Here is a 71,597-nt window from a genome sequence, read left to right as displayed (position 1 = left end):
TCAAGAGTCCGAGTTGTAAATGGCACACTCGGGGTAAGCCTGAAAAAACAAAATCAGAGATGTCAAAGTGGGCACGGACCAAGTTCTAGCTCAAGGGAATGCAGATTCTGGTTAAATAAATAGTTGCTGCCTGAGTTCTCAAAAAAGGAACACGATCCCAACTCTTTACAAGGAAGTTCTGTCTCTTTCTTCCCAACATTTACACCTCTTGTTTATATTCTTTATCTTACTGTGTTGGTTAAACCCCCAAGTACAAGCCTGGTTAATAGTGTTTGTTCGGTTTCATTCCCCGTACACATTCAAATGTATACATTGACATGCTTCGCCCTCAAGCTTGTTGTTTGTTCTCGGTTTCTCCTAACTACCCTTCATGAAGTTAAAGATATTTCCTCTGGACCCTAAGACATTGTGAGCTTTGTTTTCCAGAAAAAGAATTTTCAAAGAACATTTTATACAGAGGCTCAAAAACAAAGGTGTCTCTATGTCTTATCATATAATAATATGGTTCCTTGCTGAGCTTTCATCTCACATCCTTCCATCGTGCCCCTAATCTTAATTATTGCTTATAGCGTCCAGTAGAGTACTATTACTACTGATTTAAAGGGCAAGACTCTGACTTTCCAAGATTTAATAGAATTTGCCCAAATGATTTAGGAAATGAGTAATAGGAAAGGAATATGGTCCAGAGGCTCTTTTTTTTTTTTTTTTTTGGTAGCTTGGTAAATGTTTATGAATCAACTGTGGGAGGGCACCCCTTATTATCTGTTGGAGAGAACAGCCTTCTGACATATTCATATTGGCATAGGCACGTGTTCTTACCGCATAGATTCTTTCAGACAGGCTTTTAAATATGGCATATTCCTCAAATCCTCTGCCCGTGGCATCTGATTCTCAGGCAGTACACTCTGAATTTCCTTAAGCAGCTTTTGTTGCACGTGGTGATTACGAGATAAATTGTAGAGAATCCACATCAAGCTGTTTGCTGTCTGAAAGCCAAATGGACATACACTTGAGTTTTCTGCAAATAAACTTCCTTAAAACCAATATGAGCTGAACCACAGTTGATGCCTACCACCTTGTCATGAAAACAGTGTGAGTGACGCTTTTTTACATGTCCTTCTTGGCTGTGCTTCAAACAAAAGCCCTGTATGAAAAGTCAGATTTAGTTTATAAAACACATCAATGAATAATAGCTTATTTGCTGAGGGAATCAAGGTAGAATTCTTTAAATAATCAGCTGCATTAGGACGCAAAATATAGTTTGGTACAAAAACTGAACACAAATGAGGGCATGTAGAACTGGCCCAATGAGAGTCGGATGGGCGAGTGCCAGATGGGCGAGTGCCACAGTATCAGTTTCCGGGTTGCGACAGTTTATCTTATGCATATGTTACCACTGAGAGAAACTTGAAGGATTAAGGAATCCTCTCTATTTTTTTTCTTCGAATTGCATGTGAATCTATAATTATCTCGAAATTTGTTAATTGCTTATTATAATTGTTTATATTATTTCTTTATTATATTATTTCTAGTTTATTATAATTATAATTGTTAATTGTTTAATATAGAAATATAAATAAAATATAATAAATATTAAAAATAATATGAAAATTGAGTGGGGAGAGAGGGATGGAGAGCCTAAGAGTGTTGCTAATAAGTCTTTTTAAAAAAATGTTTGCAATGCAAATGCACAAGAAGTTGCATTCCTGGAATTTAAAAGAAAGATTTTTTTTGCCACACCCTCAAAAGTTACCACAAAAATAAAAAGGCATTATCTGTACCCAGGGTTTCAGCCTCAAGGAAAGAGCCCTGGTAGGAGGTGGCCAACACCAAAAGAAGAAATTCTAGCGTCAAGTTGAGTATTTGAAAGAACCAGCTACAATTTCTGACAAAGACTCGTGGCCTTTTAAGTGGCATCCTTTATTTCCTTTCCAAAGGCCACGAGAAGAGAAAAGATATTGGCAGAAACAGCCAGTGCACCTTTTAGCTTCATAATACTCACCACTGGTAGTCTGATGTATTTGTCTTTAGGCCTATTTTTGTCTAATTTAAGCCAAATAGTCCCATAAAAATGGCCATTGTGTCCTCTCTGCAGACATGAAGACGCTTTTGCTAAGGGCTATGTGCCACTCGCATAAAAGGGCCAAGCGCAGGACAATTTGGAGCCAATGGTATTTATTATTTTTGGAAGAAGATGCCTCCAAGTAACCTTCTTCCCGTCAGAGGACTGTCAGCCTCAGCTGCAAATAAACTGTGGGTGTCATTATTACAAGAGTCCAATTTACAAAACAGGAAGAGGGCGTAGCCACCGAATTAGATACACTTTCAAATTTCTCTGATTTTCCAAATGTGACTTTCAGAATAGCCAGGACTAAAAAAAGAAACAGATTGAACCGTATAAGTGGGTCCCTTACCACAAGTACCAAAGAGTGTTTCCAAAAGGCAGATAACTGTAGCTTTCACCAAAGCCCTGTAAGACAGCCCTGGCCTTTTAGGATAACTGCAGGAGCTGAATGGAGGGGAAGTAGCCCGGGAAACCTCATGGGTGCAAAGTATCCCGGCTTGACCTCCACGGAGGAGACACATCTCATTGCTGGCCTTGCTGCTTCCACTCTCTTCTCTGCTAGGTCCATTCTCCACCCACCAGCCAGAGCCCACTTTACAAAACATCAATCTGATTAATTTCCTCCCTTGTTTAAAACACTCCAAGAGATTTCCATCGCAGGTGCAGTAAATCCAAATGCCTCACAAAGGCTCCTGGTTAACAGGGCCCATCGTCTTCTCCCCCGTCAACTCTGACCACATGTGCTGTTTCCTCTGCTTGCGGTGGTCTTCCACCAGCTCTTCCCTTGGCTGGCTCCTTCTCGTTATTCCAGTGTCAGCTCCAGGATGACATCTCAGACGACCTCCCCTACCTCTCTATGACTTCACCCTGATGGCTTCCTCCAGGTCCTGGATCACTATCTGAAGTGATCCTATTTCATTAGTTATTTACATGTCTATCATCTGTGCCCCAAGACCACTTAAGTTCCATGAGGGGAACTGGTTCATCGCGGTCTCTCAAGTACCCGAAACAGTGCCTGGCACACAGCAGACACTCCATAATTCCTGAATTCTTTCATTTATTGAACAAGTATTTGTTGAGCACCTACTATGTGCCAACTTCTATTTCACACCCTAGGAATAGCAGGGACAAAATCAAGTCATCACTGTCATGGAGCTCACATTCCAGCTGAAAAAAAAAAAAAAAAGAATAATGGGTTAAGCTTTATTTCCATCACTCTAAGGAACCTCTCGGGGTTAGGGATTTAACAGAAAAATGAGTTGACATAAGTCCCCGCTTTAAAAAAAAATTTATTTATTTATTTATTTTTATTTTTGGCTGTGTTGGGTCTTCGTTTCTGCGCGAGGGCTCTCTCTAGTTGCGGCGAGCGGGGGCCGCTCTTCATCGCGGTGGATGGGCCTCTCACTGTCGTGGCCTCTCTTGTTGCGGAGCACAGGCTCCAGACGCGCAGGCTCAGTAGTTGTGGCTCACGGGCCCAGTTGCTCCGCGGCATGTGGGATCCTCCCGGACCAGGGCACAAAACCACTGGCAGGCAGATTCTCAACCACTGCGCCACCAGGGAAGTCCAAGTCCCCACTTTTTTTTTTTTTTTTTTTTTTTTTTTCGGTACCCAGGCCTCTCACTGTTGCGGCCTCTCCCGTTGCGGAGCACAGGCTCCGGACGCGCAGGCGCAGCGGCCATGGCTCATGGGCCCAGCCGCTCCGCGGCTAGTGGGATCTTCCCGGACCGGGGCACGAACCCGCGTCCCCCGCATTGGAAGGCGGACTCTCAACCACTGCGCCACCAGGGAAGGGAAGCCCCCAAGTCTCCACTTTTGACAGCCTTCTGGAGCATGAGGAGAAATGAGAACCTTGCTATTCCCTGATGTAGAAAACCCTACTTTTTGTTCAGACCAGAAACACTACAGAAAGGGGGAAACATGGAACAGAAATGACCTGGTATACATTTTTCTTAGAGATGATACATGTATGAGGTGTTGGGACTGTGAGGAATATTAGTATCATCAGTGCAGTGATAGCTCAAAAAGTGAACCAAAGATGATGAAACCCACCTGAATACTTGTCAGTATTTATGTTTGGAGTTTGGCTGTATTGTGTACCCACTAGGAGTATCAACCATATTGGGGACAGAATTTTGGTATTTAAAATTAGCTGTTTCCTTTAAATTGAAATCAAGTGTTTCCCAAACTCCCCCTGTTGACAATTTTAAGCAGAAAAAAATATTATTGGAATTGCAGAGAGTATTCCAATGTTTTTAGACTAAATAACATCCACAGTTAGGCACTTTGAGGTAACATGCACAGCCTCAAATATATCCAGTTTTTAAAAACCTAGATTATCTACCTTGCTGTGGTGTAGGATTTTACTGCTTCTTAATTCCTGTCGCGTTTTGCATATTTGTCGTGGCACTTATACCCTGAACCAGATTTCTGTCTCTAAAGCACATGAATTTTTCTATCATACGTTTAAGCACAAAGGCTGTGCTCTGGGTCTCCTGCACACTTCTAGTATGAGAATTTTTATGTCTGCTAAGCTAATGCTCAGTTAATCCTTATGGAATAGGTGAGTTGAATGACTACGTAAAATTCATCATGGAAAAGACTTTACAGCCCGTTGATTTAGCAAACTAAAACCGGGCCCACCCTTACCGTTTCCACCGCAGCCAGCTGGAGCTCCGTCACAGCCGCATACAATTCCTTCTTTGAAAGCTGATTGTGGTGATAAATATCGCTAATGAAATCCATGCTGGGCTGCTCAGAATATTTCTCTAACCGGTTGTCGACACAAGATTTGACTGTTGGAGAAGAGAAAAAGGGAGAGGCAATCCACTGAAAATTAGGAGGAAAAGAGTGAAATGGAACCCAGGATCAAATTCTCCTTGCAACATCTAAAGGGTCTTTGCAGGCAATCTGACAATTTGTTAGATAAGCTAATACTGCCTTGTTGTTAAGTCAGCAAGCACTGACCAATGCCCACAGGAGCAGGGCTTTTCAAATATTAACGTGTACAAGAATCCCCCGGGGAATCTTCTTAAAATGCAGATTCTGATTCTACAGTCTGGGGTGGGCCTGGAAGTCTGATTTCTAACAAGCTACCAAGGGATGCTGTTGCTGGATCTGCAGTCACATTTTGAGTAGGAAGAGGTTAGAGCTTGGGAGAGAGAGGTCATCATGAGACAGAGGTGGCATTTGGGTCCGTTCTCAGAATCAGAACTTGGTCCCATATCCAAGCATCTAGCAGATATGGTCACTGATACAGGCACAGTGGGATTTGGCTCCCAAATCCTGGCCTCAGAGGAGAGGAGAACCCCTCCCCCATTGTTATCAAACATAAACACACACATACACACACACATGCAGTGCCCATGCATGCTGACAATAACGGTGATGTTTGTGAAGTACATTCTAGGCATGTACCTCCCTCACGTCAATCCATCATACAAGCCACCACCATAATAATAATCATGGTGATGATGGTAAAAAGGATGACAATAAATGGCACAGCGGTTAGAGTTGGATCTTCTGCCTGGTTTCAGCCCTGGTTTTGCCATTACCTAGCATGCGATCTTGATAAAGTTACTTCATTTTGTGTCTCAGTTCTATCACTCAGGCCTAACAGAAAACCCTACTTTACAGGGTTTCTGGGAGAATTAAATGAGTGTGTGTGTGTATACTCAGAACAATACTTAGCACCAAATATTCCCTTCATCCTGTAGCAGAAATAGCTCTGATCCATTGAGATATTGGACTATGCCAGGTTTTGGCTTTTTTTTAGGTTTTGCAGAAATTATATTACATATTTTCTTGGCAGGAAACAGTGACAGTTCCCACTAGATCATATGCCAGGTTTTAAGTTATCTATATTAGAACTGAAAACAGTTGTACTGAGGTACATACTACTACTACTACCACTATTAACCCATTTTAGAGGCGAGACAACTGAGGATGAAAAAGAGTGCATTTGGCCAAGCCACCACACCCAATGACAGAGCTGGGACTTGAACCCACGAATCTTTGACTCCAAAGCTCTTGCTTTTAACCACTCCTAGCTCCCAAAGAAGACTACAGAAAACTACCTCCTGCCTTTTCCTAGAATCCATCTGCACCAGGGCAATCCCCAAATTCAAGAGTTTGCAAAGCCCAGAAGAATCCGGAGGAGCAACTCCATCAAAGGATGGGGTGCTGAGGCCAAGATCATCCAGACCTTCCGGCAGCAGCTCCGGAGACAGGGTTGCTGGGCACACGTGGCCACGTTACCCGATTTGAAAATGGTGTCCCAGGCCAGAGTGTGCGCCTGCCAGACCTTGGTGTTGAGGCTCTTGTGCAGCTCGACTGGCGTAACCATCATCCTCCCAAACGTGCTCATCATCTGTGGGAAACACAAAGGGCCTTTTCACCCCCGTTTCTCTTTCTCTCAAAGCCAACTTGCTCTCCTTGAGAGAAGCGTTCTAAACAACTGCACCCTTTGCTCCCCTAAAGGCCGGAATTCCAAGGACGCCTCAGGGCTCTCAGCACCAGTCCCCAGCCCCACCCTCCAGGGACATATGAAAATCATCTTTGGGATGCTTTTCCACTGGATGTGTTTCATAAAAAAATTGATCTTATGACCTAAACATTAAAAAAGAAGAAAGGATACAAATCTCATATCCATTTCCATTTCCAATAATTTCCCAACTTCAGCCATTCCTAAAACCAGTTTCACAGGGTCTACTATCTCTACATACAACCTAAACAATGCCCCAAATTTTAATCTGAAAATTTTCAGACTCTTTGAAGTAGTACTTTAATCAACTGACCTTTAACGGAAATACCTACTTTCACCTTGCCTGACAACAACTGAATGTGCTTTTTTATTATATGTACATATATGCACATTCATTCATGAAAATATGCAACACATATTAAAATGAACACTTAACTACTTTAATAAAATATGTGTGGATGCCACTCTTGGGAAACACTGTGATGCATATTTGTTAGGTTCTGTAAACATTTTATACGGAAAGGTTCTCTACCCAGGAGATGCTTACTGTTTTGATGGCCATGATGAAGTTCAAAGCTTCATCACCTGCATTCTTCTGAAGGAGCCCAAATCTCTTCTCATATAGCACAAGGCAGATGCCTGTTATTTAAAATAATCAACACTGTTACCCATTCACAGCGACACTGGAGTCTATGATTAGCTGGCTACCAAAGGTTCAATTCTGTCTCCCATAAAAATGAGGTCTTTTCGAAGAACAGAGGAAAAGCACATTCTCTGAGAGAAAGGGGCCTGATTACTCTCCTCTCTTTCTAGAATTATTTCTAGGTCCAATGACTCATCCCCTGCAGAATCTCCTGATCAGAAAAGCCACTGTGAAGATGCAGCCATTTTTATACATGAGTGAATCTCTCCTGTAATGTCTTGATTTTCTCAGAGTTTACCCTTGACATCATGTGTAGCAGCCATTGTTAATGCCCTACTCCATACTCATTCTTCCCCATTTCTTCCCCAAGAGAACCCCGATTTTATTTAGGCTGTCAATGTATCAGTCCTCAGGCAATAAGTCAGGATTGACCTAAGACAATTCTGTTCCCTGATTTCCCAGGCTTCCTGTAGCAGCCAAAGCAGTCACATGACCCAGGTCTGGCCAATGAGATTCAAGGGAGACACTTGCTTTCTTGATAAAGGGGAAAGTACGGCTGGTTTAGCTCTTCCCTCTTCTTGTTTTTGCCTAGAATGCAGGGGTGAGGCCAGGAGGGGCAGGAGCCATTCTGCAAGAAGCCAACTAGCTCAGGATGGATGAGAAGGAAGACAGAACAGGCTTGGGTCCCAGGGACATCACTGAGTGCCAGCTGTGGACTGGCTTCCTCAAGACTTCTCATTACGCTGGACAATAGTTTGTCAACCACCATGGTCAGGTTTCCTTTGACTTGCAAAGAAATGCATTTGATACTCCTTAATTTGGGTATTTCCAGTGGACGATCTCCAAAACATACTACTCTTCTTTTCTCCTCTACAATCATTCCCTCTTTCCCTTAACACCTTCTGTGGATTTCTTATTGGCAAGGGGCTTTCTCATGTGCTAAGGTGACAGTCTGTAACTTTATGACGAGGTCTATCTGATGGGGGAGACAGGTCAGGACAAAAGCCTCCGTCCCGGGGCACCCTCTCCAAGCCCTCACATCAGCAGTCAAGAGTGATCCTTCCAGCAAATCGGACCTTGGCACCTTCCTGCCAAAATCACTCTGCTATTGCTCCCGGGACTCTGGGCTCAAAGCCGACGCCCATCCCTGGGTTACAGGATTGACGTGGGCTGCTTCCTCCCATCCTCTTCCCTGGACAGCCTCGTCCCTTGCTGGACATGCTCCAGTCTCTTGGAACCCCGGAACATTCTTCTTTCTCCTCAACACAACACTCTCTGTTCCTTCAGCCTGGAACATTCCATCTTCCTTCACTTTCACCTGGGAAACTCCTGCTCATGCCCCAGGCCTCAACTGAGACGGTACCACCTCTATGAAGCGGCCCTGACCATGCCCAGCTGAGGCAGCCACTAGAAGTCTCCCCCAGCCTTGAACCCCCTCAGTCAAGTGCCCCCCATTCTACTGCAACTGCCTTGTTTCCCTGCCTGCATCTCCACTGGGCAGCGAGCACATCAAGGCGGGGCTTTGCTTTTATTCCCAGCGTGGTCCTTGAAAACAGTGATCATGCTCCCTTCTGTTTGGAACTTTCCACGGCTCAACGTCGGACTCAAAGTAAACGTTCTTGCGGGGACTTTCAGGCCCCGGCTTAATCCTTCTCAGCTCCTCTCTCCCCTCCCCCCATAATCCACTCACACCGGTATCCTCGAAGCTCCCCAAAGACATTGTTCATGCTTTCACCCCAGGACATTTGCACCTCCTGTCTCCACTGTCCCAAGAGGCTTCCCACAGATACCCCGGTGGCTTGCTCCTTGCCTTCCTTTAGGTCTCACCTCAAATGTCTCCTTACCAAGCAGACTTGCCTCACCTAGGAACCTATATTCTTTCTTGACTCCCTTACTCCTTGGCAGAGTATATATTAAAATATATTTACTAGTTGATTGTCACCCCTACTAAAATCTGAGCTCCATGTGAGCAAGGATGTTGCCTGTTTTGTTCACTGCTGTGTCCCTAGTAGAGTGCCTGGCACACAGCAGGTGTTGTATGTTTGCTGAATGACTACATAAACAATCCAGAGGGTAAAGCATCACCTAAATGCCTGAAAGCATTAAGAGGGTTGCTATGGCCTTTCCTACTCAGCAATAGTGTATGATTACAGAAGAGTTGTCCACAGGGCCATGTCTGTCCTCAAAATCACTTGCAAAATCAAATGAACAAGATGTGAAGACAACTTACTTTCAAATGACCATTTGTTCAGCTCGCTGTACAAGTCTTCAATGCAGCCTCGCTCGTCACAGAGCTCACCTATTCTACCTGTAAAATCAGCCAAGACCTTAACAGAAAGAAATCACCAAAGACACATTTCAGTCACTGAAGGAAAACAAAAGTTTCAAGCTCAGTAAGTTAGTTTCAGGTTTTGCTACCTTGTATATTCACCGCCCATAATAATGTTACTCATTCTGAATCATCGCTAATTATATATTCTCCTTGGGAGTTCATCTTCTGCCCCAACACCCTCGTCCTGGGTTATTTCCTGAGCTTTCCCTACAGCCTCCCTGAAGCTTAGGTTTCAGCTTTTGATCTAAATTTAAGAAAAGGAAAACATTTCTTCTAATCAGAATGGAGAATAAACCACAGAGGAATCAGCCCAGTGTCTCTGTGGGGACAACGTCTCAAGGACTCTGGCTGCCCTGAGGTTTGCCACTTCCATAGCTGGGCAGGCAGACGTCTCCTTACTGGTTGGTGTTGTATTAAGCATGTTAAGCTTAGAGCCAGGGAACTGTAAGTTCTGGACGCAGTGCCTTTACTAAATAGCTCTGTCACCTTGGGCAAGTCGTATACGGCCCCTAGAGGCCAGTTTCCACAATCAGGGTTTTAGATGACTAATGCTTTGCATTTAATGAGGCTTGTATAGAACCAGGCACGGTACAAAGTGTATTACCTTAGCTGATCCTCAAATAACCTCATGAGGTAGAAAGTACTGTCATTACTCCCATTTCCTAGGTAACAGATGAGAAAACTGAGGCTTAGAGAGTAGCTAAGGCACTCTCCCTTGGACACATAATAGTGGCTCTGCTGGGGTCTGAAATAGGGTATATGTGACTACAAAATCCACAGGTGCAACTAATGGGCATGTTTAGTTTGTCCACATAGCATATTAAAAAGTACTTTGAATTTGTTACCATCAAAAAATCCAGAGATTTCGTATGAACATATGAATTTTCCGTTAGTCATCAAAAAATAATAATACTTACTAGATCTGGTGACACTGGGTCTACATTTCCATGTGGCAGGCATTTGCCAGAGCTGGGGCAGCTGTCCCCTCTAGAAAGGGCATGCACTATTCCGCTTGCTAAAATCCCTATTGGGCCTGCCTTATACATTTATATTAATCACCTGGCCCCTGGAAGCTTCTGAATTTGCAGTCTTTCACCTATATGATCCTATGTGGGTCCAGTTCAAAATAAATACCCAGAGTGAACAGGAGTAAAAAGAATTCTCTACATGTTTAAATCCTTCACCCTTTGGGGCCCTGCCAGCTAAAGGATAACATCTAAATACCTTAGCGTGGCACAAAAATATTGTAAAGACCTGCCGTCTGCCCAGCATCATTTCAGAGAAAGCTTCACTTCAGCTGCACTAAATGTACTGTTCTCTGAACACACCATCTCATGCCTCCATATTTTCAGCAGGCGATGCTCTCTGCCTGAATGCCTTTTCCCACCTCCTCTGGCTTGCAGACTCCTACTCATCCTAAAAAACCCAGCTCAGCTGTCACTACCTAGGACGTTTATAGTGTTAACTCATTTAATCCTCACAGTAACCTATGGAGTGGGAATTGTTACTCCCAGTTTATAGACTGGGAAGGTGAGCAAGTTAAATGGTACAGTCAGGTTACATAGCTGGTGGGGGTGGGGTGACGTTCAAAACCAAGACTGTAGAATGTCAAAGTCTATGCTTGGAACTGCTCCCTTATCGTAATACTACTTTAAAAGGGAGTGAAGGAGGGAGGAATAGGGTTTTGGAGGAGGAGGATGTGGAGAGGAATGAGGAGAAAAGGAAGGCTCCTGAATCATCCAAATTGCCTGCCTTTTCTTCTGTGCTTTGTAGCTGTGGCTTGAAGCGCCACTAAATCCCTCGAGCCCCAGGAGAACCAGGAAAGCGAACCCCATCCTGCAAACCTCATTGATTTTGTTGTCCAGCTTCATAATTTCCACTGGTTTCATTAGTTTCTTTTGAAAGGCACTCCTGACCCTCTGCCAGTCTTCTCCTTCCCTGGGAGAGAAGCAGGATTATATTTAGAGCAAACGGAAAGGAAAAGAACGAAGAAGCAGAGACACCTCCAGTTCTCTGACTTCATGAACTACATAATCAAAGGAACACAGAATCGTGCCAAGAAACAGGCAGAGAATCATTGGTACTGGAATATTCGGGGCTGGTTTGACAATACACGATGAATAACCACTTTTCCCTTGAGCCAAAGATTGCACAGAAAGATCAAGTCCAGATATGTGGGTTCAGAACTTTTTGATGTGCCCTCGCTGGGGTTAAACTGGGAGGCCAGTGGTCTGTTTCCAGCAGTAAGAGTGGGCACGTGAACACCCACTTCACCAGCAACTCAGATCTGTTTGAGGAAAAAAATCTTGTCTTCTTTCAATCTATTGAATTGGGTTGAAAGGCACATTCACAGAACACCTCGAATTTAGAATTTTGCCATTGCCTTCAAATAACAGTCAGATTCACCGGAGCTGTAAAAAGCCTGTTCTCGTCATGAACCCTTTTGCACTTGCTCTATAGATGACCACGCTGCCTGTGATGCATCATACATTAATACCGTTTTTAATCCCAGAAATTAGGGACTTCCCTGGTGGCTCAGAGGTTAAGAATCTGCCTGCCAATGCAGGGGACATGGGTTCGATCCCTAGTCCAAGAAGAGCCTACATGCTGCAGAGCAACTAAGCCCGTGTGCCGCAATTACTGAGCCTGCGCTCTAGAGCCCGTGAGCCCGCTAGCCACACCTAGAAAAAGCCCGAGTGTGCAGCAAGGAAGACCCAATGTAGCCATAAATAAATAAATGAATAAATCCAGTAATTATATATATCCTGAAAAATGCAACTATTAGGCATTATAATTTGGGGGTAAAAAGCTAACGTATTAAATGCTAACAATGTAAAAGCTAAGGAAGCATATCACATTGGAGTATTTCTAAAATGCAACCTCCACACCCCTCCATGCCAGCTTTCCAAGTAGGTCTGTCTCCTAATTCCCGCAGTTTCCTTTACAAAGGAAGGTCATTGTCAAAAGCAAAAGGAGTTAACTTCTGGCGTTTGACCTACGGGTGGGGGAGGGGGTCGCAGAATTTTAAGGGATAATTTTGTTTGTAGAACATGTTTGCCTGGCACGCTAACTTGACAATCTCATTCCACCCAAGAGTCCGAGCATCATAATTCGCGTAACTTTTTTTTGACATTTCTTTGACGGAAAGGCCTGGCCGGCCCAGTTGCCAGAAAGAACACAAGTGTTGCGTACTCAGCCCAGACGTCCCTCCACCCAGTGCACGCAAGAGCCCGTGACGGCAGCAGGTAGGGGCTTCCGTGTTCTCCCTGCATGAGAAGGGCCCAACCCCAGGGAACCCTAATTCCCGTCCCTTCCCAATTTCCAGCCGCCGAACCCCATCCTGCTTCCTGGACTCACAAGATCAGCAGTCCGTAGCCCTCCTCGCGATAGTCGCGATAGGCCTTCCACGGTTTGATCTCCAGCCGCTGGGGGTACGCGCTCTCCGTGCGGTAGAGCGCTTCCAGGAGACACGGCGAGCCCAAGTGCACCGAGTCGAAGGAACCCAACTTCATGCGGAAAATCTTGCCATACTTCTTGTGGTACTCCGCCTGCAGCGGGCCGGGCGGGGTGCGAAGTAAGCGCGCATCCCCTGCAGTCCCAAGAGCGCTTCTCCCGCCTCCTTGCTCCGGGGGACCGCTGCAGCCCGGACACACACCCGAGCGCACCGTGCGCCCGAACCGCGCGCCTCGGGGAGGGTTTGGAGAGCAAGGCGGGGAGCAGAGCGGGAACCGGGGGCGCGACGAGGCAGTTACCAGCGTGTCGTGCTGTTTCTTGAGCCCTCCTTTCCAGAGAATCTCCAGCAGACTGCCCAGCAGTGGCCACTTGGTGGGACCGGGCAGGGCGGCCGCGTCTTGCGCCTCGCCCTGTTCCATCATGGGGCAGAGGGGCACCTCCCGCGGCCGACGGGGCCCGCACGCCGTAGATGTCACGGGTCTGGGGGGCTGCCCCAGGCTGCGCAGCTCCTGTAGGAAGGCGGCAAGGGAGCGGCTCTTGCCGATGGGGGAGCTCATGGCAGCGGGGGAGACCGGGCGTTTGGGAATGTGCGGGGGCTGGGAAGGGCGAGGTTGCTAAAGAGGCGCCGGCGAGAGCTGGGGGCTTGACGATTGTGCGGAAGAGAGGCAAAGAGGGGGAGCAGGTGTGATGGAGGGGGCGGAAGACGGACAGGGAGCAGAAGGGAACTCGGCGAGGATGCTGGAGCTGCGCCGCGCGGCAGCCTCAGGGAGCGGATGCCCGCCGAGCGCTGGCCGCAGGGGCTGGAGGAGCGCGCAGCCGGGAGTTGGGTGGCTCTTGGAAGAGGAAAGGAAAGGACGTGAGTCCGCCTGCTGGTTGCAGGTCTGACTTCCAGCTCTGGAGTAGCGAAGTGGAGGTGTCTAGGAAGGTAGGAGAGATGCTGCTGGCGCTGCGCTTGCCTCCTGTCCCTGTCCATGCTCCATGCCCGGGGACCATGTATTTATGGAGACCGGGCAGGCCCTGGGTGGCCAATGAGCACGCTAAGTGGGGCGGAGTGGGTTACGGCTGGCCAGGCCCGGAGGGACGCGGGACCCGGGTTTGCGGGGGGGGGGCAGTGCATGGAAGTAGCACGGAGTCAGCGAGGTGAGCGAGGGCGCCGCGCCTCGGGTGACCGGAGCGCGGCTCTCCGGGCGGGAACGCCGCGGACTCCACCCTGGAGATAATCCCCCAGGGGAGGCACACCGGAGTTCACCGGGCGTGCGCCGAGCGCGCCTCCCCGCCCTCCCCCGGCGGCCGGGAACTGCAGCGCCGCGCTTGCACAATCGCGCCGCCGCGCTGGCGAGGTCTCCGAGTACCGCCCCGGGGAGGCTGCCGGAGCCCGAGAGCCCGCGCGTTGCCCGAATCCAGTTTTTTTGCCAGCCGGGACGGAGGTGTTTTTGGAGGAAGGTTGGCTTTCTGCACAAGGTGCGGAGGGTTTGAGTCTTAGTGAAAGGCACCCGAAGAGGGGATTTCACCTTAGGGTCTTAACTTGGGCGAGGAGGAGCCGCTGAATTTGGAGTTTTCTCCCTAGCTGCTCCATCTGGTTGTTATGAAGATGTAATGAGTGAGTGCAGGTAAAGCGCCTACAACGTAGTCCCCCGTCAGGACGCCACGTGACGTTGCCATTTTAGCTGGTTATGAAATGAGAGGCAAAAGCAGGGCTTGGGGTTGAGACTGGGCACCTGCCCCCCCCTCCATTTGGACACCGACCACCTTGTGCAAAAGCTAGGCACCTGCACCTTCGAACCGCGGCCCCTACCATCCCCATCCATCCCTACAAAGTCCATCTTAAGCAAGCGCGGGAGGGAACACACACCACACACACACACACACACACCACACACACACACACCACACACACACACACACACACACACACACACTTCCTAGAGTCCTCGTGCCTGGCAAGGGTAGACCTCTCTGTACTAACCGAGGAAGAGAAGTTGGAGATTTTGCTGATTGTTTTGAAGTGGTTCGTATTCTTTCGTTCTGATCCAGTACAAAAACGACCGCCAACCAAGGAGGAGGTGAGGGAAGTTCTGTTTCCTCTGAGGGTTTTCGGTCACGTGACTGCGTCATTTTGACCCTGGTGTCAAATCCTTCTCTCGTAAGTTTACTGTAAACTTTTAGCTGGTTTTTTGAAAACCTTTTGCAGGCCGACTTGAGATTGAACTCCGTCATTTCAGATTTGTCTTGATTAAACGTTAATGACTGTTAATGTTAATAAAAGTAATAGTTATATATTTATATAATTCATACATAATGTATTATATCTATATATACACTATATAGTATATATTCTATTGCATATGCTATAGAATATATACTATATGTAATAGACACTATATCTTATATACCATATGTTACTTAGTGTACAAATATAAAGCTTTCTAGGGCTTATGATAAACCAGGCACTAAGCTAGACATTTTACGTAGAATTTCCCATTTCAGCCCAATGGCAAAAAAATAAATGAATAAATAAAGTTAAAATTTAGAGAGTTCTATAATTTGCCCTGTGTCACAGACCTTATCATAGGGTTATGTGAAAGTCAGACCCAGATTTTCTGATTTTGGCCTTAACTATGTACCTTCATATACAACATGCTATATTACATCACCTTTTCTTAAACCAGGAATATCTCAGAATATTGGAAATGTTTCTTAAATGGGAATATCTCCAAAACGGAGGTGGGTGGGATCAGTATATGTGCAGCTGTGTGGAGCAAATGTTGTTTTACGCCTTAATGGTGGTAAAATAAATAAATGAAAAGCCCCAAACAGAAGAACCATTCAGTTCACCACTGTGTGCCTTTCTTCTGGCACCATGCTTAACACATAGTAGGTGCTCGAGAAATGCTAAATCCTATTGTTTTGTCAGCTATTGAGTTATCTGCCCACCCCCCACCCCCGGCTGTGTTTTCTTTTCTTTCTGTCTCTGCAGGTGTGCTTAAGCAGAAAGGAAAATTATTTCACATTTGCTAGGTTTTCACATGAGCTTAGCGTCATTTTGCTTTATAAACTCCAAATAGATACTTAGAAGTGCAGGCAGTCGTTAGTCTCATAATAGCCAGCAAGAAAATTCCTATTTCAGAGAAATTGTTTTTTCATGTAAATTGTTTTTTCATGTCCAGTGGAGAAAGTCCCGGATTGCAGAAGAAAGCAGTGCTGGTTCTTTAAAACTTGGTTGACATCAACACATACCTGTCTTTGATGAGGTGCAGCTAAATACAAAATGACTACTTTGAGGCCCCACCCCCTCCCAGAAACTCACTCTTCCTCCCTTGGCCTCCTCTCTTGCTTATTACTGAGCTCCTGTGAGTCAGTTGCTGGGAATTACTAATGAGAGATCTTGAAGCGCCTGGTAAAGGCCCACCATCATTATTACCAAGACAGGCCCAGGCCCTCTGTTTTGTTCTGGGAAATCTTACCAAGTCCTTAATGGATCGTTTTACTCCAGCCCTCACACCAAGCGATCGCAGATGACAAAATTCTCTCTGTGTGTGTGTGTGTGTGTGTGTGTGTGCACACATGCGCATTTGTGTGAGCTTGTGTGATGAGGGTGAGGTTGAGGGTCCCGAAGAGGGCAACGGCTGATTTCTCTGTGCTGAGAAACACAGCACTCTCTAAAATATATCAAATGTTAATACATAGTTTTGTGCTTCAGAGCTTTGGCTAAACTAGCGGGTGTGTTTTATACCCACTTACTGATTGTGGAAACTTGAAGGACTTACTTTCCACATCTGTCGAATGGATGGTGTTAGAACCAACCACACAGTAAAGGTCAAGTCTCCTGGAAATAAGAGTGATAAAAATAGCCAATCTTGTGGGGTTGCTGTGAGCATAATACAAATACAGTTCTTAGCACAGTAAAATGCTCAGTGAATATTACCTACAATATTACTCTATTGTGTGCCATGGTTTTTGCAAACGACATACAAGAGAGGCAACATAGATGTCTCAGTTGATATACCGAGTGTTCAACTTAATACTGTAGTTTTGACTCAGGAAACTGTATAATTGAATAAAGCCAGAGGAAGACTAACAAAGAAATGCTGGTGAGTTCAAATCCCAGCTCAGCCACTTAGGAGCCAGATCAACCAGTGATAATTTACTTTTACCTCTGTCAGGCTCAGGTAGCTCATCTCAAAGTGCTGATAATGAGAGTACCTACCCAATAGGGTTTTTCTGAGGATGAGAAAGCACTGAAAGTCCTTGGCATATAGTAAAGGTTCTAAAATGTTTATTGTTAACATTAATAAGAATTAACAGGGTTTGGGCTCTCAAATAATGAAGGTCATAATCTCTGTTGCATTTGTCTTGGGGTTTCCTGCCTAATTAGACACACACAAAAAATTCTTGAAATTACAGACATTGTCTCCTTTTTTTTTTTTGTCTCTCCTAGAGCAAATGACACAGTGCTGTTTACCTTGGCCAGCATCCAATAAGCACATAATAGGCAATTGATCATTGATGATTTCCTCATTGCCAAATGAAAAGAGAAAGATTTGTATCAATACATTCTTTGTTTTCTGAGGAAGAGATCATTGGAAAATCCCGGAGGGTTTTATTTGAGTGTCATATAGGAAGCAATTCTATATGACAAAAAGAATAGCTTGGCTTTCAACAGTTTAGGTTGAAGCCAAGGCTCTACCACTCACTAGCTGTGTGACCTTAGGCAAATTATTTAACCTCTCTGAGCCGAGTTTCCTCATTCATAAAATTGGGGGTTACTATACTTACGTCTTAGGAAGGTTAAGATGAATATTTGAAATATCAGCCGAAGTGCAATCAACCATTGTCTTCACAAACGTCCATTTGGCTCCTGTATATGCTTGATGATTTCTGAGTAGAATTCAGCCCTGTTGGTAAATTATACTATGAAAAAATGTATCTTAAAGCCTCCAAAATGAGTTACATGGAGAGAACTTTTGTAAAAGTTCGTTAAAAGAGCAGGTTCATTTCTAGGGAGATGAAAAACACAGGTATGCACTCAAGTTTATGTCATTTTACTCTTACTACATACTATTATTTATTTATTTATTTAGGCCACATCATGAGGCATATGAGATCTTAGTTCCCTGACCAGGGATTGAACCTGTGCCCCCTGCAGTGGAAGCGCAGTCTTAACCACTGGACCGCCAGGGAAACCCCCCAAAATTATAATTTATTGAAGAGCTACTATGTGTCTGCCAGATATTTTGTATCTCTACTCACACAATTGGTAAGTTAAGTGTTATTTCCCATTTTGTGTGAGTAAGCTTGTTTCTTATAGAGTTTAAGCCAGACCTGAGTTTGAATCCACCATGCTACATATTACCAAACTGGTTCACCTTGTCCTCATCTGCAAAATGGGAATAATAATAGTGGCTCTTATATGTTATTATAACATTGTAGTTTTATGTTGTAACTTGAGGTCTAGCTTGCTTCAGGAGGTCCCTGACGGCAGGAAGACTGTCTGTCTTCTGCTGTATTCTTTTTTTTGTTGTTTTTTTTGGGGGTTTTTTTTGTTTGTTTGTTTGTTTTGTGTGTGTGTGCTAGGCGGGCCTCTCACTGCTGTGGCCTCTCCTGTTGCGGAGCACAGGCTCCGGACGCGCAGGCTCAGCGGCCATGGCTCACGGGTCCAGCCGCTCCGCGGCATGTGGGATCTTCCCAGACCGGGGCACGAACCCGTGTCCCCTGCATCGGCAGGCGGATTCTCAACCACTGCGCCACCAGGAAAGCCCCCTGCTGTATTCTTAGTACCTATAACTATGCTTGGATCAGTCAAGGTGCTCAGTAAATAATTGTCAAATAACATATTGCAAACTAACAAAGATTAAATGCCTTTTGTGTTACAGCTGTACTTGTTCTATTTGGTTGATTCTGTGGTTCTGGTGAAACACAGTTCCTGTGTTTAATTACAAACTTTATATATAAAGAGACATTTTATTTCCTTTTTTCTTTCTTCAGAAATGTCTGGGGAAATCGAGGTCGTTATGTAGATGTGCCCTCTTTAAAGTAATAGAGCATCTCCACATAAAAATGGAGAAATCAGTTAAATGAGTTAATATTTTGAATAGTGTTTTTTACATTGGTAAATACTCAGTAAGTATTAGCAGTTACTATTATTATTATTAGCAGTAGTAGTAGTAGTATTAATTTTGGAAGATCTAGATATAACTGTCTGGTCCAGAGTCAAGCTAAGCTGGCTAATGAAAAAAAATCCATTGATTTTGAAAAATTCCATTGGTGCTGATAAATGGAATATTTATAAATGGAATATTTCCTGCCATATCAATAAACAAAGGATGTCACAGTCACCAATGATTGCAGCCCTCCGACGTGAGCTGGTGAGCCCAGAGGAAACTCAGGATGTGAAAATGCAGGCCCCAGACAGCTAAGGTGCATATCAAAGGAATGATTTCAGTGACCAGACTCTTGTATCTTCCCATACATAGAAAAGCGCTAAATTCCTTAACTTGAGATATCTGGTTTTCTTTATTTAACCATAATCTTTTGATGTTCCCAATTACCTGCTCTTTGTTGCAAAACTCCTATATATCCTGGCCCCTCCCCTCACCTCAGAGCTATCTGAAACGCTGTCTCCTGGGCTGCAGCCCTCATTTTTCCCCAAATAACTCTCATGTATAATGTTTTTAAGTCAACAGTACCATATACGTTTCATAATTAACTCTTAAAATTACATCATCAGGGCTTCCCTGGTGGCACAGTGGTTAAGAATCCGCCTGCCAATGCAGGGGACATGGGTTCGAGCCCTGGTCCAGGAAAATCCCACGTGCCACAGAGCAGCTAAGCCAGTGTGCCACAACTACTGAGCCTGCGCTCTAGAGCCCACGGGCCACAACTACTGAGCCCGAGTGCCACAACCACTGAAGCCCGCATGCCTAGAGCCCGTGCTCTGCAACAAGAGAAGCCACTGCAATGAGAAGCCTGTGCACCACAACGTAGAGTAGCCCCCACTCGCCACAACTAGAGAAAGCCCACGTGCACACAGCAACGAACACCCAACGCAGCCAAAAATAAATAAATAAAATAAATAAATTTTTTAAAAAAATTTCATCATCACATGGGTCCCCATTCTATGCTTTCCTGCATGATGTAACTTGGCTAATTCCGTCAGGGTGAAAATCAGGGAAATTCCATGACAGGATTATCACTGCTAATTATTTTGGACCCAGAGTACATTCTGTTTTGTTCCTGTTTGTCAAGAGCCTGCCTTGACATATCTTCCTATGGCTGTTGACTTGGATGAAAGATTATTGAGCTCTGATTGTGTTTTGCCAGAGCTTGAACCACTACATGTGTACTTCCACACTGGATTGGCGCTTTAAACGGAACTGATGGAAAGTACCTCCATCGTCAGGGTGGATAAACTCCAGAAAGAATGTAAGTGGATATCCAGTTGTTTGCCAATATTCATGAGTTGGGCCAGGTGAGCAATTCTAAAACAAGGAAACTCTAGAAGAGTCCTTTTATCTTTGGGGGGGGGACGTTTAGCTAGCAGAGTACTTAGGCAGCCTATGTGTAGCAGCAAAAGCCAAATAGCCCTCACCGTTCAGATCTCATCACCTGATTTTTCCACCGAAAGAGAACAGCTATGCAAATTCCTGTATTCTAGTTCCTGGTGATATCAAATGACAGTCAGAGTCCAACCTCATTGCAACTTGGAGAGAATAGTCCGGGCTCTTGTATGTTTACATGAACACTGAGATTCCTCCAGAATAATGGGCTTTTCTGTTAAAAAATAATTTAATGTACATTTCCGGTGGTCTCTTGTTTTGTTTTTTACTCTATCCAGGTAGAATGGAATTCTTTGGAAGTGGAGTTATTCCACAAATGGTTACTGAGCACCTACTATGTGCCCGGCACCATTCTTGGCACTGGAGATACAATGAGGGATAACACAGACAAGGCCTCTGGCTTCTTGGAGCTCACGTGACAGACAACACACGTGTAATCAAAGAAATAGAATAATTTCAGATAGGCACAAAATAGGGAGATGGGATGGAGATAAAATCGGGTTACGTATGGTTACTGTGCTTTGGTTATCCGCAAAGGTCTTCCTAAGGAACTAATATTTGAGCTCAGACTTCAATTATGAGACGTAGTTGGGCTCGCTAAGACCTGGAGGACCAGGGACAGGTCCTTCACAGCTAACAGCTGAAGGAGACCCACACAGATAATCACACAAAGAATCCTGATCAGAAACACAAATATATTTTATTTCACCCTAAAGACAAAGGGACGGTATCTCCTACTGTCATCTCTAAACCTAATTATTAAAGGGTTCCTGGGTGCCATGCTCTAGTATTACAGAGGCGTTTTATTATTTCAAGGTTTTGTTTGGTGGCACAGGTGTGAATGTTAAAAGTACTTAAATAAACACGAGTTGCTTAAAGGAAGAATTAAATTGAATGATGCTATTAAGACCATCTTCCATACTTTCCCCAGTTCACAGGTGGAACCAGCTTCTGTAAGGGAAGCATCAGGAAGGAGTGAACTTGGTCAATTTCTCAGGTCCTGAAATGTTGCACATAGAAGTTACCTGTGAGTCGTTTGATCAACCAAACGCTGCCCAAAATGCTCTTGAGCGCTACGTTTAGAGGCACGTGGCCTTTTGTCTTCCAGCTCCTGAGAAATAGAATTGTTCTGAGGACATGTGTTTAAAATAAAACAGAGCTGGGATCAGCGTGATGAACCTTTATGGGTTTTGAACCCAGCACCCGGGCTGTCTTCTGACTTCTCTTGGAGGTGTTGCTTCTCCCACCAGCGCTCTGTAGGGTTATCTCCTACTCCAAGGGAGGCATCACGATTTAGGACCAATCAGCATATTCCATCCCCTTGGGTAAGATGGGGTGCATCCACCTGGAATGAGCTCATGACCCAAGTCAGTCAAATCAGTGAATTCTGGGACTTTTGCTGGAGCAACTGGGAGAGAGAAGACTCTTTCCACGGGGAGGGGTAGCTGAGAGCCCAAATTGGTTGGGTGCCATCATGTAGAGAAGGCTGCCCTTAGGGCAAAGCCAAGTCAGAGGAAAGCAGAGCCAAGAAGTGGAGGTGAGGGAAAGGGAACATCAAATCCTGATGGTATCGTTTGGGACCATGTATCCATCCATTCCTGATTTTCTGCTCAGGGGCCAACACATTCCTCATTTTTGCCAATTCCATTTTGACCTGGGTTTCTCCTCTTGCATCTTAGAAAATACTGGCTAATACAGTCACACTAAACATTATGTTGCTATCAGACCTTCCAAGGTTGTATTCAGCACCTCTGCCACCGCATCTCGATGGCCTGCTTAATGTAGTGGTTACAAGGGGTTGATTTAAGCCAAGTTTAAGTCCAGCTACCCTACTTTCTGGCTGTGCAACCTTGAACAGACGGCTCAGAATCTCTGTGTCTCAGTTTCTTCATCTATAAAACATGGAGTATGATCATACCTACCTCCTAAGTCTATTAAAGTGATTGAGTTAATTCATGGAAAGCACCTAGAATAGTGCTTGGCCAGCAGTAAATAAATACAAAATAAATGGCTCTTTATGTGTTTTCGTCATGTCCAATGCACACTCACTCTGTTACCCTTTCTTTTATCCAAATCAGCTCTCAGAAAGGAAGCTGAGAGTGCTATCGACCTCATTCTGAATTGGTCTCTCGCACAAGCATATCCTCAAAGGAAGCCCTTTCTCTAAGGGACTGAGAAATCCCTGCGAAGGGAATCTGAGGCATCTGTAGAAGGTCAGAGTGTATTTTCAGGGGCAGAAGAATCTCTACTCATAGAGCTCAATGAGAATTCCACCTATGCAGGGGCAAGGCAACATGTGAATGGAGAAAAATTAAATTCAGACTTGGACAGGTGTCTGAAGGTATGGGGATGGAGGGAAATTATTTTTCATTGACATAAATAGCCATTTTATGGAATGCACAAGAAGACCTCCACCCCTCGCCCTGCTCTGAGACTTGTGAGCAATGAGTCCTCCACGTTTCATCAACAATAGTGTCCCCACGGTGTCCGTCCATTCACTTTTACTTATACAACATTCACAGTCAGTTAATCTCGCCAACATAAATAAATATAGTATCCTCATGCCTGAGCTTGTGACTTGATTTCAAAACCATTCAATCACATATAGAGCTCGTCACGTGTTTTTGCTCCATGAGGTATAAGTGACTCAGATATATTGTTATTCAACAGGATGAGTACCATGACTAGGCCACAGGGCTGGTGACATTTTCTGGGGTCTAAAACATAAAACAAGTAGTTCAATAAAATAGCTTTTCTCTAAAAGGAAAGTGCGTGCATCGCTTCGTTGTCCAAATCCTTGTCTTTATCTTAGAGGAGAAAATAGACTTGGGCATCAGATGTACTTGGGTGCAAATTTCAGCTTCAGGATTCATCAAGTTCTATGACTATTGGCAAGTGGAATCACTTTTTCCAGCCTTGGCTTCCTTATCAGTGAAAAGGAGGCTATTGCCAAGCTCATGGGTGGTTGTGTGGACACCACTTAGGCTCTTATTGGCACATGGCCCATGGCAAGCAGGTAGTATAAGGCTCTGCTTTGCTTCCGGCTGGAACTTAATGCACAGGAAGACACCACACTCAGATGGGGGGAGCATGCTGTCTCTTCTGTAGGAAACCAAGGGTGAGGGAGGAAAGAATTCCAACAGAAGTGCTGTTTTTTGGCCCCCTTTTAAAAGCTACACTCTGGAAAGGTAGACTGTGTCCTGCAGCAGATTCCAAATGCAGGTTCACTGGAAGGTTTTTCTGGGTGGTCTGTTGCTTCGTTGGCCTGGGATTTTTAAAAGTTGGAACAAGTTTATCAACTTTATTGGGAAGGATTGTTTTTTATTCTGTTTCTGCTCTTTTCTTTTACATGGCAAATCTTTGCTTTTATGGTTTTGGTTTTAGATTTAACCTTCCTTGGTTTTGTGTCCTTCCTTAGCAAAATAAAAAGTTGGCAGCTCTCTGATGCTCCCCCAATCCATATTTTTAAAAATTTATGGGGGTGTGAAATTCAAATTTTTGAGAATCACTCGTATCAGTGTCAGGCACTTTTCCCTTTATCCCCAACTACAATATTCTTCTGTGTCCCTCTGTTACCTTAATGCTTATGGCCCACGAGATATAAATAGACCAATTTTTTTTTTCACATCAGGTAAAATGAACCCGGATATTTTAATTAAGACAGTGAGTGAAGGCACATAAGACCAAGCCCGCTCTCTAAAGTGACTAACCCCTACCGTTTTATTTACCAATGAATATTCAAGAAACTATCTTTGCACCATTTACAAAATTATGGTCTCTGCTGTCTGACAATCTTATGAAACACCCTAAGAGGTGCATGCCTGGTACCAGGCTGTGATCTCAGATCCCAAAGCAGAGCTTCCCAAAATCATGACTCAAGGAAGCCCATGTCGAAAGACAAAAATGTGAGCCAGGGTTAAAAACCAAATGGTAAAGACAGTAGAAATGCTTCCAGGCAGATTTCCCTGGTGGTGCAGTGGTTAAGAACCTGCCTGCCAATGCAGGGGACATGGGTTTGAGCCCTGGTCTGGGGAGATCCCACATGCCACAGAGCAACTAAGTCCATTCACCACAACTACTGAGCCTGTGCTCTAGAGCCCACGAGCCACAACTACTGAGCCCGTGCGCCTAGAGCCCATGCCCTGCAACAAGAGAAGCCACCACAATGAGAAGCTTGCGCACCGCAATGAAGAGTAGCCCCTGCTCGCTGCAACTAGAGAAAGCCCACGCGCAGCAACGAAGACCCAATGCAGCCAAAAATAAATAAATTTTAAAAAAAAGAAAAGAAAAGAAAAGTATTGGGGCATGGAAAAAAATGCCATATTCACTTTAAAAAATAAATGCTTCAAGGGAAATGTCACTTATGGAAGCTCTACAAAAGTAGGAAGGGATTAAACATGCATAGATTAACATGATAAAGGATTAGGAAGAGCTTGGGAAAAAAAACTGGAGGTAGAGGTGAAGAGGCAGAGAAATTTTCTGGGGTTACATTTTGGAGAGCAGGAAATCATTCTGAAAGTAACAATGACATCTTGGATGAAGGGGATTTCTTCGGCACTGTTTGCCAGCCTGTGAAGGGGCACATCTCTGCCCCACTGTCTGGAAATGGTTTTTCTCACTCACCCCACCAGGCCTGGGCCCTTGGCAGGGATGATGGCACAGCGTGACAATGGGTTTTGGCCACTGACTGACCAGGAGGGGTGGACAATAGACCCATGCAGGCCATTTGGATTCTTACTCTGAAGCATTGATCTGGGATTTTGGAAACAGCCCATCCACCTGTGCAGAAGTTATGGGGGGATCATCTTCTGCCCCTCCATATAACTTGAAGCAGAGGAGGAAGCAGGTTTGCAGAGATGAAGAAAGTTGAAGCAGCTGATCAGAGAGCAGAAATGAAGAAAGAGCCCTGAGGGCCTAACAGTTCCTGGTGGAGAATACACTTGTGGATTTCGTAGCAGTTCAGAATCTTTGGGTTGTAAGCAACAGAAACTGGCCCTGGCTATGCTAATCAATGAGGGATTTATCTGGCATTGGACAGGGGTTTGCAAAACAGGCTGAATGGCCAAGCTTGGGATGTGGAAGGATTCCAAAACAGAAACCTACCACTAAATCCTCCTCAGCACCAGCGCTGCAGGACACAATGACCCAGAGTGATACTCAGCTGGTATCATTTGAATAGCAGCGCAGTATTTGAATAGTATTCTTGCTTTCACATTCTTAAGGCTCAAACTGCTTAGGCATTTTTATTTCTCAAGCAGCTATTGGATTACACATTTTCATACCTCTCTGGGGATCTGAATTTGAGGTCCAAGATTGTTCACAAAAGTCATCCTCACTCTCATTCAGAATAAATGACATCCTGCAGATGGATACTGATGACCCCACAGGTTTCACCTCCCATGCCTACTCCAAACTTCTTAGGGAGCCAAGAAAGAGGAAATAACTAAATGGAGGTAGGTTTATGGTGAGTAAGCATTTTTCCTTAAAATGGTCTCAGCTAAATTTCCTCATTTTGTTCTGGGTTAACTTGGAAGCTTTTGAAACTGGTTTCTTTTGCTTAGGAGAACAATGTTATCTCCCTGTGTGGGTTGAAGTAGGCAGCTCCTTTCTGGTCAGAAGAGCATTTGTGCTGGAGCGCCAGGTGGATAATATTCCTTTTATCAACTAATTATGTGATCACTGATTTTGGAGAAAGTTTTTTATGTGGGATTCAGAGAAAGAATTAAAGCTTTAGCAGCTCATTCTTAGCAGTTATGAAATGCAACAAAATTTAAAATAAGCCAACAAAAATCACCTATAATCATATCACCCAGAGAAAAAAAATAGTGGAAATTGTTTAAAAAGAAAACTTTTCTTTAAGTATAATATACATACAAAAAGCAATCACTTTTGAAAGTAAAAATATCTACTACTTCATCATAAAGCATTATACTTTTAGGTATAAATTAGAGCCTTTTTTTTTTTTCTTGCGGTACGCAGGCCTCTTACTTCTGTGGCCTCTCCCGTTGCGGAGCACAGGCTCTGGACGCGCAGGCTCAGCGGCCACGGCTCACGGGCCCAGCGGCATGTGGGATCCTCCCGGATCGGGGCACGAACCCATGTCCCTTGCATCGGCAGGTGGACTCTCAACCACTGCGCCACCAGGGGAGCCCTCTTTTGTTACATTTTAACTAGAATTGCTTTGCAGCATTTCCAGCAGGTGAAGATGCTCCTTTAGAATTAAGATCTTCCGAGAAGAATACCTACAATTTTAATCATTAACTTACTGATCCCATCATAACATAAGCTAAGGTGAAAGATCCCACAGGTAAGAACATGGTTAAGTGCAATTCATCCAATCCAGTGACGGGAAATACAAATTCCTGTAATGTAAAGAGCGTTATCCACTGCGGGGCAGGAACAGGAAGTCCCGGACTTAGAACACCTGAGTCAGGAATGGTACTTCCTGCACCTGAGCCCCATTCACCACCTCCCATGGCGGCACCTGGCCTTTGTTCCCAATTCAGGAGAACCAGTCGGGGCTTGAGCTGGTTCTGGAAGCTCTTGTTCCCTATGCAGATCCTGGCGTTTGACAAGCTTTTGAAGCTGCAGAGAGATGTTCTCTGAAAATGCATGTGAGGAATATTGTAAATATTAGCAGAGGAGTATCCAGGAGTTCAGTGGTCCTGGACTCAGAATCTTTGGAGCCTGTGCGGATGGGGGAGCTATGTTACGTGCTCAGGTCCGAAGGCCGCAGGAGTGGTGGGAACGTCCGTCCTACGTGGTGAACCGGGAACTCCATGGAGTCACAGAAAACTCAGCAGTTGGGTTGTAAATCAGGTTATAAATCAACTGCTGCTAATGTTAAAACTATACTCGACAATCCCCTGGGAAGCTGCTCCTTGGAGACCAACGTGCTTCCCAGAGACACACCTGACCACCCTTGACATTGCCATCTGTGCCCACACCCTGCCCTGGAATGGATCCGTGATTCTTCATTTGGGCTCCAGAGATTTAGGGAAGAGGCTGCATGAAAAAGTATTTATTACTAGAATCAAACTCACTATAGCAAGGGCTCAGACTGTGAAAGATACCCAGGAAAGGATCCTGGTGGAAGGAACAACATAAATCCTAGCCTGGACTTGAAGCCCCATGAGGACAGGTGCCATGTGTGCTTTGTTTGCCAACATATGCCTGAAACTTTGCACAATGTCTGACCCATAGATGACTTTCAGGGGTCACGTGTGCCCTGTGTCACACAGCGCCCCTCATTCAGAAGATTTCCACACTTGGTTTAATGCTCTGCTGTTGCCATATTGAAATTCTTAATAAGGTTTGAACAAGGGGTTCCCCCATTTTCGTTTTGCGCTGAGCCCTGCAAATGATGTGGTGCGTCCCGGTAACATTCAGTAAGTATGTGGTGAATGAATGAGGGAGTGAGGAAGGCCAGGATCACTCCCGCTTCCCTCATCTCCTTAAACTCTGGGTCAAGGTGAGAAAAATAAGGTTTTTCTTCACCTGATCTAAAGTTGACCTCCCTCGCTCTCATTTGTGAGATCCAGGACCATTTCTTCCAGCGAGGAACGGCAGGGAGGCCATGCATTCATTTCAGGGGAAAGCCCACTTGTACGCGCACACACCTGGTCTGAATCAGTTCTGCAACAGAACAATTCCCTAAGATCAAACAATTCCCTAAGACTTTGGGAAATTTCCCAAAGGGGATTATTTAATAGTCTTACGTAATAGTGGTGGGAGACATCAATATTTAATCCTGGTTGGGCTCCACTGGATTCAGCCCTGTTTTTTTCTGGGCTCGTAAAAAGTGGTAGAGTCCAATCTTAGAGGACCAATGTGTCCTGCTGATAACTGGTATTAGTGTTGGGTATCTTTAATGCCTTGTTGTATTTTCCTTGACCTGTCTTTTTACTCTGGCCATTGAGCTGACAGTGAGCTCTGCACAGGTGCATCTTACTTCAGCTCTGCCTCACCTCTTGGGGCTTTTCTGTTGGCTACAGGGTACAAGGAGCTCTCGCAGCCATTATGATGTAAGGACAATCCTGGAAGTGCAAGGGAGTTGACACTGCAGGGCAACCCTTGACCAAAGAAGGATGGGTGGATAAATGCCGTCTCTATGGCGAGAACAATTCTGGAACACATGGTGCACGATTTCTCCAAAGAGTTCCCAGGAGGGATAATCTCCAGTTGGCCACAGGGTAACCAGCCTGGGTGACCAGCCCTTGGAAAAGCTTCCCGTCCTTGCCTTTGAACATTTTCTGAGCCCCAGCCCCTACCTTCTCAGGATCACCTCCCCAAATCGACTCCCTGCAGCAAGCCCTTGCCCAGGCTCTGTTAAGACACTGATGTAGCCAGAATATATCATTGGACACTCTTTTGATTAGAAATCACAGAAAGCTAAACCAAAGTTTCATAGGCAGATAAGGAACCTGTTGACTCATGTCATCGAAAAGTTCAGGAGGAGAGATAACTTAGCTCAGTTTGAGCAGGGAAACACTTTTTCAAACACAGGCCCTGTGTCATCTCCCTCCATTCCTCAGCTTCACTTCTGTGAAAACACTTCAATGAACCCGCTTTAATTTACATGCACATCCACCAGAGCAACTCACTCTTAACTACAGTATTATGGTATTTGTTCTGTGTTTGGATTTGAATCTGCTAGAGGCACCCTTAATTCTGAGCAGTGTATTGGAGAAAACAAGACTGAGTCTGAAGCTTTCTTTTTTCTTTAAATTGAAGTATGGTTGATCTACAATATTGTGTTAGTTTCAGGTGTACAGCAAAGTGATTCAGTATACAGAAAGAATAATATATATTCTTTTTCAGATTCTTTTCCCTTATAGGTTATTACAAGATATCGAATACAGTTCCCTGTGCTATATAGTAAGTTCTTGTTGTTTACCTATTTTTTATGTATAGTGGTGTGTATCTGTTAATCCCATACTCCTAATTTATCCCTCCCCCCCCCTTTCCCCTTTGGTAACCATAAATTTGTTTTCTATGTCTGTGAGTCTGTTTCTGTTTTGTAAATAAGTTCATTTGCATCATTTTTTAAGATTCCACATATAAGTGAGATCATATAATATTTGTCTTTCTCTGACTTATTTCACTAAGCATAATACCCTCCCGGTCCATCCATGTTATTGAAAATGGCAAAATTTCATGGCTGAGTAATATTCCATTGTGCATATATATATCACATCTTCTTTATCCATTTGTCTGTTGATGGACACTTAGGTTGCTTCCATGTCTTAGCTATTGTAAATAGTGCTGCTATGAAGTGTTCTTACAAACAAGAGAAGAGTCATCTACTTATATCTATATCTCTACATCTTTCTTTTTAATATTGGGCTAATTATTAAAAGTTCATAGATTTAGTTACAGGTTATGTTGGCAAAATAATTTCTTATAGCAAACATATTTACAGATTAAGTGAATAAATGTAATTTCTTATAGCAATCATCTTTTATGAGATTTGTGCTCACACATTAAAGATTAAATTTACAGAAAAATTTTAAAAATGTCGTTAACTGTTTAATCTCTCAGAAAGCTTCTTGTTCCTTCTCAGAAACTTGGGGAGATAATGTTGAGAACATATTTAGATTTAAATCCTTTGCTTCTGATGATTGAGGTCCTGTGATTGGTGGAATGTGAGAATTACCTAAACTTTTTTATCTTTATCGAGAAGGTTAATAGCACAGTCATGTCTTTTAAAAGGAAGTTTCCCTAATATTAGTAAAGTAATCATAAGCATTAAATGAAACCTGAGACAGTACAAATAAGAAAAAATAATTGCATTTCATGTCACCACCTAGTGACAACTACTGAGAATAGTTTTATACATTTCTTCCTGTGTATTCTACCTATGGGTAGATTTTAAAATTCTAGTCAGAATCACCATATGTCCATTTTATAGCTTGCTTTGACCACTTACCATTATATCTTACATTATGATGTATCAGTTAATATTAATATTGATTTTTACATGAATATAAGAGTAATCCACATTCACTTTCAAAAATTTAGAAAATATAGGAAATTGTGAAGATGCAAAGTAAAGTCACCTTTAATCCCTGACGCCTAGATATCAAATCACTATTATATAGCAACATTTTTATGGGTTTCATGTCTATGTTTTTCCAAGTATATCTACCTATATCTATACAGATATGTTTTTTTTGTTTGTTTGTTTGTTTTTTTTATTTTTTTTTTTTTTTTTTTTTTTTTCCTTTTGTGGTACGCGGGCCTCTCACTGCTGTGGCCTTTCCCATTGCGGAGCACAGGCTCCGGACGCGCAGGCCCAGCGGCCATGGCTCACGGGCCCAGCCGCTCCGCGGCATGTGGGATCCTCCCGGACCGGGGCACGAACCCGTGTCCCCTGCATCGGCAGGCGGGCTCCCAACCACTGTGCCACCAGGGAAGCCCTACAGATATGTTTTTAAGAATAAAATTGGAATTGGAATTTTGCATCCTACCTGTTTTTCAGCATGATTTCCATGTCACTACTTTTCAAAACTGTCATTGTGATAAATGCAGGTTACTGTGGGTGTCTTATAGGCTGAACACCAGGTAGTTCAAATGCTTCCTTTTTAATAAACTAACTGCTTTAATACCAGTCTTGTACAGCGTTTATTTCTGGTTTTAGACTTATTTTCTCAGAATAGGTGGCCAGGAATAGAATTATCAAGTGCTCATTCATTCTCTTAAGCTGCTTTCTAAGCATTTCTAAGCATCCATCTCTCTTCCCGGGTGGCCGTGTATGAGCATGAAGGCAGGGGTTGCTTTTCTGTTCCTCTCTTCAGCCTTAGTGCCTGCAAGGTATTTGGCTCCGAGAAAGACTAAAGAGACATCAATGATTGACAGCAATGTTTGCCATGACATCCTGCATCTTATCCTTTGCTTATTGCCAAAAACGAACCAGCTTTCTCCAAAGAGATGAGTCATGATGCCTTTCGAGGCTTTATAAGCATTAAGCAGCGGCTGAGGTATCACTTCTCTCTCTTGATTGTTTTTTCCACGTACACATGTAGCCCGTATAGCTGATTATTACGTGGTAGTGGTGGGTGGTGTGCTGGTCTGGGGGCTTGCGGTTGACTTTGTGTGTTTTTTTTAATCCCCTCAGCGTCGTCTCTTCGTTAAAATCTGTGTCAGTGTGACACAAATGCAACCTACAGGTTACTCGAGTGTGTGCTATATATGATAAAAAACCTTAAAAGTCAGCCCAAGGTCCCTGGCTGTAATTGGTGTGCGCCAATAGTTTTTCATTTTCAGACAGAATTTCACCTCTGTAGTTATCACATCAGCAGCACCGCAAAACAGCCTAAAGAATATTACAGCCCTTTGGCTTTCCATCCCTTCATGATTGTCTTGGCTGAACTTACAATAACAAAGGAATAACTTTTCTCTAAAAATAACATCTCTTTAGGTTCTTTGTGGCAAACAGCATAACCCCTGTAGTAGATTCAGCAGATGGAGAATTTGGAAAAGGGGGTCAGAATGCACACAGACTCTGTTAAGGGCAGGGGAATCCACGGGGGAGGCAAACATCTAGGGACGACATTGAAATGACCTTGCAGGATGCTGGCTGCTACAATCTCAGCACCTCCGAGCCCTAGTCACTAAGGCCAGGGCTTCTACTAGGACTGTCTTCCTGCTGCTCCAGGGAGCCCCAGCTTCCTCTGCTGGGCCACCCTCATCACCAGGAGTGGGTTCCCCAGGCACCTGGCACCTCTTCTCATTGGTCCTCTTAAGAGCAAAATCTCCCACTGGTGAGTCTGATTGGCTGGACCTAAATCCACAGACCTGCATCCTAGCTTAAGGGATGCTAGGAAATTGAGTTCTGACTTCTAGAATGGAGAGTTGATACCCATGACCTGGAAATTCCCCCAAATATAGAGAAACGTATTCAAGAGTTACTAGATGGCCACAAATACGTAACGTGCCCACTTCATTGCAAAACAGATCCTTTTATGAGCAGCATCTGTGTGAAGAGTTTGCCTGGCTCAATGCTAAGGGCAACCTGGGTTCTGGGCGAATCCTTGCTGAATGAATCACACTAGGGAATTTATATATATATATAGTTTAAAAAAGTATTTATTTATTTATGGCTATGCTGGGTCTTAGTTTCTGCGCGAGGGCTCTCTCTAGTTGTGGCGAGCGGGGGCCACTCTTCATTGCGGTACGCGGGCCTCTCACTGTCGCGGCCTCTCTTGTTGCGGAGCACAGGCTCCAGACGCGCAGGCTCAGTAATTGTGGCTCACGGGCCCGGTTGCTCCGCGGCATGTGGGATCCTCCCAGACCAGGGCTCGAGCCCGTGTCCCCTGCATTGGCAGGCAGATTCTCAACGACTGCACCACCAGGGAAGCCTGGGAATTTATATTTTAATTTGAAGATACGCCGTGACTGCTCCTTATAACAAGTTGTTATTCAGGCAATGAGTCCACATGACCACAATTTGTGAGGTACGTTGTTTTACTAGGATGTATTAGCAAAAAAAAAAAAAAGGTGAGTGGAAAATACTCTATGGATTCTTGTACATTGTTACTGAATTAATTCATCAACAGCTGTATTATATATTACTGTATGAATTCCTAAATACATAGTCACTCATTCATACACATATTTATTTATTCATTAGCTAATATTTGTCAAGCACCTACTTCCCTGTTGGTGTTGTGATTACAGAGATGAAGGAACAAGCATGGTTTGTTTCCCTTGGTGCTCCTAGTACAACGAGGAGACAGAGTTCAAAACAAAATGTGCTGGGGAGGGCTACAAGGGTGCTTAAATGGGGGCTACTTCCGGGCTTCCCTGGTGGCGCAGTGGTTGAGAGTCCACCTGCCGATGCAGGGGACGCGGGTTCGTGCCCCGGTCCGGGAAGATCCCACATGCCGCGGAGCGGCTGGGCCCGTGAGCCACGGCCGCCGAGCCTGCGCGTCCGGAGCCTGTGCTCCGCAACGGGAGAGGCCACAACGGTGAGAGGCCCGCGTACCGCAAAAAAGAAAAAAAAAAAAGCGGTGGGGGGATACTGCTCTTTCCGGGTGGTAGACTGTTAAAGGAGAGCTTCCCTGATGGAGCAACACAGAGGTTGAGTGTTGAGGATGAGTAGACTTTAGCCAGGTGAATAACAAGAAAGAAGGCCCGGAGAGCAGCAGGGCTAGCAACGGCAAAGGCTCTGAGGCAGCAGGGACCAGGCTGCATTCACAGAATGGAGGCCCAAGGGGATGGAGAATAGTGAGTGGAGGGAAAAACAGTATGAAATGAGTCTGAGAGGAGGCTAGACCCTGGTAAGAAAACTATAAATTAAGAGCAACGAGAAGGCAGTGAAGAATTTCAAGCAGGGGAGTGATAAAAGCATTTACAAAATGGCTTAGCCAAGTCCAAACTGACTGCGTTACCCAAGAAGAGTCAAAAGAAGTACAAGATAGAGAAGGTAAGGCATATGCGATGGTAGCTTAGAAAAGTACCAAATTGTGTAACAAGTGCAGAATTTACACTGGATCGCCAGGGAATTCCCAAAAGAGCAGAATTTAAAGATGGAAGGGGTTAGCAAGAACCAAGGAAGGCTTTAGGAGTTGGATTAAATCTTAAGATAGATTTAAAGACATCCTTGGGTGTCAAGAGTCATGCAGGGACACAGGAAGTTCATGATCACAGAGCAAAGCAGGAAGGAGGTGAATTCAGGAGAGAGTAATCAGACAGCCTAGGGAGGACATTTTCCAGTAAGAGATGGAGTCCCTGATCCATGAAAATGCATTTAGGGATGGAAAATTTGGTCCTAAGAACATTCCAGAAGATGTGCACCTGGAGAGGTTTACCAGAGGTCACAAATGGGTGGGTGGCCTGAGCTCTCCATCTGGTTGGTACAAATGGAAGTTTAGAATTTATTTGAAAAGAGATTTGAGTGAAGAGTTTAACATCAGGAGACTTCGCTTAAAAAAAAAAGAAAATCTGTATTTCTGGTAAAAAGGGGAACTTCTAGTGGCTTTGAGTCCCCGTGGATGGAGTGGTCCCTCCCTAACGGGCTTCACTCAATTTACATTTCTTGCCAGGTCCCTGTGGGCCTTGGGAGCCGCTGCCACCCCCTCGACAGCGGGGTGGGGGGTGGGGCGGGCGGGCAGGGAGGAGGGGACATCTTGCCTCCCCAAGGGATTAGGGCCAAGCATTCGAGAGGCCCTAGAGGTGGAGAATTTAAAGAGGCACTCACTCCCGAGGCAGCCCTGACCCTAGTTCCCCTCCACGCTTTTATCAAATCTCAGCTGAAAGAATTTCTTCTGGGCCTCCCAGAGTGGAGATTTGCTTAAGATCTGCTCCTTTGGCAGGTGAAACTGGTTTTCATTTTAAGTCAGAGATGTTTAAATGCCCTTTAAAAATATATTTATTCTAAATTTTAAAGACAGATTATTTGTTTAAATTAACAAAAAAATTAGTTCTGTTGGTGTTTTGGCATAAAACTACCAAGGTGGTCTTGAGTGACTCAGGTCTGGGGAAGGCTACCACGATCCTCGGGCGCCCCCTGCAGGCAATGAGTAAATTACCACGTGATCACAGGGGTCGGCTTCTCTTTGCCCCTCACTCCTCTTGGCTCCCGGCGGCTGCCCGTGGAAGGCTCATCCCATCAAGACTTCCCTTTGAAGTCTTAGAACCGGGAGCCTGGCACAGATGTTGCAGGTTTTGGAGGGCATTCATGCACGTACGGCTATGAAATGAGCTCATTATCGCTTTGTGACAGAATCTAAATTAAGCTGGGACGTGTCTGGACAATTTTGTGGCTTACATGTCAATTCAAATAGAGGTTTTTGTCTTTTGTTTTTTCCCCCTCAACGTACTTGCCGTTTCTATCCTTGTATCTTCCTCATGGAGTTTTCATACTGGTAGTTACATAGTCTTTTATTATTATTTTATGTGTTCTTGTTATAGCTATTAAAAACCACATTAATAACACCTTCAAACATACTGTATAACGTACTTATATATTTTGAGTATGGTCTGTCTCCCATCACTAGAATGTAAGCTGCGTATAACAGGGCATTTTGTCTATTTTTTTCAGTGCTGTAGCCCCACCGCGTAGCACCTGCCCTTATTGCTCAGTTCCAGAGGCTTTGTCGGCTGCTCCAGCCAGACACAAGCTCTTCCTCCCCAGGACCCTCAGCGTGGTCTCAGGGCTGCAGCCCCAGGTGCTCTGATCTGTGGCGACGTACGTGTGCCAACTGTAAGCTCCCTGCTGCAACACACCTTGTTTGATTCAGCTTTCTTTTCACAATAGCATCTAGCATAGGACAGGTCTCAAACAAAAGCACGCACAAACCCCCTCATTTAGGATCTGTTAGAACAGAAGCCTGGGGGTAGCCAAGTTCGTATACCTGGAAGGTCTGACGGGGAAGCACACAGATGAGGCAGGTAGGGACCTGTGGGGACCCTGGAGAGGGCCTGTGAGCTAAATGGGCCAGGTCCAATCAGCACCAGCACCTGCTGGCACGCAGGGTTGGGGGCTGAAGTTCACCGGGACACTGCTTTTACAAGCTTGAGCAAAATAAAACTCTATTTTTTATTATTATTATTTTTTAAAACTTTTTATTTTATATTGGAGTATAGTTGATTAACAGTGTTGTGATAGTTTCAGGTGCACAGCAGAGTGATTCAGTTATACATGTACATGTATCTATTTTTTTCAAATTCTTTACCCATTTAAGTTGCTATATAATATTGAGCAGAGTTCCCTGTGCTATACAACAGGTCCTTGTTGGTTATCCATTTTAAAGATAGCAGTGTGGTGCTTCCCTGGTGGCTCAGTGGTTAAGAATCCACCTGCCAATGCAGGGGACACGGGTTCGAGCCCTGGTCCGGGAAGATCCCACATGCCACAGAGCACCTGAGCCCGTGCCCCACAACTACTGAGCCTGCAAGCCACAACTACTGAGCCCGTGTGCTGCAACTACCGCGTGCCTAGAGCCCGTGCTCCATAACAAGGGAAGCCACTACAGTGAGAAGAACGCGCACCGCAAGGAAGAGTAGGCCCCACTCGCCACAGCTAGAGAAAGCCCGCGCGCAGCAGCAAAAGACCCAACACAGCCAAAAATAAATAAAATAAATGTAAAAAAAAATATATATATATATATATATATATATATAGCAGTGTGTACATGTCAATCGGAAACTCGCAATCTATCCCTTCCACCCCACCCTTCCCCCCTGGTAACCATAAGTTCGTTCTCTAAGTCTGTGAGTCTGTTTCTGTAAAAACTAACATTGTTGAGTGAAATCTCCTAAGTTTCAAATGTTGGTTCAATTAGAAAAAATACTGTATGGGTCAAAAAACAAAAAACAAAAAGGCAACCAAAAACAACCCATATCTTGCATCCAGTCACTGGGTGGCCGGATTTCAACCTGGTATAAGGGAATGTGTTCATTCATCCCTTGGGGACAGTATTTTCAAGTGCTTATTGGGCTTTACCTTCCTGACCTGCGGTCTCCTATTCTTTTCATTTGTACCCCCAGGCTTCTTTCTTTTGTTAGTCCAAACAAATACTGACAGGCTCAAGCTGGAGAAAAAAAAACAGAAGCAAATGTTGGAAATACTCAATATTACAGAATGAGAGGATGCTTAGCAGAAGACTTTAAAGTCCCCACTTGTACTTGCAGCACTGGTTTTCCTGCAGGAAAGGAGATTAGCTCAAAGGATACTGTGGGCTGGGAAGCCAAGGGGGTAGGGATGGCGGGGAAATGGAGTGAGAAGGAAGACATCCGAACCAGAGGGAAGCAGTTCAGCACTAAGGTTGGGGGCGGTTCTGCCCACTGTCCATCTGTCCAGGTTAAATGACGCTCTCCTTATCTGCCCAGCCCCTCTCTGACCCAGCCCTCTGAACAGCCCCATGTGATGACTGAACTCCCAAGAAGAGGACACTGTTGGCTGCTGATCCAACAACCCTTACTTCTTTCTTCCTCTTCCTTGTTTCCAGAAACCCAGCCTACATACTTTATACATACTACTTTTCTTTATACATACTTCCAGCCTCGAGGAATTAGTCATCATTGCTCACGGTAATCATTAGTCCTGTAGCTTTTGCCAGTGATTGAGGTGGGTGTAAGACAGACATAAAGGCAAGGGGGCTAGGAGATTCTGGGAAATACATTTCTCCTTGAGAGGGAGAGAAAGCAAGAGTGAGAGAGCACAGGACAGAGAGTCAGGGAACATAGCAGAGAGGTACGTGCTGACCCCTTTTCTCTCTGCCTGTGCACCTCTTGGATAAAGACGTGACTCTTGAGGATGCAATAGCCATCTTGTGATGATAAAGGGAAGGCCAAGGACGACAGCATACCCAGCTGGGAGCCGTAACTTCTGCTTTGGTCTGAATGCTTGTGTCCCTCCGCACTCCCCAGATTCATACCTGGAAATCCTAATGCCCAGTGTGATGTATTAGGAGGTGGGCCCTTTGGGAGGTGTGGAGTTCAGGAGGGTGGAGCTTTCACAAGAGGGATTTAGTGCTCTTACAAAAGAGACACCAGGGAGCTCCCTCACCCCTCGCCCCTTCCTCCGTGTGAGGACCCAGCCAGAAGGTGCTGGCTGTGACAGCCCACACGTGACCATGCTGTGGCCCAGATCTCAGACTTCCACCTTCCAGAACTGTGAGAGATAGATTTCTATTGTTTATAAGCCACCCGGTCTGTGGTATTTTATTGAAGAAGTCTGAACACAGGAAGACAACGTCTTTTTTTTTTTTTTTCCAGTATGCGGGCCTCTCACTGCCGTGGCCTCTCCCGTTGCGGAGCACAGGCTCCGGACGTGCAGGCTCAGCGGCCATGGCTCACGGGCCCAGCCGCTCCGTGGCATGTGGGATCTTCCCGGACTGGGGCACGAACCCGCGGCCCCTGCATCGGCAGGCCGACTCTCAACCACTGCGCCACCAGGGAAGCCCAAGACAACGTCTTTGAGTTGCTGATCCAGCCCAGGAAGCTCCTTCCTCCATGAGAGACCCCTCCTCTCCTCTCTTCCTCCCATTCTCTGTGCACTCAGCGGCCACCTCCAGAGAGCCCCTCGGGACCACCCCCTTCTGTTCTTCTCTGTCTCGGCACCTCACTTGTTTCCCCCGTCAGGTGCTTGGCACCATTTGTAATGATTTTGCCCTTTTGTGTTCTATCTCCCCCTCCACTGTCTGTTTCTGCTGCGCCTTTAAATTTGGCTAGTTAGTGATCTTTTAAATGAATGAGTGTCATTGATGGAGATTTCACTCTAGGCCAGATCCTGTGGAAAGATCCAACCCTGAAAAAAAAATCGTCGTTCAACAAATATATATTGAGCACACATGAGCCGAGCCCAGGGAAGACCTAATGCAAAGAGCTTGGATTCTGGAGTTGGGACTCTGACGGAGCAGGCCATGCCACGTGGGGCTAAGGGTTGTGGCGGAGAAGGCAGGGTGTGCTTGCTATAAGGCCCCCTTATCCTTACTTCCCGAAGAGGAAATTGGTACTTCGAGAAAGGAGACTTGTCCAGAACAATTCTCAAACCCTTGGGATCCCTGAGATCTATTCAGGGGATCCCCGAGGGCCTCCTTTTTCCAACGACATATCTATGTGAGATCAGATTTTCTTCATATATAGCAATTAAACAACGTATTGCAAGAGATTGAACGCAGAAGCAGGTATGAGAATCCAAACTTCCATTAAGCCAGACATTACAGAGATTTGCAAGAATGTAAAACTGCCATTCTTCTCGATGTTTTTTTTTTGGTCTTGGAAAATATGGTTATCTTTAATTTTAAAATGTTGCTTACAATAACATGAAATGGATTTTTAAATTATTTTAAATTAATAAATACACTCAAAAATTCTGCTTCTAATATGATAAATGTTGAAGAATATAGGACAGAAATTCTTCAGGGTCCTCAAAAAATTTTAAGAGTGTAAAGGGATCCTGAGACAAAAAAAATTTAAGAATCGGGAGGCACATGTGTCAGAGTATACAGTAATTGCTGAATAATATTGTTGAAAAAAATTAACTACTAGGAGTACTTCCTCCTTTTTATCATCTGAATTATCAGGGCACATACATCTCTCACGCTATTGCCAAGGTCATTCGTTCTTAGCTCTTTTTTTAGGGAGGTGTATTTCTTACCCGGTTCGTGGGATGGGTGGAAAGAAACGACCCTTCCGCCCGCTCGCAGCCCCGCCGCGCTGAGCGCCCCCTGCTTCCCGCTGCTGGAGCTGCGGCCGCTCGCCACACCCACCCCAGTTTCTGTCGGCCCACAGGGAGTCGCCTGTCCCTTTAATTGGAACGTACCAAGTCCTTCCAGGTTACATGTCCTCCCCGAGTCCCAGACCTTAGGAATCACTGATCGAAGATCCAGCTGGAGGGAAAGTAGACACCACTTTGTGTTTGGCGGGAGTCCTGCGTCGTCGGGGAGCGAGGGAGGGCGCGGGGCCGAGGCACACCTTAGCGGCCCTCCCCGCCTCGGACCGTAGTCCAGTCCCAAGATGGCGGCCACCATGAAGAAGGCGGTGAGTGGGGTGCCGGGGGTGCGGGATGCTCGGTCGGCGGTCGGGGGTTGGCCGCGGGGGGCCGGCCGCGGGGTGCTGGGGGCGCGCAGCTCTGAAGCCCGGCGCGGGGCTCGGGGCCGAGACTCCCGACCCTGAGGGCGGCCCCGGGGCGAGGCCTGACCGCGCCCGGCGTCTTGGGGTCTTTCTGGGCCCCCGGCCGGCCGTGGGGGCACCCCAGCTTGGACCCTCAGAGGACTCTGGGTCGCCTCTGGCGGTGCTGAGGATGATCCTGGAGAGTCTGAGGACCCCGCTGCCCAGACCTTGTCCTTGGGGTGTGGGCAGCCTAGGGGTCCTGATGACTGCGGCTGGCCATAACGCAGGTGCTTTACCTGGGTCGTCACGTTTAACCCTTACAAGTTCACAAGGGTGGGCGCTCTGGTACCCTTCTTTGCAGGCAAGGAAGCTGAGGCCCAGAGAGGTGGAGTCACCTGCCCAAGGTCACGCAGCTGTAAGGAGCAGGGCAGGAACCCGCATCCCCGGATTATCTGGCCTCTGAGCCACTCAACTCTACGCTCGGTGCCCCTGCGCCCTCCAGGCTAAAACCATCTGTTATTGAGGATAGACGATGGGCCGGGGCCCAGAAGCCGTCCGTTTATTATTATCTCAGATCCTTCCAGCAATTTAGCAAGGGCACGTTTTCCCCCCACTTTACAGACGGAGAAACTTAGAGCGGTGAGCGGCTTCAAAGTGACTCAGCTAATAAGCAGAGGTGGAGTGCAAACTCAGGTTTTATTTTGTTTTTCCCAAAGCCCACCTTTTATCCTACTAAGCAAGCAGAACGCGTCTTCAGGGCTTATAATTCGTTAAGTCTACCCAGATGCTTAAAGAAATCTAGATAGAAAGGAAATAAAATGGAGAGGGGCAAGGAAACAATAACATCTGATATTTATTGAGGCTTTACTGTATGCTGGGCACCGTTTTAAGCACATTGTGTACATTGTTTATTTTAATCTTACACTCCTTTAAGGGTGATGCTGTGTTTAACCTTATTTTACAGATGAGGAAACTGAAGTACAGAGGCAAAATTAGGGTTTAGATAAATAAACATAGATGTTCTGCCTCCAGAGCCTGTGTTTTTAACTTCCATGCCGTCTGATGAGAGTCCCTTGGCTGAAGGGATTTGCTCTGTAGGTCTTGTGTGTGTTTCCTTTCATTCCACTTCTAAGACCGCCTGCGAATGTGCTTCCATTGCTTTCCTGCTCAAGGGCACCTCATAGTCTTAAGCCCTCCTGCTCTTGCTGTAGGGTGACCAGTCCATCCAGGTTTGCCTGAGATGGAGGGAGTGCTAAAACTGGGAAAGCCCCAGGCAAACCGGGGTGAGTTGCTTGAATTCTTATCAGGTACCAGAGTAGGGTTTAGGGCCATGATGATTCAGACAGAAACTATGTGAGATTCACTTGGCCTCTGTTTTGTTTTTATATTGGGCCCTCTGTCAGGTATGGCCTTTATTAACTCCATGGAAGATGCTAGTTGTGGTTCACCCTCACTCGACAGACGTAGAAACTAAAGTACAGAGAGATGGAAGTAAACGTTGAGGAAATGGTGGAAGAATGGTTTGAACCCTGGGCTTGATCGCAAAATTCTTGATCACCAACATTTTTCCCCTTCATTCATTTAACAAACTTTTTGAGCATGGTCTACGGCACAGTTTCAGTTTTAGGTGGTGGACATAAGAATGGTGAACAATAATGAAGTTTTCATCCCCTTGTCCTTATAGCGTTGTAGAACTTACACTCTTGGGGAGAAGAGGCAGGTGTTAATCAGTAGTCACACAGAAAACTGTAAAATTTGCAACTCTGATAAGAACTGTGGAAGAAAGGGGCTTGTGAAATGAGGGCTGGAATAAGGTCTGCGTTGAGGTCAGAGAAGGCTTTCCTGAGAAGGTGTGATCTGTAGGATTCCACGAGGGGCAGAAGAGAAAGTCGGAGTACCTCCTGCAAAGGCCCTGCATGCATTCAATAAAAGGATGGCCAGGATGACAGGGAATCGGGGGGGGGTGGGGGGGTGGGGACAGGCTGAACCATGGTGGTAAAATAGCCTATAGAGGGGTAGGTGGTGGCCAAAACATAAGATTTTCTTCTTTATCTTAGTAAGACTCTCATAGATGCAACATCTTCCTGTAGGTGTTTCCAGTGCTGTGGACAATTTCTGATAGGTTAGCGACACGTGCCTCTTTGCCGACTGTAAGAGAAAACAGGCATGCCGATGTGTGAGAGTGAAATATCACAGGATAGCCCTTGGAGTTTAAGAAAAATTGTTTGCAGTCTGGAGTGCTTTATAACCCATTACCTCCCAGTGGGTCATGACTTTTTCTGGTGAGAAGTTAAGATGAGATGATTCCGTTGTGTCATCTCCAGAGTTCTGCTTTCTCAGACCTGGTTCTTGGCCATGAAAGGTACTGCAGTCCAATTTCTGTTTATCGTCCTGAGTACAAATGACTCTTCCTCAGAGAAGCCACCTTTGACCTTCCCTTCACTCCCCAGCCCCTCAACACTTCCACCCCCTGAACTATTTTGCTTTCACTGTCACATGTATCACCACCTAGCAGAAACGCTTGCTTTTTGCGTACCTCTTCTACTAGAATATAAGTGTGCCAGTATTCTTGAGGTGAGGACTCATGAATACCCTCCTTTCACAGTGCCTCGTACATACGAAACAGTAAGTAATTATTAAATGAATGACTGTTCACAGGGAAGGTGAATAAAAATACACAGCAAAGTTTTATATTGTAGAACTTGGGTAAACACCTTTAAAAAACAAAAATAAAAACAGACTACAATTGGCCGGAACTTCCTCCTAGGTCTTTAGAACCTGAGGGACCTTGCTGTGGGTCCAGACTGTGCTGGTGAAACCCAAAGTCAGTGTGGGCATGACTGAGGGTGGCTCCTGTTCCTCCCAGGACCCCGTGAGAGGCTGATGCTCCAGATAAGGGTGCAGTCATAGTGCAGGGAATTTTAACTTTCCCCTTGAATCTTGGGCAGTCATATTTCTCTTAAGCCTAGCGGAATTTTCCTCTGGGTCTGGGTCTGTTCTTTGTAATGATTTTTGGTAAACGTTATTCAGGAAATAAAGCACTTAGCTGTTGTTTATTGAAAGGTGACTCCATCTCCAGGCGCTGTGCTAGGTGCTCATTTTATCCCCTCTGCAAGGTGGGAATAGCTTCCCCATTTTACAGATGACAGACCTGAGGTGGGTCCAGAGAACTGAACAATTTGCCTACGGTTCTTGCTTCCTCGGACTTGAATCCACTCTTACTGTTTCCACCACTCTGGTACTACTAAGTAACTCCTTCCTCCTTGAGCTATTTTGGCTTCGTGAGCGGTACTAACTACATCTGGCTTCTCTCCTAACCTTCGGGGGCGTGGGTCCCTTTAAGAATCTGATGAAAGCCACGAAGACCCTTCCAGAAGGATGCACATATAATACAGAGCATTTTGCATAGTTTCGGGGTAAATGGACCTCTGACAGTCGGTGCACTCCCAGTTTAGAATTACTCCCTCCCTGCCAAATGGAGCTTCCAGCAACATAGGAGTGTTCTAGATCAGTGAGATTAAAACGGAAGCCACCGTTGTAATCAGGGAGGGTGCTGACTTCTCACTTTCCACAGTAGACAGCCCTCCCCTGGGTGGCACGCGGTTTAACCAGCGTGTGTGTTTTTTGCCTCACACCCCGACTTGAGCCCTTAACCCCAGGGAGAAAACCACCATTAAGGAAATGAACTCCAGGGTCCAACGTGTGCTGGGGGCAGCCGTTTGGCGAGGCTACAGCAGGAAATGCCTGCTTTGGAAAGGTAGAAGGCAGGTGGCCAGACTCTCCACAACTTTTCAGAAACCCTGTGTCGGTGAGTCTGATGGAACATGATTTAGATTCAAATTCAGAAACAATGGATTAAGCCTCAGTTGTGTTTCAGACAGCCCTGTGCTGGGTGCTTTCATGGGGATTACCCTGATAAAGCCTCACCGTGACAAGTGCACCTATAAATACATATTCAGGCTTTCAGGGACTCAATATTTGAATTCTGCAGGAGCAGGAACTCTAGAATTCGCTGTCCCCTGTCGGCGTAGAGAGTTGAGACTTCTTGTGCAGGCAAATGACTTGAATGCCAACATATCTGCATATGGACTTTGCTTTGGCTTCTGTAGCATAGCTCAGTGTTTCCCAACTTCCATATTTGTAAAAATTATGCACCAGGGTGAACATTCAAAGCTATACATATATCCCACTGTAAAGGATTTTTTTTCAAGGTATCTGCTGGGTGTCTGATGATGGGGCTGATGCGTGTTTATTGGGTGATGAGAGCCTGGGTCAGAGGAGGGCTGAATTCTAGGTGTCTGCATTTATAGTCTGATCACCAAGCTCCATACTGCTTGAGACAACAGGTTGCCTCAAATAAAGGAAATAAAAGTCAATTGTCATGAGAGACCAGGTGAAAGGATGGGGTGTGGTTATTGTGAACTATTACTGTTATTGTTAAAAGAGCCCTAAATAGTCCTTGTTGAAGCTGTATCTGTCTCTTTCCTGCTTTAAATTATCATCAAGTGCCCTTGTTCTTCTTTTATAAATGAGGGGAAACTCTAAGGAAGTCTGTTATTTTAAAAAAATGTTTTAAAAATATATGGTCCCTTGTTAATCAACTATATTCGAATATAAATTTTTTTTAAAAAATGAAAAGGGGGGCTTCCCTGGTGGCGCAGTGGTTGAGAGTCCGCCTGCCGATGCAGGGGACATGGGTTCGTGCCCCGGTCCGGGAGGATCCCACGTGCCACGGCCGCTGGGCCTGTGCGTCCGGACCTGTGCTCCGCAGCGGGAGAGGCCACAACTATGAGAGGCCCACGTACCGCAAAAAAAAAAAAAAAAGGAAAAGGGGAAGGAACCAAAAGAAAAAAAAAAATGTCCTCCTTTGAGAATCTGATTAAAACCAAGGACTTCCTGCTCCTTTTCTAGATATGCATGATTGCGTGTATAAACACACACGCGTGCGCACACACACACACTTTTGCCTTTAATTTCCAAGAGCTCATGGACCTGTCTGGACTCTGGAGCCAGATTACCTGGGTTGAAACTGAGTTTTACCACTTACTTGCTATGTGGCTTTGGATAAATTATTTAACCTCCCTGCCATGCTTTCTCCATCGGTAGAAGAGTGGTACTAATGATCCTACTTAATAAGAGTGATTGGAAGATTAGCAGAGATAATAAAGTACTTAGGAAGTTCTTGGTACATAATAAATGCTCAGTAAATGTTAGCTGTTATTTATATGGTTTCATAGATACTTTGTCATCTAAGTAGTCTAATTTTATTAACAAATTTAATCACATAGTTTAAAAATATTCAGTTTTTATCATTTTACAGTGAATTACACCTTATTCATAATTAAGACACAAACAAGTTCTGCATTAAACATAATTTTTAATGTGTGTGTGTGGAATATAGTCACTGAAATGCATAGTGACCCTCAAGCCAGTATATCAGTTAGATTAAAAATTATAGAAACAGACTTCTGATAGCCTCAATAAACTTAAGCAAGTTTTAACTCTGAGAGAACTAGTCTGAGGCATTTACCAAAATTAATTATCACATCACTTTTGTACCCCGGGGCTATCTTAAAAAATTCTGCTCTAGGCCAAAAGTTGACTGACTTGATTCAGGACTTATTCTGTTTTTTTTTTTTTTCATGGGTTTTAATTTTGTGCCATACAGCTCAAAAGAGTTTGAATTTAGTTATATTTATCTCCAGAAATGGGTACACTCCTGTTCTTGTCACTTCCTTATTACAAAGCCTGCAGTCCCTGGAGAGTTTCTGTCAAGATTTCTTCCCTGTTCTGATTTTCTGGTACAACCCTCAGCTGTGGAGGCTGGTGGAAAATAGTTTTAAAGGTAGTGCAGTTTTGCTCTGTGTCGATTCAGGACTTACTCTTTTTTTGGCGGAACGCGGGCCTCTCACTGTTGTGGCCTCTCCCGTTGCGGAGCACAGGCTCCGGACGCGCAGGCTCAGCGGCCACGGCTCACGGGCCCAGCTGCTCCGCGGCATGTGGGACCTTCCCGGACCGGGGCACGAACCCGTGTCCCCTGCATCGGCAGGCGGACCCTCAACCACTGTGCCACCAGGGAAGCCCAGGACTTATTCTTAATTGTTATTTATATTTGAAGTGTTTTTGCACCTTAGGCATTCATTACTCCATAGCATATCAGAAGAGGTTATAGATTTATGAACAAATCTTAAGCTTGTGGAGCAGAAACTTAGTAAGACCTGTGTTTGTGATATTCTGTACCTCTTGTGATTCTGGACTCTGAGGGCAAGTAGTTTATTGGGCTATTTCAGAGTTATATTAAAAGCTAACCTATAACTTCTCCATTAAAATTAATTCTACAAAACAGTGTATATGTGTTTTCAGGCTGCAGAAGATGTCAACGTTACTTTTGAAGATCAACAGAAGATAAACAAATTTGCACGGAATACAAGTAGAATCACAGAGCTGAAGGAAGAAATAGAAGTAAAAAAGGTATTGAAAATGCGGATCTTACTTAAGAAAAATAAAAGTTCTTCCTACTGTAGGTTTTTAAAACTAAATTCAGTAATATGTGATTATATCTGTCTGGGCTCTTTGTTGTAGATGACAAAATACACTCTCGTTAGTTTAAGAAGGAAGGCGTTGGTGAAGGGAGGTGAGATGGCAGACAGATTGTTGAGGGGTGTGACCCTTGGCTGAGTGTCCAGGAGCAGGTCCCAGAACCAGAGAACCTGGCTGGTGATGGAGGCTCTGTTGTCGCCGCCGATCCCAGAGCCAGCTGCCCCCTCCACCACGGGGACGCTGCCCCTCGGTCCTCGGAACAGCGGGCTGCTGCCGTGCCCACGCCTGCGCGTCAGGGGCTTGTGCTCAGCCTCTCCCCATGCAGCTCTCCTGGGTTGAAGTCCAGTTCAGGTGGCTTTGATTAGTGGAATTTATGTTATTATTTGCTTTCATCCTGTCATCAGGCAAAGCTGAGAAATGCAGGTTTGTGTCTGCGTTCCTGTTTTTATTCTACTATAGGAAGGGAGAAGTCACAATGTGGGAAACAAAGTAGGAGACATTTTGAGTGGCCATGGATACCTCCACTGTCCAGCACAGGGGGCTTATAGCAATCTGGAACTGTCTAGAGGACAGTGTGTGAGTGAGCTTCGTGCTTCCTTACGAAATGCTATCTCAAAATGTAAGAAACTTAATTTTAATGTGATGATACCTGTGTGAGAGAGTCCCTCAGAGAGTTGAGGTCCCCAAATTAAAATTGGCTTTTGTCCTCTATTCGGGAATTTTGAATACATTCTTCATTGCCGTTCACCTTTGTATTGACAGAAACAACTCCAGAATTTAGAAGATGCTTGTGAGGATATCATGCTTGCAGACGACGACTGCTTAATGATACCTTATCAGATTGGTGATGTTTTCATTAGCCATTCCCAAGAAGAAACACAAGAAATGTTAGAAGAAGCAAAGGTATGTTGGAGTCTCTCCCTGGGTGATGAAGTCTAAGTCTTAAATTAGGATTTATGTCATTATAAAGAATGTGTAATTATAGGTGTAGGGAAAATAAGGGATGATAGCTAATATTTCATGCATTCTTACAATGTCCCAGGCCTGCTCTGGAATGTTTTGTTTTGTAAGCATGATTTTCTTTAATCCTAATGATAACTCTATGGGATAATACTGGGAATCCCAATTTAGAGTTGAAGAAGAATAGAGGCTTAGAGAGGTTATGGGACTTCCTCGACGTGACAAAGGGAATGCTCTTTGACTCCAGAACCTGTGTTCTACGTTAATCGTATTTAGAAAGTACAGACTATTATAAAGTAGAAAAGTCACCCGTAATCCCACTACTCAGAGATAATCATCCATGATAAACATTTTCATGTATTTCTTTTATGTTCTCTCCTCCTCTTTCTCTGTGTATTTTTGCTTCACGTTTTGGTCCCTTATGTCTTAGTTGGGTATTATCTTGTTCCATTTAATGTTCATTTAATCCAGCAGATCTTCACTGGGAGCCTGTTCTAGGCCAGCGCCACGTGCTTTAAAAACATCAATTTTGGTGACTGTTTAATGTCATGTTGGTGGACATTGATTCAGCCCACTGTCCTCCTGTTGTTCCATTAATTTGTTTTCGCCGTTTTCCTATAGGAATTACTGTGGTGAGCATTCTTAAACCTGAACCTTTGTTCACATGTAGGAAGTTCTTTTAAGGAAATCATCAGACAAGTGTAATTCCTGGGTGAGAGTATGGATTCATTGACAACATTTGGGCTTGTTAAAAATTCAGATTATTGAGCCCAACCCCAATAATGTCTAATTCAGGAGGCCTGGAGTGGAGCCCTGGAATTCATATTTCTCATAAGCTTCCAGGTGATCTGGGGGCCACCCTTTGAGAACCACTGGCCAGTTTGCTAAAATAATAACGTTGTCAATACTAGGCATTCTTCTTTTGTTCCTGATGTTAATGGGTACATATATTATTTGTGTGATTCCATTTTTTTCTTTGTCATGTTTAGGAAAAATCCTTTTGATTCTGGCCAGGAAGGAATTTCTGACATTCCATGCATTTTGTGTGGCAAAGCTGCTCTTTCATAAATGAGGCTCTCATTACTGCTCTTTCAAAGTCGAACTCCAGGGGCCTGGTAGTTAGGGAAATTTCTGCCAGGTTTTGACGATAAGTTGTTACTTTTAATTATTGGTGAGTGTGTGAATTTTTATCATTTCCTATAGTTCCATAGTTATTTTTGTGGCAAGTTGGAAAAGGCTGTCAGAAGCCAGGCCCCCGTGGTAAACTGTTTACCCTAAATGTTTGAATGTCATTCTTTCTTTATTAGGATATGATAATTTAGGAATTAATTTTCTTTTATTTTCTTCTGTCTTTTAAGTCAGCCAAAACTGAGAAAAGCTTGATTTATTGTATAATAAGCAAATATAGATCATGAATGAAAAATGCCCCACATTCAGACTTTTGGTTTAGATTTAATTATCAGTGTTATTTAGCTGCCTGTCCAAGTTTAGAAAGTTTTTGACCTAAAATTCTTCCCAAGTATTATTTCATCCACAGATGCTCAGAAATCATCCAGTTGAATAGAATTAATTTAAACTAATTTTTTTTCCAGAAAAATTTGCAAGAAGAAATTGATGCCTTAGAATCCAGAGTGGAATCAATTCAGCGGGTGTTAGCAGATTTGAAAGTTCAGTTATATGCAAAATTTGGGAGTAACATAAACCTTGAAGCTGATGAAAGTTAAACATTTTATAATCCTTTTTTAAATTTGTTTAATAAACTTGAATATTGTTTAAAATGATAATTTCCCTTCTTCAAATGATATGGAAAGCAAAACTTTTTTTAAAATTTTCATTTATTTAATGGAAACGCCTATTTTCACATGTCTTGCTTATTTATTTTATATTTTTAAAAGAAGACAGTATTCATCTATGTATTTTGCATAACAATTATATCAAGTGTAGGGGCTTTATGTCATGTTATTAAAATCAGTTAAGCAATCGTTTACGTTTCTATATTATCATTTAGAATATTTGTGCATTTTTTATTATAAGAAAATTTAACAGTTAACGTGTGTCATGTTGTTTATCTACTATGTCTATTTCACTTGCCACTTAGAGATGGTAAAAGCACTATGGAAAGATCTGGTCCTACATCTTTTACTCACTTCACAACTAAAACTTTGTCATATACTAAAACATATGTATATAGTTTCTTTAAATATGTGTAGTATATATTACATCTAAGCATATGTATTTCACATATAGATCTTGGTTTAAGAGTCCACATGATGCTGAGACAAGGGAGGCATGTTGAACTTCATACACAGAGCAGAACAACAGAGATATACCAATAGAAAGAGATGTTTGGGGTTTTTTTTAAATTATAAGTTTTATATTTTATTTTAGTGCTTTGTAATTAACTGGGGTTTGTATTGATAATGATGTGGAAGTTAAGCAGCTGTGTGTTTAAAAAATAAGGCTTTTTTCCTTAAAGAGTACATTTACTCCCTTACTGCCCCTGCAAAAGATAACCGTTTGGGATTTAGAAGACCTAATTGTATTAACTTTCCAGCAGGTGGCACTGATATGCCAAAATACCAATGGAGGAATCATAATACCCAGCTGAGGATACTTCCAGGATTAAATGTCCATAGTTTTAGAGGAAATGTCATTTTTTTCACTTTCAAGGCTAAGCATTGCATATGTATTTTTTGGGTTAAACGTTTAGAAACAATTCAGGCTTAAGGGTAGAATATATAATTCTAAAATTCTTCAGGACTTAAAGGCAAACTTTTAAATTGCTGCAAATTTTCCCAAAGAGTGATATTCAAATTCTAGAAAATGACCCTTAGAAGGATTTTTTTTTTTTTTGCCGTATGCGGGCCTCTCACTGTTGTGGCCTCTCCCGTTGCGGAGCACAGGCTCCGGACGCGCAGGCCTAGCGGCCATGGCTCACGGGCTTAGTTGCTCCGCGGCACGTGGGATCTTCCCGGACCAGGGCACGAACCCGTGTCTCCTGCATCGGCAGGCGGACTCTCAACCACTGTGCCACCAGGGAAGCCCCTAGAAGGATATTTTTTCTTCTGTGCATTTGGTTAGAAGTGTGACACTGGGGAAATGTATTGTAGCAGGAAATAGATAACACCCTCAAATTAGAAAAGTTGGAGAAAATTTGAGCCAGGATTCCAAAGGTGGAGGGTAACCACTAGGAGTGTTTTGTACCCACAGAGGCGGGCTGGCGGGGAGGGAGCAGCCACCCGCTTCACTCTGGAACCCAGGGAAGGGCTGCCTTCATTTGAAGAGGGGCACAGCCAGCCAGGGACATCCCTGCAGTGATAGAGCCAGGGGACTGGACACCCTGACCTCATTCTCCCTCCAAAACCCAGCTGGTGTCCACCATTGGCCAAACCCATTGGGAATCCAGAGGTAGTCCATAGAAGTCGGTCTTTTGCAGGGCCCAGGGGGAGGTGAATGGATGGATCTGGAGGGCCAGTTGGAAGATCCAGCAGAGGCTCGCTAAAATTGAACCTTTTAGAAATGTTAGCGATGAAGGCTCATCTGACTTATGTGCCAGAAACTGAATTGTATAAACTGGCCAGGACTGAAAATTTTGTAACCACATTAGCGAATAAGCCTAATACAAAAAAACCCAAACATCTAATGGGGGGAGGGAGGGGGATACATTATTGCTAACTTTATACCTTTTTTTAAAAAGTGTACCTGTGAAGTAAACTTAATGAAGGACGTCAGAAATATTTGATTCCCATTTTAAATTCATTCCTAAAGTGTCCGTCAGCCTTTTCTTATTTTTATGAGTAAATTCATTGGGCTAAGGTGAAGGCTGTGAACTGAATGTACTGCATCTGATAAAATCCAGCCACGTAGAAGTTTTGATCTGGATTTGTCACCACTTTTTTTTTTTTTTTTTGGACAGTAATCCTGGTTTTTATATACAATTACTAGTTTTAGAAAGTGCAACTTTTTTTTTTTTTTTTGAAGCAACGTAGGCTAAACGAAAGATATTTGTAGAACAAAATTGACCATCAGGCTGCTAGCTTGCAAACTCAGGTGCACAATATGCTACGTCTTATCCAGGCATTGATAGGAAGTAAATAATAGATAATTTGCTCTGCAGTGCAGGTCTTAGGAGCTCGTGCTGCTGACTTTAGTTTTTAAATACTTCTCAAATCTGTCCATTTCTTTCTATCTCCACAACCACCACTAGGCTTATCCAAGCCTTAAGAGCTCTACTCAAAACCACGACTAATTAGGGGAGGGATGGGGAGTTGGAGGGTGTTGGGGAGGGATGCCATTTGATATATAGAGTTTTGACAGCTGGAGGCCAGGGGGAATTTCTCAAGGGCTTTGAATAGAAAGGTGGTATATATGATTAGAACAGTATTTTAGAATAATTTGGCAGTTGCTTGGTGGGTTTTACTACAAAGGGATGGAGGAAGGGATACCAGATGTTACTGCACTTTCTTTGGTGCATAGATCCAGTTGGCAGAGGAAAAGAAAGAAAAGTAAGCTAGGACTTGGAGAGAACGTGAGAGACATAGGTCTTGACAGTGATTGGAGAGATGAAGGTTCAGGAAGGAGGAGAAACCAAAGAGAACTTGGTTTTGAGCACAGGCCAAGTACAGCCTGCAATAGGTTTTCTTTGGCGCTTCTAGTTAAAAAAAAAAATTTTTTTTTAAGTGTCTTGCCACAATAAAATCAGGAGCTCTTAGCATAAATGCAGTTTGGGCAAACATTGGGACCACCTTTCCAGCGGGCATCCTCAGCAGCTCACCCATTGGACAGAGCGGCTCTCCAGTTCGCCCCGCCCACTCCCCTCATTTGCGTACGTGTCGGGCGCCCGCCCACGCTCGGCTTTGCTACACCCGGAAGCCTGTGCGACCCCCGGAAGCCCGTGGAGTGGTTAACGAAGGCACGAAAGTCGGAAGTGTCTGGTCTATCCAGAAGCCTGGGGGACCCCTGGAAGCCCGTGGAGTGGTTAACGAAGGCATGAAAGTCGGAAGTGTCTGGTCTATCCAGCAGGAAAGGGGAGAATGAGAGAAGAGCATGAGTTTGGCTTTGGACACTTGGAGTTGCTAGGACGCCAGCCTGTGCCGATGTAAACTTGGCTATTGGAAAGGTGGGTTGAAACTTCTTTTTCCCGGGGCTAAACCCGAGGTGCTGCTGCCTCGGGGTAGAGCTGCCCCTAGACGGCGGCAGAACGCTGAAGTTGGGAAGACAGGTGGGCCGAGGCCGAGGCCTACGGAGCCAGAGTGGGTTTGGGAACCCCTGCCTGCAGCGACCCGTCCTGGGGCCTGCGGAAGATGGCTGACCAGGCCCCGGCAGCAGCGTGCCGTCGGGGCTCAGAGGGGAACAGGCCTATAGGGTACAGGCGGGAGTCTGCGTTTGAGCCCCTACTTCCCAGATTCCACTTGAGCCTGGGGCTGTCTCCACTCCATGCAGGACTGGGGAGATATATTTTAGGACCATTTTCATCCTAGAGAAGTGCTTCTTAACGTTTCAAGTACACACACATCATTGGGGGATTTTGTTAAAACGCAGATTCTGGTTCAGTGGGTTCGCGCTGGTGCCTGGGACTCTGCATTTCTAATAAGCTTCCAGATTATTCTGATATTGATGGTTCGTGGGCCATACCTTGGGCAGCCCAGGTAGCTTGTCATGGAAGAGAAGAGGACTTAGGGAAAGAATGCAGGTGGGAGAAAAAGAACCATCAAAGGAGGCAGAGGCTGCAGTAGTGAGGGGGGTGTAGAATCTTGCACATCTTACAGATGAAAAGGTTTTCGCAGGACTAAACCCTGAAAAATCATTTTCTCCATTGGGCATGATGCTGAGGGAGATGATGGATAGAATAGTTGCCTTCAACAACTGTTTATAGAAACTGGGGGTGGAACCCAGTGTTTTAACAAGCCCTCCAGGTGATTGTGATTCAGCTAATGAACTATCCCGGCTCCAGTAATTCAGTCTGTTGGGTTGGGAGGGAGAAACCAAACACCAACTGAGAATTCTCAACGCACAGTTTCAGTGGGGAAAAGAGTAACAAGATACCGGAGCATCAAGGAAGACTGACCCATCCTGCTTAGGGGTGAGGGTAGCTAGCGGTGTCCTGTTGCTGGTGGTAAACAGATTATGAAAGATTAAGCAGTGGTGATTGAGATTTGGAGGCAGAAGTGAAAAGTATCTTTCCAAGAAAGTTAACAGTGGAAGGAAGGAGATGGACTATCATTTAATGCCGTTACTGTGTCGATGGAAGGACGTTTTTTTGGGCTTTGTTTTCGTTTTTAAGATCAGGGAATATATGAGTCCATGTAGGAGTAAATGGCAAGGAATCCAGGAGAGAAAATGATGGAAAAATCAAGGGACAAGAGATAAAGAAGCACAGCAGGGGGGTCCGTGTGAAGGAAAAGGATGACACGGCGCTTATATGAACAGTAAACCGGAAAAACGCACAATTCAGTTTACATTTTATAAAAGCTCTTCCTTGAGGAATAAATGATAGAAAAAAAGATTCAGAATAGTGATTAATTCTGGAGGGGGAAGAAGATATGACTGGGGAGGCAAAGACAGGAGGCTGGGTCGTGGCTACATAGCTGTTTACTTTCAATATGTTATATTCAGTGTGAATCCTTCATGCTAACATGAAATCACTCACAATAACGTGTTTATAAAACTGTTAGTTATAGCACAAATCGGAAAGAAGTGTGTGTTGTGAGGTTGTTACTGATATTTAACTGCATCACTTTTTTTGTGTCACTTGACATAAAACTGAGTATTGTTAATTCTCCATTTTTAAAGGTAGAAAACCAGTAACAACGAAAACCACAATTCTTTATTAAAGATTAGATACGCACAGATACACAGACACACACATGTGCACATGCACATACACCCGTACTGAGCAGAACTTGAAATTTGGTTTAAAGATTTGGTATAAAAATTTTGGAGGACAGTAATTAGGGCTTGTTTGTTTGTAGGTGTTTCTCAGTAACTAGTTCTCTTGTAGAGCCTGCATTCTGATGCCTGAGATTAATTCTAACGATACTAAGAACGAGCATTGAGGGCTTATATGCTGGCAGTGTTCTGAATGCTTTGTTATGTATTAATTCCTTTCTCATGATAACTCTTTGGAATAGATTCTATTACTACCCCTCATGGTACAGGTGTGGTAAAAGGTTTATAGAGGATAAGCAATTTGCCCCAAGTCTTACAGCTTAGGTAGCAAATGGGCTGTTAATGAATGCATAGACTGTACTGCTGGGACCTCTTTGGTGATTTTGTGTTTTTTTACTGATGAAAAAGACTTTCAGATAGCTTCTCAAATGTTCATGTAAATGTATATGTGTATGTATGTATAAAATATAAACATAACATTAAAAGAAGAGGGAAAAGAAAGAATGGAAATGAGTGAGAAAGAGAAAAATAAATAAATTGGCCCAGAATCTGCATGTTAGATTAACATGCTCTGAGCTTCTGGCAGCAAAGGCAAAGAAAGAAAAATGATGAGTAAATACCACGTTAGAAAGAGTGATACATACCAGTATCTCAGGAGAAAGGAAAACAACGTTTTTCAAAGGATTAAACCCCGAAAAAAACATTTCCCCTGTTGGTCATTGACTTCGAGCAGTGGAGTAGATGTTAACTTCAACACCTGCTTCAGAAGAAATGCAGGAGCAGAATTCACACGGCCAATTCTTGTAGCAACTTAATAGTTAACCTCAATCGAGTGGAGGGAAATCAGAGAGACGCTGATGATAACCAGGCAGCATCCATAGGCAGGTCTGAGCACTTTATCTATGTTCACTTAGTCCTCACAACCCTATAAGGGACAGGCTTTTATTATCACCGGCTCCGTTTTACAGACGCCAAAAAGGAGGCCCAGAGAAATTAAGTGCCCTGCTCAAGGCCCCACAGTTTTTAGTAGGGGAGCCAAGACTCAAGTCCAGGCAGTGGGGCTTCAATCTGTGCACCTAAACACTTGATTGCAATACTGATTTGCAAGTGTAGAATCTTCCAGCAATCCCTCTAGATCCAAGGACAGCCCATAGGTAAGTTCAAATTCAGAATTTCCCCTAGAAATGGGTAGGAATTAGAGAGCAGAGTAGTGATGGCCTTGGTGTATGAGCCATCGTAAAAGACCCATTTCAGTGGGAACCCATTTCAGTGCAGTCCTGTAAGGTGAAGGAAGGGCTCTGGTTATGCCCGTAGAACATCTGGAATCATGGGGAAGGGTCATTTCTGTTGGGAAAGGACAGTGAATGCTAGTCATAATTTTGTAACAATATGTCTAACATTCACAATCGTATCGCAGTTTTGCGGTAACGTTGGAATTGCTGGTAGAGTTTGTCTGGTAGATGTCAACAAAACCCATGAGGGCACAGATGTAGATGAGCAGATGTCCTAGGAAATGGAATTAACTCCTCCTCAGGATGTGACTGCAGTGGAAAACAATTGGCAGTGGAAAACTTGGATTTAATGAATAATCTACTAATTATTATCTTAAACCATTTGGCTCAGTCTTATGAAGTCCCAATTGCAGTAGCTGGCAGTGGCAAAAGAACTATAATTAAACCAGCCCCTGAATATGATGAAACTTGTGTGCAAGCCGACTCTTGATTTGGTCCACAGCTCCATGGTGGCCTCTACCACCTCGGTCCAGTGGCCATGATCGCTCATGTGGGCTATTGCTCATTTCTTCCAATGAGTCTCCCTGACTCTGTCCTTCTTGACACACTCCCTTCTATTCTTTTTTTTTTTTTTTACCCAGTAGCCAGATCCATTTTTTAAGACTACAAATCTGATTCCCCTCCCCTCAAAAAAATAAAAAACTCCTCTTCTCAGTAGGAATCATAGAAAAGAAAACACGTCACCTGGCCTGCTTAGTGTGAGCCCTGCCTGCCTCTCCGTTGCCCCTCACCTCTGCACCAGCCACACTGGCCTCGTGCCAGTCCCCCAGGCTTGTTGCTCTCCCTTCGGTCTTGGGACTCGTACCTTCGCCAGATCTAATCCCCCCAGTTACCTTCACAGCCCACGTGCCTCTCCTTTGCAGCACGTGTGGCTAAAACACTGATAGTTATCTGTGCAAATCGTTGGTATGTCTTCCTCATTAGATGAAGTCAGGGGCCATTTTGATCTTGTGCTCCCTCTTGTATTCTCAGCCCGACCCACCACGCAGTCTGGCACACCCTAGTGCTCCATCTTTATTATGGGCCGGCAGTTCCACTCCTTGGTAGGGATCCAGTAGACATGAGAGTTTGTGTCCATCAAAAGGCATATACAGAAATGCTCATAGTGACTTTATTCTTAATAGCCAAAACCTGGAAACAACCCAATTTCCATCGACAGGAAAATGGAGACATAAACTGTGGTCCACTCATAAAATGAAATACTACACAACAATAAAAAAGAACACATTAGAGTGACATGCAAGAAAACTGATGAATCTCACAGACATAATGTTGAGTGAAAGAAGCCAGACACGAAAGAGTATGTTGTATATGATTCCATGGATAGGAAGTTTAGCAATGGTGGAGGGTAGGGGAAGGTCCCCTTTTAGAGAAGGCTAATAATAAGCACCACTTAGGGAGCATTTACTAAACCACAGGCACCCGATAGAGCCCTTGACATGCCTTAACTAACACGCCCTCCGCAAACCCTGTGACATTGATTCTTTTATGATCCCCACTTGTCAGATGAGGAAAGCTCTGGGAGGAGGGACACCTTGCTGAGACCACACTGCTGGTAAGCACAGCGCTGAGTCCACTGCTGTTCCACGTGATCTTGTTCTGTCCTGACACTTATATTCGCTGCTGCACAAGAACCGTTGCCTGGGGCTGCTAGGCCAAAAGATTGCATGAGATAGCAAACGCCAAGCATTCCCCAACAGGCCTGGGACAGGGTAAGGACTCAATAAATAGTGCCTATTATGATTTGTCCTATGAAAAAATGGAGGCTCAGAGTGGTTTGCTCAAGGCCATATGACTAAGTAACGTTGCATTTGTACCGTTTTGACCATGAATTCTATTGTGTGGATTGATTCTAAGTGACGTCCACACTTACCCTGAATGCAGCACCATATAGTGATTTTCATGGTCGCTGAGCACTTTTGCCTTCCTGAACCTTTTCCTCCATAAGACATATTGAAAAGTATATTTTATGACTGCCTTGGCATAAAGACAAATGTAACTCAAACTGGTTTAGTACATTCAGTATTTTTTTTTTAATTTTAAAAGAAATGAAAATGTTTTCGTGGGCTCCTAAGTTACTGTGTGGGCCCCAGGCATTATGTCCACTGGGCCTAATGGAGAAGGGGGCTCTGTTGAATGCAGATGGGATTGTCAGGTGCCAGTGATGAAGATGGTGGGTTTCTCTGGGGGAGTGAGGGAGAAAAATGCACTTGAAGGTAGAATTCTTTTTTGATGGGAAGAGATTCTACTTCTTTTTTTAAATTGCCATGGTTACTGTAAAATATTCAGCTATCAGCATGACATGACATTTCAGTTCAAATGATAGTGAAGACTTTTTGATGTAATAAAAAAGCAGAAAACAATCTAGAAAAAAAAAGAGACCGCCATTCACAGAAATGGTGTTTTGTATCATTTTATCAGATTTGGAATGGGGTGGGGAGGAGGAATTGATGAAATGCTATAAAACACTAGCGTTTAAATAGGCCTTGATGTAAATAATGAATCATGCTTTCAGCCTTTCAAAGTATATGATGCTAGTTTCAGGTTAAATAATAGTTTATTGGAGCCAATATAAATATGTAGGGACTGACAGCATCAAGTATCACATAGAATACAGGTTTCCCTGAAGTTTTAAATTACCTATTTGCCTTGAGTCTGGACCATTCTAGAAGGCCTTTGAAAAACCATGGAAGGAAAAAAAAAATCCCTCAAGCAACTTAGATGGTATTTGTCCATGGAATTTGAATTGCTCTTAACTAGTAACTGGTGTTTGTAACATTTTATGGAGGTCTTTAAAAAGAAACAAACACAGGAATGTGGGAACTAAAGTAAGGCACTGCACAAGTTCTAAATTTTACACAACAGGGTGCTTACACATCTTTATTCTGTGCGCTTAATGACGGCTGTGTGCCCCGCAGGACAAGGGGTAAGTGTAAAATATGGGTTAATTTCCGCGTTATGGCTGCTATTAACACAAAACCAAGACAGCACAAAGACAATAAGGTACTCTTCTGTCAAGAGTGGCAGGTGTAATTGCTCTAAGGACCAAGTAATGTGAGAACAGATGAAGGTGAGACCGGGAGGAAAGCCATTGTGAAGGCAGAGAAAATTGGTTAAGCCATCACGCAATTATCTGATGGCTTTGCTCCTCATCATGGTGAATGAGATAATCTTACCCCGAACCAAGGTGTGTTCAGACCAGAAATGCTAGGCCTGGGTCTAACCCAGATGTCTCCCTCCCATGGAGCTCCCAAAAATGAACAAAGCAGGCTGGGCGAGGAGTAGTTGCCCTGGTTAGACGTGGCAGTGAGTGCTCCCTAGTTCACCACAGTTTATTGTCTCCTCAATGGTCAAGTCCCCGAGGCTTTTTTGGAAGATGGATCTCTAGTCATCTTTCGTTTTAGGCTAACATTGTAGTTGTTAGAACACTTGGGAGGTGGGGAGGTGTCAGTGACAGCCAGGGGCGTGCCCCATGTCAAGGAAGAAATGACCCTTGGCTTCAGCCAGCAGTTGTCATGTTGGAATTTGGACAAGAGTTGCTGAGGCTTCGGTTTGTCCAAAAAAAAGCCAGAAATTGAATTTCTTTCCGTTTGAAGTCTTCCAATTTTAAATGTTTCCAAATCATTCACAAATTTAAAATCTGTTAAGAACAGAACCATGAGGCACAGACAGCAAACATCTGCAAACCCCAGTGCACAGACCACCAACTTGTAGCCAGTTCATAGGGGCATGGAAACATGAGTCAGCAGGGCTCTGTGAGGCTGACAAAAGCCCTTTAACTGATGGTAGAAAAGAAAATCTCATCTTTTCCTTTGGAGCTTTACACTCCCGACTTTGGACACTTCAACAATGTGTTCCCTTTCTTCAACCTGAAGAAAAAGTTAGTAAGTATATATGGCAGGGATTTTTTTTGACAACATCACTAAGTTGTCTAAATGTGGTTTTAGTTTCTGTCTTAGTTTCTGTGATGGGTTAAAAGAGATTTCAATACATTGCTCAAAAAATGATATTTCTTCAGTAGATGAAAAAGCAGTAGCAGACAGAGTTGTTGTTTTTGGTTTTTTTTAAAAAAATAACGGTCAAGAAAACATCTAAACAATCTTGAATACCACCGGAGAGCGTTCACCAGTAAGTCAATAAAGCAAAAGGGTTATTAATCTCAAGACAGATGCTGTTGTGATCACAGAAAAACCATCTGCCATACACCATTTTTTTAATTGACACTTCAGGGTAAACTAATAAAACTCTCCATTTCAATTAAGTTTTGGAAACTCATGTGCCCTCTTTCTCAAACGCTGCAAACGGGCATAAAACTGCAGCAGCCACTTTTTTTTTTTCTCCAATCTCCTCTTGCCTTAGGCCGTAGAGCCAATGACACTTTCTAGCGTTTCCTTCACCGCAGTCCTTGACACAGGAGTCCATGAGATGTGATGTTAACAGAAGGGGGAAAGGTTAAAACCTTTTTTTATTTTTGCAGGTGAGCTTGTAGAGCTATTTTGAAATTAAATGTGGCTTTAAAGTGTGCTTTCTGTTTCTTTTCAAGACCTCCTAGAATCATAGGTTGAGCTGGAAGGGATCTTGGGGAGTTTTAATACGGCTTTAATGGAGAGGAGAATCAAGGTGCAGAGCAGCTGACTCAGTCAGGGTCAAAGAGCAAAACAGAATCCATTTCAATTTCATGTCTGTGGTAGGCAGCCTTCTAAATCGACTCCCAGTGACCCCTGCCTCTTGGTATTCATGTTTTTGTGTAATCCTCTCTTTTTGAATGTTGGCTGGACCCAGTGCCATTCTTCTAATGAATAGAGTATGCCAGAAGTGATAGGATGTCACCTTTGTGTAGGCTACAAAAGACTGTGGCTACCATCTTGCTTTCCCTCTTTCTCACTGGTTCTCTCTCTGTCTCTGTCTCTCTTTCTCTCTCTGGCTCTTCTCACATGCTTGCTCTGATAAAGCCAGCTGTAGCTGGGCAAAGGACTGAGGGAGGCCACTGACCAACAACCAGTCAAGAACCGAGGGCCACAGGCCCATAGCCCTTGAGGGACTAAATCCCACTAACGTGAGTGGACCTAGAATTGGATCCTTCAGATGAGACCACATCCTCACCAACACCTTGGTTGCAGCCTCATGAGAGATCCTGAGCCAGGCACACAGCTAAGCGATGACTCCCTGATTCATAGAAACTGAGAGGTGATCTCTGTGTGCTATTTTCAGCTGCTCAGTTTTGGGGAAATTTGTTACACAGCAATAGATAACTAATACAATGTCCCAGGACTCTTGACTTTTAGGCCACAGTTCTTAGTCCAGTTGGCTGCCTTTCTTTATATTCTCTGTGTATATTTTTTCAATTATTTTGTCCACATCCTATCATAGGTCACTGGCAGGACTCTGTACTGGGCAATGTCCGAAAAACAAAGATGAGAGTATCAGAGTCCTTATTCTCACAGAATTTTGCTTCAGTAATAAGAACCACATTTTTAAATGGCCGTCTTGGTGGGAAACAAAAAGACTTCTGTAAGGACCAATAAAGACCAGTTTCTTTGTTGGGAAAATGAATATAACGATGCCTACGTTGTTGGACTGTTGTAAGAAACAAGAAAAGTTAGCAGAAGTAGTGGTTTATGTGTGCCAAGCATTGCACGAAGCACATTGTGGACTTAGTCCTCACAACTTGATGATGCAGGCAGTAGCATTAGTCCCATTTTCACAGACAAGGAACCTGAGGCGCAGAGATGTTACACAAGGTCACACTGGTAAAAATCGGCAGAAAAATGATTCACGTCACGGGTGTTTGGGTTCTCGAGTCTGCATTTTAACTATTCTCCTGTTCCTAGAGAAATGAAGAATAATGGAATTACATATGTAAAATGCTTAGCACAGTATATGATGTTTTTAAGTGCTCAGTATGTGTTTGCTATGGTGATGATAATGATGATGATGATTATCAAAGATACGCTTCTGTTGCTGCATTAGCTGGCAGCAGCAGATCCTGTATCTAACAAAGATTTTATGAGTTTTTGATGAAAGCTGACCCGAAGCACTCAAATCCTTTATTAGGATGTCTGTCAAGTGAAGGAAGTGAATATTTTTTAAATGTTTGTACCTGAAGGTATTAGGATACTTTTCTGTTGACTATGATATTAAAAAAATGCAAAACAAATAACTGGCCCCAAATTTCTCCTCTAACTGGTTTCAGCTGAAAAGGAAACTTATCGGTGTGTAATAACTGAGCATTCAGAGGCAGGATTGGCTGCAGGCAGGCTGGGTTCGGGGCTCACACAGTGTCACTTGGATTTCTTCCCGATGCCGTCTTCTGTGCTGGCTTTATTCTAAGGCTCCAGGCAGTGGTGCCCAGTATCTCCGATACATGCTCTTCTGTCATCACAGAGAGATGACCTCAGTGGCTCTGTCTTCATATCTTTACAGGCTTAAGCCACTGGGGAGAATAAAAGCCTTCTTGGTGGCACTCACGAAAAACAGAGATTCACTCTGGACCAGCTTAGGTCACATGCCCGTCTCTGACCCGAGTCAGGGAGACATGGTGGTTTGATGGGTTGAGGCCTAGGCCACGTGCTTTGTGCTAGAGCTGCAGGTGAAGCCACATCCAGGTCCATGAACTGAGAACAAGAAGGGGAATACTATCCAAAGATGTGGGAATTTTTTTTTTCTTCCAAGTGACTTTATTATTTTATTTTATTATTTTTTTAAAAAAAATTATTTACTTTTTACAGTAGGTCCTTGTTGGTTATCTATTTCAAATATAGCAGTGTGTACATGTCAATCCCAAACTCTCAATCTATCCCTCCTCCCCACTCTTCCCGGCTGGTAACCAGAAGTTCATTTTCTAAGTCTGTGAGTCTGTTTCTGTTTTGTAAATAAGTTCATTTGTATCATTTTTTTTAGATTCCTCATATAAGTGATATCATATGATATTTGTCTTTCTCTGTCTGACTTACTTCACTTAGTGTGTTAATCTCCAGGTCCACCCATGTTGCTGCAGATGGCATTATTTCATTCTTTTTTATGGCTGAGTAATATTCCACTGTACAAATGTACCACATCTTTATCCATTTATCTGTTGATGGGCATTTAGGTTGCTTCCATGTTTTGGCTATTGTAAATAGTGCTGCAATTAACATTGGGGTGCATGTATGCTTTTGAACCATGTTTTTCTTCAGATATATGCCCAGTAGTGGGATTGCTGGATCATATGGTAGCTCTATTTTTAGTTTTTTAAGCAACCTCCATACTGTTCTCCATGGTGGTGTACCAATTTACATTCCCACCAACAATGTAGGAGGGTTCCCTTTTATCCACACCCTCTCCAGCATTTATTGCTTGTAGATATTTTGATGATGGCCATTCTGACTGGTGTGTGGTGATACCTTATTGTAGTTTTGATTTGCATTTCTCTAATAATTAGCGATGTTGAGCATCTTTTCATGTGCCTCTTGGCCATCTGTATGGCCAAAGAAGTGGCAGTGGATATCAGGGAGGCCGATGAAGGATGCTCACTTCAAAGTGGTGAAGCCTTGAAATGTCTACAAATTCCATAACCAGTCCATTTAATTAATTTATTTTAATCCATTTTAGAGAGTAAATAGATGAGCCTTGCATCATTTTCATCCTTCCTTTGGTTCTGTGTACTCTCTTTCGAACATGGTTTTCAATAGTCAGCTTTCTTATACAACTCTACATTCACAGTAAGTTATTGTAGCAAATCTTTTCTTAAATATACCTGCAAAATAAGAATTGACTGATTTTTCTGGAAATGTGCCCAGTGCAGACATGTAGACCTTATAATTACCCCTTAGTTTTCTTGTTTAACCTTTTCAAGTGTCTTACAGCTTTCTCTCCTTCTGTATTTATATCTCTTTGAAAGGAGAGAAAAATGAGATGAATTCTTGGCCTCAGAAGGAAGTGAGTACCTAACAAAATTGCATCCCTTTGGAAACCAACTCAGTGGATAACCACACTTTGACGTATTCGTAGTTGAATCCTTTGTACGGTTGACCGTCTTGGATATCGTATAAGGGATTCCGTTGCATCTTGCATTAGTTATCTGTGGCTGTGTAACAAATTGCACCGAGACGTAGAGGCTGGAAACAGCAAACATCGATTGTCTCACAGTTGCTGAAGGTCGGGAATCTGGGTGCAGCTCAGTTGTGTGCCTCTGGCTTAGAGTCTCCCACAAGACTGTGACCAAGGCATCTGCCAGGGGTAAAGTCATCACGGGGCTCCATGGGGGATGGGCCTGCTCCCAGACTCACTGACACATGGCTGTTGTCAGGCCTCAGAAGGCCTCCTCCATGCTCACTTCCATGGCCCCTGAACTGGTGTGCCTCTCAACATGGCACTTGGCTTCTCCCAGGGCAAACAGTGCAAGAGAGAGTGAGAGAGAGTGCCTGGTATAGAAGACACAGGTTTTTGTAACCTAATCTCAGAAATGACCTCCCATCACTGCTGCCATTTTGTGTTCCTGAGAAGCAAGTCAGTGAGTCCAGCTCACGCTCAAGGGGAACAGATTTGTGGGGAGAAATACTGGGAAACCAGAAGGTAGGCTCCCTGGGGACCATCTCAGAATGCTGCCCATTCACCTCTCTGTAAGAGGACCGTGTTATAGCACAGTTTAATCTCAAAGGTAACGAAAGAATCTGGCTTATAAGGTGAGTACTTTTTTTTTTTTGCGGAACGCGGGCCTCTCACTGCCGTGGCCTCTCCCGTTGCGGAGCACAGGCTCTGAACGTGCAGGCTCAGCGGCCATGGCTCACGGGCCCAGGCGCTCCGCGGCATGTGGGATCTTCCCGGACCGGGGCACGAACCCGTGTCCCCTGCATCGGCAGGCAGACTCTCAACCACTGCGCCACCAGGGAAGCCCTAAGGTAAGTACTTTTATAAAATTCCAGTTGACTGTGTGAGCATTTATTTTTCAAAATGGAATTGACATTTTTCTGTCTGGTGCACCATATTGACCCAGTTTGAGTTAAAAAAAAAAAAGGACTAGCTGAATTATTGATTTCCTTTGAAAAGACTTTTTAGTATTTGGTGACTTCTAGTTATACTTCGGGAGTAGAAAAAAAGAGACAACTGTGGATTCACCTACTGAAGAAATGGCTTTCAATTTCATAAGATTCACATTATAGCTTTGTATAAATAAGGTATCTTGAAGGCAAACTGCAAGGAAGCAACTTGGAAATGTCTGAACAAATTAACAAAGGCTGTACAATTTGAGAAAAACTTGTGTTTCGTGTTATAGAAGGTGGGGTTATAGAGATGAAAATGCTGTATAAATGGGTTAACACATGGCAACTGTACCATTTTTCACTTTGGCATATTAACATGCTTTTGATTATATTCAAAGTCTGACTTTTCTAGGAAAGGAAGGAGTAAGAGCAGCTAGAAAGTTATTCATTCTTATTTATGCTTAGGAGTCAAAGAAAGTGTGTTTCTCTTTCTAAAAATGTGTGTGTGTGTGTGTGTGTGCTCATGTGTGCGTGTGTGCACTTTCCTTTTGATTGCGGTTACTTACAAGGCACATGGAAATAATGGAATTAAATTTCCTCCTTTTCTTAAGCTATAAACCTTTATAAAGGTTGCTGTAAATGTCATAACTACTTTGTTTCCTGAAAAGTAATTTTCCTGTCAGTCTGATCAGCTCCTCGGAGATACCATATTATTAGTCTGTGATGATTTCTTTAAAGTGCATCAAAGTATATGCTTCAGTGTACTTTTATCATTTCACTGCCTTACAGTGAATTTTTCACTAACTTCAAGACTTGTTTCTAAGTCAGTAATTATTCATAAAGATGGCAAAATTGCTTTATTTTATCCTCCAAATGCAATGCATTAAAGCTTAAGGAAAACCTTAACAGAGCTTAAAATGCCAAAAAGAACTGAGGAAATGGAAAGTCATCCCCAGCTAAAATGTGAATTTAAAAGAAGAAGGAACAGGTTGGGGAGGGGGATGAGGAGAAGTGGGGGGAGAAGGAGGAGGAGGAGACAGACTGTGCTTAGAAATGGTGATGTGATGAGACATGTAAGGAAGTCGGAAGGAGGAAAAGGTAAAAAGAAGCTATGGTTGAACATTGATCAATAATTGAGCATTATCATCAATGTTCACAAGGTACATTCGCAAACAATCCCAGAAGAAAGGTCAGGAAGGCAACAGGGATTGTCATGCTCTTAAAACAAAGCATCTAAACCATCACTTTCTTCAGCACGTCTCTGATGTCAGGAAGAATACTCCCTAAGAAGGAGAGATGATGTGAGGAAGAAAAATCTAATGTTTTTAGCTGTCCATCAAGAACTAATAGACTCCAGCTCACAAAATGCAATCGTATTTTATTATATTTTCTAGTTATTCAACGTTCAACTATAACAATCTTTTTTTTTTTCCCTTTGCGGTACGCGGACCTCTCACTGCCGTGGCCTCCCCCGTTGTGGAGCACAGGCTCTGGACGCGCAGGCTCAGCGGCCATGGCTCGCGGGCCCAGCCGCTCCGCAGCACGTGGGATCTTCCCAGACCGGGGCAGGAACCCGTGTCCCCTGCATCGGCAGGCGGACTCTCAACCACTGCGCCACCAGGGAAGCCCTATAACAGTCTTTTAAACAACACATTTAAACAGAATGTGAGTGTGTTGTATCACACAGTTAATGTAATTGACTTAGAATCCATAAGAAAAACCAATTTTCCTTTTTTTGTGTGAGACATATTGATGTAAGACAAAAAGCAGTAATTGATCATATCTTCAGAGGGCAAAGGTTAACTGATGAGAGAGGAAATTGACTAGGAGAGAGTGGGAAAAAATATATGAAAACGATCTGTACGTAAACATCTATTTCTGAGATTTAATTTCTTATCTCCAAGTTTTATCTTCCCCAAATGGTTATCTTCAAGGAACAGAATTCATTCAAATTCAGATACACATACATATGCAGAGAATCTGTATGTATACCATTGGGGCTGAGTCCCTCTGTAAAATAAACAAGAAACATAGGGCTATTAACAAATTAGACGAACCAAGGATTACAGGCACAAATGCACCATCCTCTCTTTGAATGTTTACACTGAGTTTTCTTAAGCATTGAAAACCTTGAAAGGGTTTTAAGATGCTTCATGGTGCCATTTGTCTAATTGGATATCGAGGAATGCAATGACTTCTTAAAGAATACATTAATTCTGAGAAAACTAAAAGTTATTTGTAATTATAATGAGTAGGTTTCTCTGCCACCTTTTAGAATTGATGATGAGCTTGCTGGCACAGTTCCTCACTGTATGCATCTTTCTCTGTCTTTTAAATCTCTTTCATTATCTGCTATTTAGTTTACTGAAGGTAATCACTGCTTTAGTAACCACTGCTTGACTACAGTGGGATTTGAAATGAGTTTATTTGGACTGTAAAAATCATGCCTGCAGGTAGTGGCTCCAACTTGGACCTCTTGAAGTTTTTCTTATCCCCTTGACTTCTATAAGAACTTCCCTGCGCTCTTGAAATGTTCCATGTGCCCTTGAAAAGAATGTGTATTCTGTCATTCTTGGGTGGACTGTTCTTTTATGTCAGTTAGGGCCAGTGGGTTGATAATTGACCCAAGTCACCTGTATCCTTACTGATTTTCTGTCTACTTATTCTATCAGTTTTTGAGAGAGGGGTATTGAAATCTTACTATAATTATGGATTTATGTCTCCTTTCAACTCTCTATCAGTTTTTCTTCATGTATTTTGAAGCTCTGGTACTAGGTGCATTAACATTTAGAATGCTTGGGTTGAAGGTCAGCTACCCATACAGAGCCAAATTACAAGTAGTATACTATACGCCCTTCAGTTCCAAGACCCTCAGTGGATGCCTGAAACTGTGGATAGTATCAAACCCCATGCGTACTATGTTTTTTTCCTATGCATACATACATATGATAAAGTTTAATTTATAAATTAGGCACAGTAAGAGATTAACAAGAATAACTAATAATAAAATAGAACAATTATAATAATATACTATAATTAAAGCTATGAGAATGTAGTATCTCCCTCTCAAAATATCATATTATAGACATTGAATGCCTTTTCCATTTTAACTAAGTACTTAACCACACAACGTGGCTGTGACTTTTGCAGTTTGAGGTGCAACAGCAAAACTGGCACGACTTTCTTTTTCTTTCCTCACAATTTCACAGATAGACTATTTGTTGTCTACACAAGTAATCAATAAACAATCTATAATAGGGATAGAAAGAGTTTTATTTGAGCCAAACTGAGGACTATAGCCTGGGAGACACAGATTGGAGAGCACTTTAATTATGTTCTGCTGATCTACAAAATGGGGGAAAAGGCAAAAGCTGCAAGATTACAGCTAGCTTCATGAGTTGTTTGTCAAGAATTATAATTGCAGCTGGTGAGAAGTAAGGATACTTGTTAAGTAAGGGTCGGTTGGGGTCTGAAATAGTTGCATAGTTACAAGGGGAGATCTTGAGACCATAAGGTTGCAGCTGGCAGCTACTGGAAGATATTGTTTTGAGAATGAATGATAGTGTCCAAGAGTTTGATACATTTCAGAAAATTCAGGTCCTCAGTGATGCAGGAACATGTCTGAAACCACATCCACAATGGCCACCTTGCTCCATTTTGAAAGTAACCCCAGTTACTCTCCTTTAATTTATAAATGCATTCTCTTCTTTAGTAGTTAAAGCAGATGTACAATGCATGTTTGACAGGCCGTAAGACAGGCTGTTCTGGTTAGCATCAAGTTCAAGGCAAATCACGTATAAGCCAGAATGACTTCCCCATACCGCGATATGTAGAAAGAAATGCAAGGAAAAGGAATATGAGGAAAGAAATGGGGGTTTGAATTCAAATGACAGTGGTGACATGGAAATTGCAAGGCAGGATGAAGTGGGTTGGGGGAAGAGCTCTAGAAGACTGAAGATAGCAAGTATGACCCAGAATTTGATGTTTAATGTGGAAATAGCCTCTGATACAGCAGTTGTAAAAGGGCAAGCAAGGCTGGACAGCTTAGTGGTGTCATGTATCAGTCTTTTGCCCCTCTATGTCCCCCCAAGCAAATATATGTCCTGTTAACCTATCACAGTGGTGTTAGGTATAAAGGATTGATCCCAAAGACACACACGTGGTTCTGTCCTCATGGAGATTTCAGGTCAATGCGAGTGGAGAATAGATGTTCATGGAGCATTCCCACACATCATGAAGAACGATGAAGGAAAATGTCAAGGTTCAACAGAGCATGTAGCTGAAGGCCCTTCTCTAATCTCTGCATTAAAAATAGAATTTTTAAGGATTAGCTTTTTGAGTTGAGATTTAGAGGAGGTTTCTCCATCAGCTCAGGCTGCTGTAATAAAATACTACAGACTGGGTGGCTTCAACAGCAGAAATTTGTTTTCTCACAGTTCTGCAGCCTGGCAGTTCAAGATCAGTGCTCCAGCATGGTTGGTTTCTGGTGAGAGCTCTCTTCCTGGCTTGCAGGTGGTCCCCCTTCTTGCTGTGCCTTTTTATGGCCCAGAGAAAGAGCAAGCTTTCTGGTATCTCCCTTTAAAAAGGCACTAATCCCATCCTGAGGGTCCCACCCTCATGACTTCATCTAACCCCAGTTACCTCCCAAAGGCCCCACCTCCAAATAACCACGTTGGAGGTTAGGGCTTCAATATCTGAATTTTGGGAGGACACACACATCCAGTCCGTAACAGGGCTGAAGGGAGAGTTTTCCAAGAGGGAAGTCTGTGCTTTCCTCTCTCCCCATCATCACTCTCCTCTGACTGTTGCTGAGATCAGTTTCATATCTCAAACGCAGAAATGACAACACACAAAGACACCAGCCTCCCCCTTCATTCCCCTCCACTGTGGATACACCCACCTGTCCTCCCACCTGTGCCCCTGTCTCCATCCCGGCCCTCAGATAAGGAAACCCGGGACCTTTGGACACATCGAGAGTATGCTTGGGTTGAGTGGCAGCCGTCCATAGAGACTGAAACATTTCGTGTGTTTGGGCTTATTTTTTTCCCATCTACCTTATTCTTTGTCTCCATGGTGTTCAGTGAAACCAGAACATGAGCAGACAGATGGTCTGGTGGGTGAGTGTTTTAGCTTCATTCCAAAACAGTTGCCGTCTCTCCCACCCCCTCTTCCTCCCTCTCAGCTCAAATGATGTCACATCTCCCCTGCCCCCTGGCAGACTTTGGAAACCACAAGGGGACCTTTCCTAGTACCTTTTTTTGTTTTTTGGCCGTGCCACGCAGCTTGTAGGATCTCAGTTCCCCGACCAGGGATTGAACCTGGGCCATGGCAATGAAAGCCACTAGGCCACCAGGGAACTCCCCTGGTACCTTTTTGAGAGATCAAGTGTATGAAGAAAATCTCAGAATCTACAGATCTTTTCCAGAAGACCCTTACCCAGTTAAGATCTCTTGGATTGATAATCTTGATGACATTGTGAAATGACACAATAACAACAACTAAAACACTTATTGAATACCTAAGTATCAGGCACAGCGCTGAGTACTTTTCAAAGATTCTATTCTCACTGCCACTCTGTTAGGTAGATGCTTATAGGCTCATTTTGAGATCACAGTAACTTATAGCCAGTTAGTATTTTAATTTATGTGTTCCCTCCCTCCTTCTCTCAAATGTTTATGAAGTATCTGTAACTGGGAAGAGCCATATCTGACTACATGTTCCATCTGTTTCTTTTACTTTAACCTTTGCTTCCCGTTGCTTTTGTTCACTAAAAGGATACTGTCTGCATATAACGGCCTGCCTCGGGGAGCTCTGCCCCTCTGCCTGAATGTTAAACCGAAGTGCCTTTGTTCAGGGAAACATCCGGACCCTGTCCACCTGTGATTGGCTGCAAGAAAGAAGAAATTAACACATCCCTTCCCCGAGGCTGGCCATTCCAGGGGATATTTGCAAAACGTATGGCCTTTTAACTTTACTTCCTCATCTCCTCCCCCTCTCTGTGCTATAAGAGAAACTGGCATCCAAACCCCGTAAGTTGGTTATTTAGAGACATTAGTCTGCCATCTCCTCCGTCTGCTGGCTTTCTGAATAAAGTCGTCTTCCCTGCCTCCACACCTCGTCTACGATTTATTGGCCTGTCGTGCGGCGAGAAGAGCGAGCTTGGACTCGGTAACGTATCTACTGTACCTAAGGTACAGTATATACAACCTGTTACAGACTTTTTTTTTTTTTGCGGTACGCGGGCCTCTCACTGTTGTGGCCTCTCCCGTTGCGGAGCACAGGCTCAGCGGCCATGGCTCACGGGCCCAGCTGCTCCGTGGCATATGGTATCTTCGCGGACCGGGGCACGAACCCGTGTCCCCTGCATCGTCAGGTGGACTCTCAACCACTGCGCCACCAGGGAAGCCCATGTTACAGACTTTTGAGGAGCTTTTAGCCTTAAGTAGGGAAGAATTAAAACAACAACTAACATTGAGTTCCTACCATGTCTCAGACACTGAGCTTTTCAGTCTTTAGTTACTTAAGGCTTTTGACAATCCTCTGATATGGATATAGGTTCTGTTTTCTGCCCCATATTCCTCAAACAGGGAAACGAGCCTACGAGGTTAAATGAGATGACCCCTCCAAATCGCATGTTTTCTAAGTGGTAGAATTCAGATTTAAACCCTGGAAGCCTGTCTTTGGATCTCTAAATCCTGCATACCTAACCACGTGCCATGCAGGCCTAGTTTACATTTTAAATGTTAACACACACACACACATCTGTAACGTGAACCAATGCAGAATAAGTGCCCTTTACTTTTTTCTCCCTGCAATGAGATCGTCAGCTTCTACAGGCAGGGAGTCTCACTCATCTTTGTCCTCAGT

The 71,597-nt window shown here is 43.9% G+C and overlaps 2 protein-coding genes across 3 annotated transcripts in view; one reads left to right on the top strand and one right to left on the bottom strand.

Annotated features, from left to right (window-relative positions):
* The window catches only part of CYP24A1 (cytochrome P450 family 24 subfamily A member 1), a 19,196-nt gene extending 4,220 nt beyond the window's left edge, over positions 1 to 14,976 (bottom strand). The window contains exons 1-10 of one of the 2 annotated variants that reach the window (XM_067014197.1): positions 14,941 to 14,976; positions 13,274 to 13,891; positions 12,879 to 13,069; positions 11,366 to 11,459; positions 9,420 to 9,516; positions 7,094 to 7,185; positions 6,321 to 6,432; positions 4,713 to 4,858; positions 820 to 986; positions 1 to 39 (exon numbers count right to left, since the gene is read on the bottom strand). The exon at positions 1 to 39 is cut by the window's left edge and continues 40 nt beyond it. In XM_067014197.1, coding sequence (XP_066870298.1) covers positions 1 to 39; positions 820 to 986; positions 4,713 to 4,858; positions 6,321 to 6,432; positions 7,094 to 7,185; positions 9,420 to 9,516; positions 11,366 to 11,459; positions 12,879 to 13,069; positions 13,274 to 13,531 — 1,196 coding nt within the window. In that variant the 5' untranslated portion in view covers positions 13,532 to 13,891; positions 14,941 to 14,976. Of the gene's footprint in view, positions 40 to 819; positions 987 to 4,712; positions 4,859 to 6,320; positions 6,433 to 7,093; positions 7,186 to 9,419; positions 9,517 to 11,365; positions 11,460 to 12,878; positions 13,070 to 13,273; positions 14,246 to 14,940 lie in introns of those variants that run through there. The other variant, XM_059038962.2, reaches the window with a different exon arrangement.
* Positions 14,977 to 39,754: 24,778 nt separating this feature from the next.
* On the top strand, positions 39,755 to 49,374 carry PFDN4 (prefoldin subunit 4). Its single transcript, XM_059038966.2, has 4 exons — positions 39,755 to 40,018; positions 46,454 to 46,561; positions 47,393 to 47,533; positions 49,183 to 49,374. Exons 1-4 carry the CDS (start codon positions 39,995 to 39,997, stop codon positions 49,312 to 49,314), a joined length of 405 nt encoding a protein of 134 aa, XP_058894949.1. The 5' UTR covers positions 39,755 to 39,994; the 3' UTR covers positions 49,315 to 49,374.
* Positions 49,375 to 71,597: the final 22,223 nt, after the last annotated feature.

This window comes from Kogia breviceps, chromosome 14 (assembly GCF_026419965.1).
Source record: "Kogia breviceps isolate mKogBre1 chromosome 14, mKogBre1 haplotype 1, whole genome shotgun sequence".
Lineage (NCBI taxonomy): Eukaryota > Metazoa > Chordata > Mammalia > Artiodactyla > Physeteridae > Kogia > Kogia breviceps.
Note: the sequence above shows the minus strand (reverse complement) of the source record. Positions and strands in the feature narration are given on the sequence as shown.

What these genes read in the sequence shown, in the direction of transcription:
- PFDN4 (XM_059038966.2), top strand. Translation starts at nt 39,995, where the DNA reads ATGGCGGCCACCATGAAGAAGGCG. An exon ending in AAGAAATAGAAGTAAAAAAG is followed by an intron (nt 46,562 to 47,392) that starts GTATTGAAAATG and finishes TTGTATTGACAG; the next exon opens with AAACAACTCCAGAATTTAGA. An exon ending in AAATGTTAGAAGAAGCAAAG is followed by an intron (nt 47,534 to 49,182) that starts GTATGTTGGAGT and finishes TTTTTTTTCCAG; the next exon opens with AAAAATTTGCAAGAAGAAAT.